This window comes from Amblyraja radiata, chromosome 3 (assembly GCF_010909765.2).
Source record: "Amblyraja radiata isolate CabotCenter1 chromosome 3, sAmbRad1.1.pri, whole genome shotgun sequence".
NCBI classification, from domain to species: Eukaryota; Metazoa; Chordata; class Chondrichthyes; order Rajiformes; family Rajidae; genus Amblyraja; species Amblyraja radiata.
Window position 1 is genome coordinate 16,668,947 of NC_045958.1, and position 72,089 is coordinate 16,741,035.

The 72,089-nt window shown below is 44.1% G+C and overlaps 1 protein-coding gene across 6 annotated transcripts; it reads right to left on the reverse strand.

Annotated features, from left to right (window-relative positions):
* Positions 1-10,035: 10,035 nt before the first annotated feature.
* On the reverse strand, positions 10,036-28,377 carry nudt12 (nudix hydrolase 12). 6 transcript variants are annotated; one of them, XM_033017386.1, is made up of 8 exons: positions 28,291-28,377; positions 27,469-27,601; positions 24,168-24,389; positions 21,001-21,590; positions 18,186-18,353; positions 16,150-16,263; positions 11,231-11,430; positions 10,036-10,543 (listed from the first exon to the last, which is right to left on the reverse strand). In XM_033017386.1, the coding sequence occupies exons 3-8, from the start codon at positions 24,371-24,373 to the stop codon at positions 10,436-10,438; spliced, it is 1,386 nt and encodes a 461-aa protein (XP_032873277.1). In that variant the 5' UTR covers positions 24,374-24,389; positions 27,469-27,601; positions 28,291-28,377; the 3' UTR covers positions 10,036-10,435. The 6 variants fall into 6 exon arrangements, with proteins under 6 accessions (XP_032873277.1, XP_032873276.1, XP_032873275.1 ...); XM_033017385.1 differs by having other exon boundaries at positions 27,576-27,747; positions 28,291-28,376; XM_033017384.1 differs by having other exon boundaries at positions 27,576-27,739; positions 28,277-28,376.
* Between the last annotated feature and the right edge of the window lie 43,712 nt (positions 28,378-72,089).

Below are 72,089 nucleotides of genomic sequence, written 5' to 3' on the forward strand. Positions count from 1 at the left end.
GAGAGAGAGAAAGGGGAGAGAGAAGGGAGAGAGAGAGAGGCAGAGAGAGAAAGAGGGAGAGAGAGAGAGAAGAGGGGAGAGAGAAGAGGGGAGAGAGAGAAGAGGAGAGAGTGAAGAGGGGGAGAGAGGAGGAAAGAGAGAAGAGTGGAGAGAGGAGGAGAGGGGGAAGGGGGAGAGAGAGAAGGGAGAGAGAGGCGGAGAGAGAGAAGAGGGTAGAAAGAGAAGGGTGAGAGAAGAGGAGAGAGAGGAGAGAGGAGGGGAGAGCGGGAAGGGGGAGAGAGAGAGAGTGGAGAGAGAGAGAAGGGGAGAGTGGGAGAAGAGGAGAGATAGAGAAGGGGAGAGAGTGAAGGGAGAGAGAGGGGGTGAGAGAGGAGGGGAAGAGAGAGGAGGAGAGCGAGAAGGGGGAGAGAGAGAAAGGGGGGGAGAGAGAAGAGGGGAAGAAAGAGGAGAGAGAGAAGGGGAGAGAGGCAGAGAGAGAAGGGAGAGAGAGAGGAGGGGAGAGAGCGGGAGAGAGAGGGGGAGAGGGAGAGGGAGAAGGGGAGAGAGAGAGAAGAGGGGAGAGAGAGAAGGGGAGAGAGGGAAGGGGAGAGAGGGAAGGGGAGAGAGAGAAGAGGGGAGAGAGAAGGGGAGACGGGAACGTGGGGGTCCTTTTCCCACAGAATCGCAGGCAAGTCCCGCCCCTCGACAACATCATGTCCGTTATTGGACTTTTCTGTTGAGCGGCAGTTGGTCCATTGTCTTGTAGGCGACACCACCTTTCGGGTAGGTGGCGTTTCGACAGAGCGGCCATTCGGTAAGTTTGCTTTTAGGCGACGCAGCTTTTCGGTTCGTTGGCTTTTAGGCGTCCGTCCCTTTTGGTTAGTTTGCATTTAGGCGTCCCATCCTTTCGGTTAGTAGGCGTTTCGTCTTTGTACTCTTTTGGTTTATTGGCGTTTCGGCCTCGTTTCCATTCGGTTCTTTGGCTGTGACTTCTTTGCTTCGGCCTCTTGTCCGTCGGCGCCACGTCCACATTCTGCTTGAAATGCTTTGAAACTGAATGTGGTGGTCTGCACTCTGCTTGAAATGCTATGAAATTGAATTTGGTGACTGAGCTGCTAGTCCACCAGCCCTGAGTGACCGATCTGCCAGCGCACCAGCCCTGAGTGACTGAGCTGCCAGCCCACCAGCTCTGAGTGACTGAGCTGCCAGCCCACCAGCCATGAGTGACTGAGCTGCCAGCCCACCAGGCCTGAGTGACTGGGCTGCCAGGCCTGAGTGACTGAGCTGCCAGCCCACCGGGCCTGAGTCACTGAGCTGCCAGCCCAAGAATCCATTTGGCGCACAATGTCCACACTAGCCCTCAGGAAACCAGTCCCGTAGGCCCACAACACCCATACTAGCACTTTGGAAAGCACCCCCCCACTGGCCACCAATATTGGAATTGGTGGAGAGGTGGAATATTGCATTGGGGGAACCAGCCTTTTTATACAGAAGATGGCAAGTGCTTGGAATGCGCTGCCGGGAGTTGGTGGTGGAAGCAGATGCGATATTGGCATTTAAGTGACTTTTGCATAGGCACGTGCAGCTCCAGACCGCAGGAGTTTCTATCGTCCCGACGCGAGAGCTTCGATCGCCCTGACTGCGGAAGGCTCGACTGCCCCGACCGCGGGAAACTAAAGAGGAAGAAGATTAGACTTTATTGCCTTCCATCACAGTGAGGAATGTGGGGAATCCGTTGTGGTGGATGTTTATGTTAACTTTTATGTAGTTGTGTGTCTTGTTGCTTTTTGTAATCTGGCTGTATGTTAATTCGAGTTTCACTGTACCTTAATTGGTGCATGTGACAACAAAACGGACCTTTGAACCTTTGATATGCAGCGATTGGAGGAATATGGATTATGTGCAGGCAGATAAGAGTTGGTCTTGGCTTCATGTTCGACCCAATTGTGGGCTGAATGGCCTGTCCCTGTGTTGTACTGTTCTTTGTTCCATGTAAGTACATGAACTATGTAAGTGTTCATGAACACCAGTGCATCATGAATTATATATTTCCAAGTATATCAATCATGTGTCTCAATAGTAATTTTAATAAAACAGAAAATGCAATGAATACTCAACAGGTCAGCCAATATCTGTGGAAAAGGAAAATGAGTTACCACTTCAGTTCAAAATCAGGTTTCAGCTGCAGTAGTATTAACAGATGTAGTCTAAAAAGATAAGCAAATGATAATTTTCCATTTACAAAAATAAAAGATGTGCAATTGTTTATGATAGATGCTGTGCCCTTGCCTTACTTTAGAGAAAACTGCGAGAGCTATCGAATATGAGAAAATATTAGCAACTTGCACTGAAAGAGCACTTTAAGAAAGTCCATACTAAATAAATGCTAAACCCAGGCATACATTAGGCAGGGTCGGCCTTAGGAGGTGCGGGGCTCAATTGGGAACAATTTTCGGGAGCCCCAGGTTCCCAGCCAAGGTCTGTAGATTCATAGAAATATAAATAAAATCTATTATAGACGTTATATCTCTATGGTAGAATGGAAAGTAATCAAAATGTGCGCTTAAAAAGTGCATGTGACTTAATGGACCAAACAGAACGAAGCTACATTTTAATATAAAATTGCATACATGTACCTACAAGTAACAAACAAAATGTGTAGATCACCTCTGAAAAGTACATAGTTACAATACCACTTGTTTTAGTGACTGTGAAATGGAAAAAAAACATTAAATAGATCCTGGAAAACCAATAACTATTGGTGAAAAAACAATCCATGGAAATGCTGGAAACACTCAGTAGGTCAGGCAGCCTCTGTGGTTAGAGAAAAAGAGTTAATGTTTCAGTTCGAAGATCATAGAAACATAGAAAATGGGTGCAGGAGGAGGCCATTCGGCCATTCGAGCCAGCACCGCCATTCATTGTGATCCTGGTTGATCGGCCCCAATCAATAACCCGTGCCTGCCTTCCCCCCATATCCCTTGATTCCACTAGCCCCTAGAGCTCTATCTAACTCTCTCTTAAATCCATCCAGTGATTTGGCCTCCACTGCCCTCTGTGGCAGGGAATTCCACAAATTCACAACTCTCGGGGTGAAAACATTTTTTCTCACCTCAGTCTTAAATGGCCTCCCCTTTATTCTAAGACTGTGACCCCTGGTTCTGGATTCGCCCAACATTGGGAACATTTTTCCTGCATCTAGCTTGTCCAGTCCTTTTATAATTTTATATGTTTCTATAAGATACCCTCTCACCCTTCTAAACTCCAGTGAATACTAGCCTAGTCTTTTCAATCTTTCCTCATATGACAGTCCCGCCATCCCAGGGATCAATCTCGTGAACCTACGTTGCACTGCCCTATACAACTACAGAAGAACCTCTCTACTCCTATACTGAAATCCTCTTGTTATGAAGGCCAACATTTCATTAGCTTTCTTCACTGCCTGCTGTACCTGTAAGCCAACTTTCAGTGACCGGTGTACAAGGACGCCTAGGACTTGCTGCACCTCCCCCTTACCTAACCTAACCCCATTGAGATAATAATCTGCCCCCTTGTTTTTGCCGCCAAAGTGTATAACCTCACATTTATCTATATTATACTGCATCTGCCACGCATCTTCCACTCACTCAACCTGTCCAGGTCACCCTGCAACCTCTTAACATCCTCTTCACAGTTCACACTGCCACCCAGCTTTGTGTCATCCGCAAACTTGGTAGTGTTGGTTCTAATTCCCTCTTCCAAATCATTAATATGTATATGGTAAACAGTTGCGGTAAATTACTTTTGATCCTTTGTTAAAACTGGTAAAGTAAGACCAGCAGAATTTCTTCAAAGTAGTTATTTTTGGATGAAAAGCAATAAGAAAGTCATCAGCAAATGAAGACAAAGAAATTCTGCAGGTGCTGAAAATCTGAAATAAAATAGTAAGATTAAACGAGAACTTACCAGTTTGAAGTTTGATCTTTATTTTATGAGGAGTTACGATGAGGGATTACGTGAAGGCCCGCCAGCACGCATGCGCGACATTCTTCAAAGCAGCGGTGTGGAATCACAGTAATAGTAATTGAAATAAACATAGTAAGATAAGAAGAACTAATATACCAGTTGACCTTTATAATAGAGGGCGGGAGCGGAGGGCACGTAATCCCTCATCGTAACTCCTCATAAAATAACAATCAAACTTCAAACTGGTAAGTTCTCGTTTAATCTTACTATTTTACTTCGGAGTCACGTGAGTGACTACGTGAAGATTTTAAAGCTCTGTGATTTCAAGCCGTGGAACAGTCCATGCTTCACTCACTGCCAAAGTCATTCAAGGGAGGAAGTATGTTATTGTATTCAGACATGTATCCAATTCAGGCAATAACAATTTATTTTAACAAAATAATCCTCCCTAGGGCTAAATATATTACAGAATTCAAACTTGATTCTGCAAAACCGCAGGTTTGGTTATTGGCTTATTATAAAGAATTGGAAGGTCTTTCTCTAGACCATCCTGCTGTTGCCAGGATATGGTCCATAGGCACTTCCTTGTCTCTAGCTGCCGGTGTTGCTGTTGCCCTTGTGGATAGAAACTTAAGATGTCAGTATCCACCCCAGCAGCTTCCAAGCCTGTCTGAGCCATCTAGCGATGGTTAGTGCTGATACCTGGCCATTAGGTTGTTTATGGCTGTCCATAATGCTAATTTACTTCTTCTTAAGTTTTAGTAGTTTTAAGGTATAATAGAAGGTGTGTTATTACACATAGTCGGGTGTCACTTGGGTATATCTGGAAGCTCTAATATGCGAAGTTATCTTTTCTGGAGATGCCATAATTTATCCCAGTCTCAGTTTATGTAGAAACTGGACCCCTAGAGCTGAGACCAGTACTATCAGCATATTGTTTTTAAATGTCAGTTCCTCCCCCCCCCCCCCCCCCCCCGCCCGTCGCTGTTGCACTGCGTGAGACGCTATGCCGCGCACGCATGCTGGCGGGGTCTTCACGTAGTCACTCACGTGACTCCGAAGTAAAATAATAAATAATGTTGGAAATGCACAGAAAGGTAAACTTAGTCTTTCCTTGCTCTGAGGAAGGGTCTTTGTCCTGGTAATTGAAGTCTGCTTCTCTGTCTGCAGATGCTGTCTGACCTGATGAGTATTTCCATCATTTTCTACTTTAGATTCTTTTATCAACAGTTCTTTGTGGCACCAGCAGGTGGCATCAACCACAGTCTTGCCTGGCTGCAGCCACACACTCCAAGCTGCTTACAGGAAACCACTGTATTAATGCACACAGACTGTAGGCTATTGCTTGGAAAAACATGTCTATAACTCGGCCAAATACATAACACACATCTTATAAACTTTCCGGAATAGAAAAGGCAGTAGGAACTTTCATTCATTTGTTACCTCTCACCAGCTAACGACAAACACCAAATGAACGACACCAAGTACTATATTACTACTACAATTTTGAAAGATTGGGGGGTTTACCCCTGCATCTGACCAGTTTTTATCGCCTAATTAATGTCAACAGAATAGATGCGCTATTATTGCCAGCTAACGATAGGACTGTCATATTTTCCACATTATACGAGTCTGCATCTTATTAGCGGCTATAAATATACTGATGCTTTAAGGCTTAAAAGATTGTAACTATATCTTTTTCTATTTTAATCAGCATACGTATTATCATTACTATATTAATATCAGGCATTTATAGCGATTGTTAAATGTAATCACATGATATAATTAGAGTAAAACATTATTTTCTAAATCTTTTACTGTCCTCGTTGATAAATATTTTATTTTCCTTTTCTCCACAGCTACTTCACTATGTCAGTCTATTAAGACAGAACAAGTCAATCGGTTGAATCCATTACCAAAACTGCACATTCATCAATTGTGACTGGATACTAAGTAAATCAAATTTAAAAGCAGTCAATAGCTGCAGTCATTTAAAATTCCACTGAATGCACATATTAGTAAGAGCTCTATATTATCAATCTGTATGCATGCTGCATAGAAGACAAAGATAGTTTTGGGGTGATATATTTCTGTATTAGGCACTTAATTAATTAATCCATAGGCTAAAGGCAATGGCAACATATCAGAAATGTGGATAAGTAACCCATTAATTGTCTCCAATTATCAGTATATAGATTGGAGAATCATATGCGTATTGGAGATTATAAGCTGCATAAATCTGGTTCACTGCTGGGTAACTACTGGAGGGTGCATTTCGCACAGTGCAAGCCTTGGAAACAATGGCAACACAAATTGAGAGTAGCTCCATCATTTTAATGTAAAGGTACACACCATTTCAGAACTTGCAGAACACCTTTCTTACAGTGAGTCTTCTCACCGACTTTTGTACCATTCAGTAGGAGTCTAACCCTTCTAATGAAGTTTAATATGAATCCTCCTTGGCTCTTCACGTGTGGTGTATTCTTAGATTTCGCATTGTCCTGCCAGTAAGTGAAGCTGTCATTCTTTCCTCTATAGATGTAACCCTGATTGATTTCCTACTTAAAATATTCACTACAGCTGGGCATTGAAATATAAATTCCATTATTATATTGCTTCTCCTTGTGTTAATTTATTGCAAAATATTCATTTTTGTCAGGCTACTGATATTTACAATTTGTTTATGCTTTAAAATGACAATAAACTGGTATATTTGTTCCATTTTGGAAGTCTGTTTTCTGTGGTTAACACTGTTCTCAGTAATGGTTGGTATTGTGCTCCTAGCGCTGGCAGCATAATTGTACGAAGTGGCGTTGGAAAGGAGACAAATATACTCACCTTCTAACATTGAGAGCACAGCAAAGGTTGGAAGCTTGGCATGTACACCATGTATATTAGTCACATTTCAAACTATAGTAAATGTAAAATATACAATGCAAATAGCTTTATTACAAAAATCAATATTTGAAATGAAGCGGATAGTTTATTTTAGAAATACAGCGCAAAAACAGACCCTTCGGTTCCACCGAATCCGCACTGACCAGCGATCCCCGCACATTAACACTATCCTGCACACATTAGGGACAATTTACAACTATACCAAGCCAATTAACCTACAAACCTTTACATCTTTGGAGTGTGGGCGGAAACCGGAAATCCTGGAGAAAACCCACGCAGGTCACAGGGAGAACGTACAAACTCTGTACAGACAGCACCCGTCGTCAGGATCAATCCCAGGTCTCTGGCGATGTAAGGCAGCAACTTTCCCGCTGTGCCACCGTACCATCTTTTAAAGTATGAAAACCTGCAATACCATAAAGGACAGTTCCACATTGAGAGTTCACTTTATCCTTGCTACATTATCTGGAATTAAGGTCAAACTCCAGGTAAAAGTTAAAAGTAAAAAAAAAATACTTTTATATTATTTGATGTTACCTTTCATAATTTGATTTTTGGGGGAATATATCATTTGAACAAGGAATTAAAAGCAGATTGTGCATTCCACAAAATGCAGGTTATCTTACAGGGACACTCACTTCATGGACACTCAACACCAGCTCTTGCTTTGCAGATGATTTTGCTGAAAACATTTTAAAATTGAGCTTGAAATCTGATTCCATTAATAAAAGGACTTTAAATGTTAAGTACATTTTGGTCCTTTTTTTTTACGACAAAGGTCCAAAACATTGGATGAATCTCTAAAGCCCTAATGGAGACAATATTTCCAAAACATGTAAGCTAAAGATCATAGAGCATATCTGGTTTGGTATTATAATATGGACAAAGAGGAGACAATGTTATTTTTTTGTCCAGACATTTGGAAGTATCGTCATCTATCATGTTTAATGTTTCATTGAGATCCAGATAAAAGATAACTTCTGTTGACTCACATCATCCCCTTGAAAAGGGAGCAATGTTAAAGCTATTTCCTTCACAATAAACTGAATTGTCAATTATCACTCACATCCAGAGATTGGCTTGATGATGCTGGCTCCAAGGGCCAAATGGCCTACTCCTGCACCTATTGTCTATTGACACGGGAGAGTTTCAAAAATGTTAAACAGGTCAAGTAGCGTCTGTGTGAGAGTGAGAGTTAGTGTTTCAGTTCAATAATCTTCAGATCTGGGAAAATTCAGAAAGCACGCATCTTGAAACGGGCATAGGAAAGGGAGGAAGGAGGCAACAGAGAGAATGTATGTGACAAGGAGGAGACCAAGAGAAGGTGGGTGACACACATAAGTGTCAACAGGGAGAGGGTGCTGAGAGTCCATCAGTCAGGAAGAGGTGTAAATATCCGGAGGGTAGCAAAGGGAAAAAAAACTGCTTGTGTTGTGAGCTGCTGGAATTTGATTTTCAATATTGTATTGTGATTGATTCTTGTAACCTGTCTTGCGTGTGGACAGTGCACTACTGAACGTACACTATGATCAAGGCATTACATGACACAAAATGTAACATTTAAAGAAATCAACTTAATATCAATCAATTTATTATCTTATTCAAAGTTCTGCTTTATTAAACCATGCACCATGCCGAGGTTGGTTTTTACAGTAAAAGTGGGAATTTAAAAATAAATCTGCTAACGTTTTACAATCTGTATATAATTAATTTCACTCATGTTGCCCAGTGAGTATATGGTAAAGGGACTTGACAACTCTATTAATATTTTCTATCTTAAAATTAGTTGAGTTACAACCTGGTATTTATTGGAAAAAAACGTCTAGAAAATAGCTAAGATGCAAAGGTCTGAACAGAGGAAAGACAAATTTGGTCAAAAACTTTTGGTGGTTTCTTCAGTGAAATTGAACAGTGAAAACTGTTCACAAAGAATTACAAATCAATGAAATGTCTCGATGTAGGAGTGGATCAGTCAGCCTGTAATTCATAAATCCGATGAGTGTTCATGCCTCTGACAATTTTACATTGCTAATTGCGAATTAAATGCAACAACAAGTTTGCAGATGACACAAAGCCGGGTGACAGTGTGAGCTGCGAGGAGGATGCAATGAGGCTGCAGGGTGATTTGGATAGGTTGGGTGAGTGGGCAGATACAGTATAAAGTGGATAAATGTGAGGTTATCCACTTCGGTGGCAAGAACAAGAAGGCAGATTATTATCGGAATGGCGTCAGATTAGGAAAAGGGGAGGTGCAACAAGACCTGGGTATGCTTGTACATCAGTCACTGAAAGAAAGTATGCAGGTACAGCAGGCAGTAAAGAAAGCAAATGGCATGTTGGCCTTCATAGGCCCCCGACCGAGGAAGAACAAAAGGAAGAGACTTGAACTTTATTTCGCCTTCCATCACAGTGCGGAATGTGTAGGAGTCACTGTGGTAGATGTTCATGTTAAAATATGTTTTTGAGTGATCTGTTACTTGTAATTGTATGACTGACCTGGCCAATGAAATTCCTCGTATGTTGCAAAATATACTTGCCGAATAAAATCTGATTCTGATAGCGAGAATATTTGAGTATAGGAGCAAGGAGGTCCTACTGCAGTTGTACAGGGCTCTGGTGAGACCACACTTGGAGTATTGTGTGCAGTTTTGGTCTCCTAATTTGAGGAAGGACATTCTTGCTATTGAGGGAGTGCAGCGTAGGTTCAGGGATGGTTCCCGGGATGGTTCCCGGGATGGCGGGACTGACATATGATGAAAGAATGGATCGACTGGGCTTATATTCACCCAAATTTTGAAGGATGAGAGTGGATCTTATAGAAACATTTACAATTCTTAAGGGATTGGACATGCTAAATGCAGGAAAAATGTTCGCGATGTTGGGGAAGTCCCAAACCAGGGGTCACAGTTTAAGAATAAGGGGTAGGCTATTTAGGACTGAGATGAGGAAAAACCTTTTCACCCAGGGAGTTGTGAATCTGTGGAATTCTCTGCCACAGAAGGCAGTGTGGGCTAATTCACTGGATGTATTCAAGAGAGAGTTAGATATAGCTTTTAGGGCTAACAGAATCAAGGGATATGGGGAGAAAGGAGGAACGGGGTACTGATTTTGGATGATCAGCCATGATCATATTGAATGGCGGTGCTGGCTCAAAGGGCCGAATGGATTACTCCTGCACCTATTGTCTCTTGATATGGGGAGAAAGCAGGAACGGGGTACTGATTTTGGATGATCAGCCATGATCATATTGAATGGCGGTGCTGGCTCGAAGGGCCGAATGGCCTATTCCTGCACCTATTTTCTATGTTTCTTAATCAATTGGTATGTACCTGTGAAATAAATGGTTCTTGAAATATAAATTTCAAAGTTTGTTACCAAATGTCAGTTGATAGGTACGAAAGAGGTTAGCGCACAACAAAAACATGTCACCGCACCTGCAACACGTGACAATAAAATAAACTAAAAAAAAGTTCATTCCGAACTGGACTTCACACTTCAGTGCATGGAAGGTTTCGTCAGGAATAGTCTCTGCTTTCCCTGCGGAGGTCTTCACACAGTCGGATCAGCTGGCTTAATGCAGATAAATAGGAAGAAGCTGTTTTTGGCAACAAATTCAGAGATTAGAATTCTTCTTAAGCCACTGTCTAATTAGCCTGTTTGCAATCGTTTGCTGGGGAGGAATGCTCATTGGATGACCCTGTTTGTTGAGAATTTCAGTAATCTGCAAAATCAATTAAAAAAAAAGGATTAGTTTTCCCCCCAGTAAATTTTGCCAAATTGATTTTCAGTTAGCAGATCTATTTAATATTCATAATTTATAACATTCCTTTAAATGTTGTGCTATGATGCAGTTTATAATAAGTAAGAATCATCTATTCATTTTAATCTGGATAAAAACATAGCAATTTTACTTCAGAGAAAAATCATCACAACTAATAAGCGCTGATGAGGTCTTTGGATGAGAGTGTGGGAGCTTGTTGTCACTCAAGTAAATCCATTCCAAACACATGCAGGTTTGTAGGTTAATTGGATTTTGTAAATTACCCCTAGTGTGTAGCATGCAAAAGTGGGATAACGTAGGCCTAGTGTATGGGCGATTGTTGGTCGGCGTGTACTCAGTGGGCCGATGGGCTTGTTTCCACACAGTCTCTCTAAAAGTAACCCCACATTAATTGTTTGCTTTGGGATTTGAGAAAAAAAAAATCAGAAAGCTTTATCTTTACAGAAGTTACAGAAGGATTCTGTTAATCCACTTAACTCAAGCTATTTAATGGAGAAGAAACTGTGAAAGTGTAAACTGGTTTGGTGACCCATCTTATTCCATCTGATATTACATTTTTATTACTGTGCCCAGCACGACCAAAAGCAGCATCAGATAAACCATTTCCAGTCCGCGAGTCTGACGTACCTGTTGCCGACTGAACCATCGGGCGTCTACAATTTCCTCCTTGTCCACAGTAATTTCTGTTGAGATTGCATTAGCTTGGCAACCAATCATAAGGGATGAAGGCATTGGCCAGGGCTGACTGGAAACATACTGAACACGCCCAACCTTGACTGCAGTCTCTTCTGCTACTTCTCTTCGAACAGCATTCTCGATTGTCTCTCCTATTAGAAAATGAAATTGAAGTACTTTGTACAACAATACTCCTCTCCCTGTTAGTATTCAGCTGTACAAAGTGAATAAGAAACAATGACATTGTATTAATTTGGAGGTTCTGATACTAAAACAAGGCTGGTGGATTTTCTCCATCGCTCCTCTACATAGCTCAGTGGACTGTGTATAGTATAGTTTAACGGGTCTCTTAACTAGGATTGTTAAAAACAAACACAAACAGTAACACCACTTTTATAGTCATGCTTTTAAACCATTTGGTCTAAAATGCATTCTGAAATAAATGCTGATGAATGCTACATTAAAGGATGTAGTGCTTTCATGAGATCATGAGAGCTGAAATAAGACATGAAATAGTCTTGGCAGGCAAGGTAAGGGAAATTCCTAAGAGATTCTACAGGTATATTATAGGTAAAGGATTGGCTGGGACCCCATAAGAATAGGACCCCTTAAGGATCAACCCAGCATGCCAAATTGGTGATCTGGACAAATTGGGCAGAAGAACATGTTTCCATGCTGTATAGCTCTATGACAAGCCATGAAGTTGGCACAGAATTCTTTGATCTCCAAAGATTGAGAGATAAGTTAGGGGCTTACTTGATCTGGTTCACTGACCAACACCTGTTTTCCTGGGCGTGTCCAAGCAGAGTCACTCTTGTGACAATATGACCAATTGTTTTGTAGCACTTGTTAGGCGCTTCCCCCTCCTGGTGAATGCTATGTACTTACCTTTCTCTGTTTCTCTCCCAAGTGCAGGCCTCGTGGCTGTGAGTCTGGAATCGAGGGGTTAAAGGCTCCTGTACCCGATTGGCCAAGCTGCGTCAGGTGACGGGTGACTCATCTGAAGTATAAATACCAGAGCTTCCCAGGATTCTCTCTCTTCTTCGTCGACCCTGACTGATGAGCAGACTGCTGGTGTGGGCCGAGGAAAGCCTGACCACATGGCATAGAACTTTGTGTACTTTCACCATTCTTTGTTAACAGATATTGAATTGGGACGGATAAGGGCTGACCTTAGAGTTTTCGTGTATTTTGGTTTCAGGGTTGTATCTCTTTGGGCAGGTTTTGGAGTCTCCGGTTCGACGGCCCATTGCGTGGCTGGCTGGAGCATTGTTAAATTGTTTGTCAGTTTATCCATATCCCTGACTGGGTTGTTTAAATCAGGTTTGGGTTTTGTGTTCCAATGAATAATTAAAACTGTTTTTGAACTTGAACCTGGTTTTTGACTTGTGTTACGCGGCTCTGAAGTACTTGCATTCGGGAGTCGTAACACACTTCAAAAGTTGTACTGTGCTGAGAATGGCATGAACCAAGCATCGCTGGTATAGAAATGTCATGAGTTAAAGACTGTTGCATAATCAAATTACCAGAGTGAGCTGAGACCATGAGGAAAAGGTTGTTAAAATGTATCACTCTAAGAAAATAAAAATCATTTTTTAAATCACATTGCTGAAAAACAGCAACTTTTCAGTTTCTAATAAAAGCATTTTACCTGATATCGAATCAGTGGTTGCTATAGTTAACATTACATCTTTAATGTTGTATGTTTTTTCCAGGTTAGCAAACCAAGGAATCTGTAATGTTTCTCCAGCAGAGGAGCAGATCGGGTAGATGCACAGCATCTCTTGCCCAGAGTAGGTGAATCAATGACCAGTGGACATAGGTTGAAGGTGAAGGAGAAAATATTTAATAGTAATCTGCCAGAGGAGGTAGTTGAGGCAGGGACTATCCCAACACTTAAGAAACAGTTACACAAGTACATGGATAGGACAGGTTTGATGGGATATGGACCAAACGCAGGCAGATGGGACTAGTGTAGCTGGGACATTGTTGGCCGGGGTGGGAAAGTTGGACCGAAGGGCCTGTTTCCACACTGTATCACTCTATATTTAATTATTATTCAGCACCTTCCTCTTATCCTAATATGAAGGCGGTGGAAAAGACTAGAGGCTAATTTTGTCGTTTGTTAGAAATGTTGGCTTGAAATAAATTATTTTCTTGTCAAACGTTAAGTTGGTGACAGGTTTGTTGTACATACTAAAGAAGATGCCTGATAAATGCTTTAAATTGTGCCATAGCTTTTTTCAAAATGGAAAACAAATGTTCAACGCCATCTGTTCTTAGTAGTGGGAAATTAGTGTTAAAGGTTGGGACTTTCCCATCAGTTTGTGATTTGTGATTTTCATTGGTGCATTCATGGTCGCCACTGGAGGATGTCAACGAGTATCTCCCTGACCTTGGCAATTGATTCTCAAAACAGACTTCAGGTGGGTTCACTTTAATTAGAACAAGTTATCATCAGTGGAAGGCTCCTTCAATCACCCAAGACCTCCCATTATAGCCCTCAATCTCCCAATCCCATGACTGGTCCATACGAGACCTCAGCAATCCACCATAAGTGCTGCGCAGATATTCAACCTCCTCAAACACAAAAACTGCACATACAACCTCAGGCACAGACGAGCGGACAGTATCGCCACAAATAGAACACGCTTTTTTAAGAGCTTCTTCCCTGCAACAGTGAGACTCTTGGCCAAAACAAAACAAAATGAACTGATGTCCTGATATAGGGTTTGTGCAAGTTACAATGCTCTCACTTTCCCCTTTGTATAGGGTTTTAGGCATTTTCTTTTTTTTTATTTCTGGAGTGGTATGTGTTTTTTATGGATTATGTGTCTTCTGTGTGTCTTTTTAATTTTTTTAAATTTTTAAATTTTTAATTTTAATTTTTAACTTGACTTGACTTGACTTGACTCTCTGAATAGCCGCACAAGAGTTCCTATGTGTGTAAGCACAAATGGCAAATAACGTTTTTGACCTTGACCTTGATGACTCCCACCTCTTCTCCTCATGTCATCTACAGGACGCGTCTTGATCAATTTTCCTCTTCATAGTCAGGCAGAAGGTGCTTGAGCACATTGTGCCCAAGGTTTGTTCTACTAAACACCTTGTGCCTCATGCAATCTGGATGAAGAGACCTGGCTGTGCCTGGCAGATGTCTTGTAAGGCAACCTAGTTCCAAGTATTGAAAATACCTCACAGTGCTAGCTGTCAAAGGCTTTTAACAGTTTTAAAATATCTCAAGATAGCCAGGGATATTAATTTGTATTCAGATGGATTTAAATTATTAGAATTATGAATACAAGAATGTGAATTATATAATTGAAAGCATATCAAAATCTAACATATAAATAGACAATAGGTGCAGGAGTAGGGCATTCCACCCTTCGAGCCAGCACCCGCCATTCACTGAGATCATGGCTGATCAAGTGATCATCCACATTCAGTACAATGTTCCTGCCTTCTCACCATATTCCCTGACTCCGCTATCTTTAAGAGCTCTATCTTACTGTCTCTTGAAAGCATCCAGAGAATTGGCCTCCACTGCTTTCTGAGGCAGAGAATTCCACAGATTCACAACTCTCTGGATGAAAAAGGTTTTGTTCATCTCTGTTCTAAATGGCCTAACCCTTATTCTTAAACTGTGGCCCCTGGTTCTGGACTCCCCCAACATCGGGAACATGTTTCCTGCCTCTAGCGTGTCCAATCCCTTAATAATCTTATATGTTTCATTAAGATCCCCTCTCATCCAGTATACAAGCCCAGCCGCTCTATTCTATCAACATATGACAGTCCTGCCATCCCAGGAATTAACCTCGTGAACCTACGCTGCACTCCCTCAATAGCAAGAATGTCCTTCCTCAAATTTGGAGACCAAAACTGCACACAATGCTCCAGGTGTAGTCTCACTAGGGCCCTGTACAACTGCAGAAGGACCTTTTTTGCACAAGGACCTCTTCTATGAACACAAAATAATGGAGGATTACCCCTTTTCGACCCCATAAGATCAGCAATCCATGAACACCATCCCTAGTTGGTTAAAGCGTTGCGCTGGAAGTGAAGTAAATCGATTCCTCATCAAATTATGGCCCCACTTCTGGGCTACGTGTTAAGTCTGGTGGTGGGGCAGCAATAAGATCCAGCAATATTTGACTTACAGTATATCTCAGATGTCTGTGTATTTTCCACGCATACGTGGTAGTGCAAGATATCCAGGGGAGTGAATGACTGACACTTCTGGTTCCCTTCAGACCCACCAGGTTTAGTTTAGCTTAGCGATACAGCATGGAAACAGGCCCTTTGGCCCACCATGCCAACCTTTGAAGACCTGTTCACACTAGTTCTATGTTGTCCCACTTTCTCATCCACTCCCGACACACTCGGGGCAATTTACAAAGGACAATTAACCTACAAACCCGCACGTCTTGGGGATGTGGGAGGAAACTGGAACACCTGGAGGAAATGCACGTGGTCACAGGGAAAACATGCAAACTGCACACAGGCAGCACACAAGGTCAGGATCGAACCGGGATCTCTGGTGCTGTGAGGCAGCAGCTCCACCTGATGCCCCGCTGTTAGCCGCTGCTGCCAGCAGTTTCCAATTGCCACAGTATGGCCCATGTCATTGTCCATGTGAATTATGACTGCAGGCGCTAAACTAACGGACTCACTTGCTCGTTCGTGTTCTATCATCTTCTTTAATCTGGTTGCTTCAGAGACGCCTGTCATAAAACAGCAGCGCTAAACCATTTTAAACCCCAATGGTCAAATGCATCACTTACCTGAGGTTGTAAAATCATATTGTTTTAATAAAGATGCTTCAAAATAAAGCAGTAAAATCGATTTTCCCATGACATGAAACCTTTGCTCACCTGGTTCCATAAATCCTGCCAGACAGGAAAACATTCCTGGAGGGTGTCGTCTCTGTCTCCCCAGAAGGCAATTATTACCATCAGGATGAATGACCAGCATTATTACCACTGGATCTATAGAACATAAAAGTACCCTTATGCTATTACAAAGTGTCTGCACACCTTAAAACAGATAAATGCTTTAACAAAAATGCCCAATAATAAACTTGTACATCGAAAACACTGCAAAACATGTGTACTGTTCATCCAATGTCATTTCACTTAAAATCAATAGACATTTGCTCCAAGTAATTTCAGATTGACTGCAAATATCTTTATATCTCGGTATCAAATTTAAATTGATATTCATAAGCAGGAAAACACTTTTGGATGAGGTTTCAAAATCCTAATAATTCTGGACTGTGCAGTGACTCAGGTCATTTTGCCAATAAGCCCTCTACCAGTGGTGCAAGTGCTGTTTTTGCCTCTGCTTCTCTCACTGAAGCTCTGTTGACATTAGATACAAGTAGTTTCAAAGGTCTTTTATTGTCGTGTGTACCGATTAAGGTACAGTGAGATTCAAATTACCATACAGCCACAATAAAAAAATGACAAGACACACAACCACATAAAAGTTAACATAAGCATCTACCACATCAGATTCCTCACATTCCTCACTGTGATGGAAGGCAATAAAGTACATTCTTCTTCCTCCTTATTCTCACGCGGTCGTGGCAGTCGAACCATCCGCAGCCGGCGATCGAAGCCTTCGCGTTGGGGCAAACAAAGCTCCTGCGTCGGGGCGGTCGAAGTCCCTGCGGCTAGGAGCTCCCGAAGTCGGACTCTAACCAGGGAACGCGAGTATAATGATGTTAAAGTCTGCAGGTTCCCGAGGTTGGAGCTCCGAGGTCGATCCCTGGCAAAGGGAATGCCAGCTCCACGATGGTAAATCCCGCAGGCTCCTGCTGTTGGAGCTCCTGAAGTCAGTGTGCAGCAAAGGCCGTCAACTCCTCGATGTTAGGCTGCAGTGCGGACGGAGATACGATACGGAAGAAAATCGCATCTCTTTCGAGGTAAGAGATTAAAAAAAGTTTCCCCCAACCACCTCCCCCACCCCCCACATAAACCAAGCTAAAGAACATTAAAAACATACATTTAACACATACTATGAAACACCAACAAAGAAGGAAGGGACAGACAGACTGTTGGCGAGGCAGCCATTACTGGCGCCACCCGGTGGAGGTTAAATGGGGATGAGCAGAAATCCTCACATGATTTAATCTGTGATCCCATTCAGCACCAACCGGTCAAGCTACCGTGTTTCCTCCAAAATTAACCATGTTATTCTTTAAAAGTTTCATATCATGAAGACAGTGGGTAGAACGGTGGCGTAGCTGGTAGAGCTGCCTGTGCGGAGTTTGCACATTCTCCCTGTGTCGGCGTGGAATTTCCCTGGGTGCTCCCGTTTCCTCCCACATCCCCAAAACCTGCAGGCTTCAAGGTTAAATGGCCTCTGTAAATTGCCTCTAGTGTGTAGGACAGTGGATAATAAAGAGGGATAACGTAGAATTGCGTGAATAGATGTTTTGTTTAGTGGTGCAAGTTTAGTTTGGTATAGATTAGAGATACGGCGCCGAAACAGGCCCTTCGGCCCACCGATTCCGAGCTGACCAGCGTTCCCCACATATTAACACTATCCTACACACACTAAGGACAATTTACATTTTTTTAAATGCAAAGCCAATTAACCTACAAACCTGTACATCTTTGGAGTGTGGGAGGAAACCGAAGATCTTGGAGAAAATCCACGCGGTCACGGGAAGAATGTACAAACTCCAATCAGACAGCACCCATAGTCGGGATCGAACTCGGATCTCTGGCGCTGCAAGAGCTGTAAGGCAGCAACTCTACCACTGCACTACTGTGCCGCCATTGGGTGATTGACGTGGATACTGCGGAACGATGGGCCTGTTTCCATGCTGTAACTATAAACTAAACACCTGAACATGTAACCTTTCACAAATATTCAGAGCAAGTTATTTGCACATTTCCCATACCTACACGGGGGTAACAGGTGTTATGAATTCCTTGTAGACTTGGGCAGTTTTCCTTTAAGCACTCCCTCTTGTAACCTCCATCGGCAACTTTTGTATCATTTCCACAGGTAGGACAGAACTGGTATCGACTGTGCCAGGCAAGGACAGACCTGGCCTGTGCAACCACACCTAAGTTAAAAAAGAAATCATTATTTTAAACCATCATAAGTTTTGTGTACAACACTACATGCTGAACTTACTGGAAATCAGAAAGGCACAGAAAATGCTGAGAGCCCATAGCAGGTCAGGCAGCATCTGCGGAGAGGAACAGAGCTTTCATGTTTCAGATCTATGACATTTCTTCAGGACTTTACTGGACAGATCAAGGATGTGGAAAAAAGGAATGAGACATAAAAGATGTGTTTGGTGGAAGGGCTAATGAGTAAGTGAAATATGTGGAAGGTTTGCTACTCAGCTTTCTTCCACTACTTTCTTCTGGATTTTCTCAGCTTCCTTTCTCTGCTGTGATATTTTCTAAATACATCTTTTGTTCCTTTAATTTCTCTTAATTTTGTGTTCTTTTGCCTTGCACAGACACTATTGTTTAATCCTGCCATACAACTAATTATTGATCTGTTTTCCTTCCCCACTTGCTTTTCACTGACAATGGTCCTATACTTTCAAATCAACAGCATCTTCCAGTTTATATAAAGGTCAGCAACATAAACTTACCCGTCTCTCTAGTGATACATAAATATTACCTGTTTCACTGAAGCGCACAGGGTTATTGCGCCATTTAAAAATGAACACTGAAATCTCACATTTATTAAATTTTACAATCCCAGGGTGAAGTATGCATCTGACAATGAATATGGATGGTGAAATTAGTCCTCACTGGTTGTGTTATCGTAAAAAAGATGCAAAGTACTGGAGTAACTCAGCCATCAGGCAGCATCTCTGGAGGACAGGGATACATGAGTTTCAGGTTGAGACCCTTCTTCAGCACTTTTGTCCTTTACTGTAAAGCAGCATTTGAAGTTCCTTGTTTCTATGTTTAGAATTGTCGCATATTGGCCCCCAATTTTGCATTATGATGGAATTTTTTTGAAATTATGTATTGCAAAGCCCCAATTGCATGCCCACCCATCATATCAACTACTGCACCATCGGATGCCTGGGAAATGCTATTCTGTGCTATGGAGCAACAACACCATTTACAGGTTCTCCATTTTAAATGTATATGTTCCTCCATTATTGAACCCCTTACCAACAAATCCCAGTGCGCCATTAAAATGCCAAGGGCCCCAAAAGATGAGGGAGTTCCACAAACCTAAAGAATGTGCGAAACACCAAAGGACCGACCTTTGAGCAGATTCCGAGCAAAAGAGACAGCTGAGAATCAAAACTGGAGAAGATTGAACTAGGGCCGTAAAACTATCTTCAAAGGAAGGCCATCAGAATTTATACATTTGAACCCTAATATCGTTAATAATTTATAAGGACGATGGATCGAATGAGGCCCATAAAATCCTCATGTTAATGCTCAACTTCAAACTATAAATATAAAATGTTTCCATTCGTGTCCATCATCCCCTCTTTATTGAACCAATCTTAAATCCATTACGGGCATGTGTAGCAGAGCTGAACTGGGTTTCATTAGTGAAAAGAGCAAATATGGGCCAGGTTTTTGAAATGTTGAAAGGGGTAACGCAGATTGAATAATCATTTTATTTGGATTGTGAATGTGGAACTGGAGAATGCAAGGCTAAAATGTACAAGTCTTTAAAAAGGTCCAGATGGGAAGAACCTGCATGGAGTCCCGTGGCGGAGAGAATTGATGTGGCCAGCTTTAGAATCTGCCAGGGTGTCTTGGACTCGAGTGTTTCTCAGCACATGGGCGGATGTCTGCGACTTGCATCAGTCTGAACCACCGAACATCGGTAGTTCCACTCATTTCCACATCTGGTCAAAGCCACCCCACACGACTTTGGCTGCTACTTTAACGTTACATGCATGTTCCAACCATTATTTTACGCTCTATGTTAACCTGACATATTAGTTAAAACTTTGCTTTCTTCTTCCTAGCTGTGAAAATTATTTGATGAGATTTGCTGCTCAGATAGTCTGATAGAGATAGAGATCCCCTCCGCCTGAGAGCAACCATCAAGGAGGAAGACGTCCATGGAACATATTGTCAGAGCTTTGTAGGCCTTGACTACATTGTCACCCACTACTGACCATAAAATGCAGGTTAACGTTCCATCTCCGAAAAGCTGCAAAACAAACAGACTCCCCATCCTCTCCCTGCCAAAAACCCTCAGAAGCAGTTGAACAAACATGTTTAGGAATGAAATTAGCAACGAATTAATAAAAAGGCTTTTTTCTGTTACATCCACTCACACCTGAATTTAGTTTTTATCATCAGTAATTATACACTGCCGTGCAAGCCCCAATGTTTGGAATTAATTCTATAAACCTCTCCTTCTCACTACCTCCTTTCAGACTTTACTTAAAACATTTCTCTTTAACCAAGCTTTAAGTGTTATATTTGTAGGAAGGAACTGCAGATGCTGGTTTATACTGAAGATGAACACCAAATGCTGGTAACCTAGTGGGACAGGCAGCATCTCTGGATAGAAGGGTAATGTTTCGGGTCGAGACGCTTCCTCGGGTACAATTTTCTACCCTACCATTCCCCTAAGCGGCTCAGCAAGTTGCAGTTCTTTGTGAATCAAATATAGTGCAAATCAAAATTCAAAGATTAGTATCCATTCTTCTCATTTACATCCAAAGGGATGGCTGACTGCAAGTCAATGCTAAATGCCTCAATACTCACCGGCCTCCTCCTGATTTAAATTCAGTATATGCGGAATAAGTGGCTGGATGAAGCAACAATCTGGGTATATAATCCTAAAGTTATCAGTAGCATCAGAGTTTGTATTCAATGCAAACCAGGCAAGAAGTTCATCATTCTCCGCTGAGTCTTTGCTTACTGAAGATTTAATTTGTGATCCACCACTGCTGTTCTGCAATTCTGCTCCAAGGAAAACACAAGTGACTTCTGGTTTAGCCAAGAGATGCTCTACATCTTTGTAATGCAGCTTACAGAGATGAAGCGTAGGCTTCCTGGACTCTTCATATTTTAGCGAAATAACCAATGGATTTAAATTGGAAAATAAGATGTAGACACTAGCTTGGTCAATCTGTTTGTTCTTTAACCAAGTAGAATCACTTCTTTTTTCGCTTAGTTTATTAAGCAATGTTCTGCTGAAATAATTTTCATTCTCTTCTGGGCCATCAGGCCACATTCCAGCACCAGCAGCAACTTTAGTGTTTGCCAACAAATCAGCAATACTGTTATATCCCCAGAATTTAGCAATGTCCAGTGCTGTTTGTCCTGATTTATTTGAAAGAGATTGATTGCAGCTGGAGAAAAAAAAAAAGATACAAAATCAGATTTGGTATAGGCAAGGTATCAAGCCTTGTCGTTATAAAGTAGCTTTTAAGATTAGCAGGGCAGCACGGTGGTGCAGCAGTAGAAACCCGGGTTCGATCCTGATTAGGGGTGCTGCCTATATGGAGTTTGTACATCTTCTCCGTGACCTGCGTGAGTTTTCTCCGGGAGCTCCGGTTTTCACACACACTCCAAAGACGTACAGGTTTGCCGGCTACTTGACTTCGATAAAATTGTAAATTGTCCTTAGTGTGTGTAGGATAGTGTTAATGTGTAGGGATCGCTGGTCGGTGCGGACTCGGTGGGCCGAAGGGCCTGTTTCTGCGCCATATCTCTAAACTAAACTAAATGTAGTATTGTCAATAGGTTACTTGGTTAGCTAAAGGAATCATATTTTTTTGCTGAGCATTGCTAACATGTTTTAGTCTAGTAGCAGTGTTACAAAATGTACCTTCAGCGGCTCTGCAGTTCTGCCCCTGGCCGTGTGCGCGACTTTGGCGCCTTTGAGTGGGGGGGGCGGGATTAAAATGTCATTTTCTCCTGCCTGTGGGAGGCGGATTTCTACGGGCTGTTAGCTACTGAAGAAAAATCGATCGGACTTGCATTCCCGTTTTTTTTTTGGGGGTAATTGCGAGACAATTTAATGAATTGATTAAAATAAAAAGCGGCTTCTAACCCTCTACGCCTACAACGTGATGGATCGCATGAACGGGACAAAACACCGGATAAGTCGTTTATTTTACATATAAACTTGCTTCTTAGGATGGCTTTAATCAAATTTTACGTTGCGAAAATGTGATTTGGGCCCCATACGAACCGGCAGTGTTTTTCCTGCTGATATGGGGTTCAAATTCACTGCAAATGCAACGTTCCAATCGATCGGTTTCCAGAAAAACCCACTTGCAAGATGATTTAAATGCTCCTTTTTTTGGACAATCGTGTCATAAGAGCATCTAAATCGTTTATATTTTGTGCTATTGTCTACCTATAGCCAATATTTTTATACTAAATATCAGTTTTAGTCCCATGTATTGTGCAAAAAAATTAAAATGTTGATTATATTGAGTGGATGTTTCTAGATTAATTTATGGGAATTAAACATCAAATTCCTTCCATCTGGCATATGAATTCATGACAGTGAGATTTAAAAATCATGTTATATATAGTGAATTCTTGTGTGAATGTTTGTTATTTGGATACTTAGGCTATTTAAAAAAAATATCCTTTTCTTAAGAAATAGAATCTACAGGACATTCTTAATGGGAAAGTAGTGGGCAGAAAGGCATGTCATGCGTGGTTTGAAGAGCAAAAACTTGTAGTTTACAATGCCAAAATTGAAAAGTTAAGGAAAAACAAGGTGTACAGAGTTGCTTATTGGTACAATCTGAGGAGTATGAAGATGCTATTGATTATGATATGCCAATGTACCAGCTAGCAACTGATATTCTCCATAAAGACTTGGTCTATTGCTAGAAATTGTAATTTATTTACCTATCTGTTACGGACTTACAATAATACAATAATATTAAAGTTCTGATCTTGAGAATATCACATTTTTGAATTTTCAAGGTAGTCTGGGTGTTTATTACTATTTCCGTCACAACGGTCAATTTTGTAATTAGCTACAATTAGGTAATTAACTAATTATAGGCTTTAATTTCATGTCATCCAAATAAGATGTTTTATATTTGTTTCAGAATGCTTCAATCTATAATAACTGAAAATGTCATTCAGTTCTCTTAATTTTTAAGAAAGTTATGGGCTTTTGACTGTCCTCGATCACAGCTTTTGTGTTAAGTCAATTCAAAAGCAATAGCGAACAAGATGCTAATTTCCGAGTATGAAAATGGCCATAACTTTTTTAATACTGAAGATATGAAAGTGAATTAGGTGTCAAATTAAACGTCTTTTTATGCTTTATCTGATGGGATAAATTGCAGACTTGATTTTTAAAATCTCAAAACTTTGTAACATTGCTAAGTCTAGGTTCCATAATGTTGACAGTCAGAAACAACCATTGTCTATTTACATAGAAACATAGAAAATAGGTGCAGGAGTAGGCCATTCGGCCCTTCGGGCCTGCACTGCCATTCAATATGATCATGGCTGATCATCCAACTCAGTATCCCGTACCTGCCTTCTCTCCATACCCCCTGATCCCCTTAGCCACAAGGGCCAGATCTAACTCCCTCTTAAATATAGCCAATGAACTGGCCTCAACTACCTTCTGTGGCAGAGAATTCCAAAGATTCACCACTCTCTGTGTGAAAAATGTTTTTCTCATCTCAGTCCTAAAAGATTTCCCCCTTATCCTTAAACTGTGACCCCTTGTTCTGGACTTCCCCAACATCGGGAACAATCTTCCTGCATCTAGCCTGTCCAACCCCTTAAGAATTTTGTAAGTTTCTATAAGATCCCCCCTCAATCTTCTAAATTCTAGCGAGTACAAGCCGAGTCTATCCAGTCTTTCTTCATATGAAAGTCCTGACATCCCAGGAATCAGTCTGGTGAACCTTCTCTGTACTCCCTCTATGGCAAGAATGTCTTACCCCTTGTCAAGAAGCAGATGGGCTACCTCCAAATGTCCATTTCTACTGGCATGCATCAAAGCGGACCAGCCCCTCTCATCCATCTCATCGACAAGGGACGTAGAGTAAGTTAGCATAGTAGACAGTTTCGCTGCATCTCCTTTCGCAGCAGTCTCATGGAACTGGGTGATTAGTTCTTTCTTTAAATTGTTTTCAGTTTCCGCCATCCTTATTTTGTCTCACCTGGAAATAGCGAGAAAATTACATTCAACATGGGGAATGCTGCATGTGAGGAACTAATGAAAGAAATATTGAATTATAAATACAATGCTTGCAAACCATCTTTTCGGTTTATGAGCAGCCAATAATCTCCAGCTCAAGGCAAACACAATTGTTCAAATTATGAGAAACATAAAGCTTCAAAAATGCTTTGGGGGAGATTTTTCATCAAAAATACTCATCTCTGGTTCTATTGACAATTCACATTCCAAGAGCTCATCTGTCTTTCCTCTTTCAAGGATTGACAAACATGGTGTATAATTCCAGATAGACACATAAAGCTGGAGTGACTCAGCAGGTCAGACAGCATCTCTGGAGAAAAGGAATAGGCGACGTTTCGGGTCGAGACCTTCAGAAGTTTTGAAGAAGGGTCTTGATCCGAAACATCGCCTATTCCTTTTCTCCAGAGGTGCAGTGTGACCCGCTGAGTTACTCCAGCTTTTTGTGTCTATCTTCATAGAAAAGTACAGCAAAGGAACAGGCCCTTTGACCCACGATGTTTGTGATGGACATGATGCCAAGAAAAACTAATCTCATTTGTATGCACATGATCCATATACCTCCATATCCATTTGCCTATCTAAAAGCCTCTTAAACATCACTATTGTATTTGCCTTCATCACCACCCCTGGCAGCACGTTCCAGGCAATCATCACCCTCTGTGTAAAAAAAACATGCCATGCATATTTCCTTTAAACTTTTCCCCCTTCACCGTAAACCTATGTCCTCTAGTCTTTGACATATCCACGATGTGAGCATCCTCAAAATATTTGTAATCCTCATGAGAAAAAAACCTCATCGAGTAACATGCCAGCCACTTACCCGAGACTTTGCCTCCCAAATCTAAACTCCCACCTGGGAAAAAGCCTCCAGAACAGGAATCATGATGTCCCTTTAAATGGCTCAATGAGATAATCTCTTGTCCCTTTAAACGCCAGATAATGCAAACTTTTCCTCCTCAATCTTCAACTCTCTCATCCCAAAGATCATTCCAGTTAACCGTCAAACACAAACTGAAACTAATTAGTCCTGCTGTACTTTCTCTTGCAGGTACTGAGCCACATAGGTTTTGTAATAGGATCAATAGGAAAACATTTACCTTCAGTTCTAAAGATGTACAGGAGCAGAGGATAAATGTTAAAGTGTCAGGGGAGTTTAGGAATGTGGTTAAACGCATGAAAGTACGACTTTAGAGGCAAAGACATGGAGTAAAGGATAAGGAAGTCGTGGATAGACTTGGCTTGTAACTGGATAGACTCGGCTTGTACTCGCTAGAATTTAGAAGATTGAGGGGGGATCTTATAGAAACTTACAAAATTCTAAAGGGGTTGGACAGGCTAGATGCAGGAAGATTGTTCCCGATGTTGGGGAAGTCCAGAACAAGGGGTCACAGTTTAAGGATAAGGGGGAAATCTTTTAGGACCGAGATGAGAATTTTTTTTTCACACAGAGAGTGGTGAATCTCTGGAACTCTGCCAGAGAAAGCAGTTGAGGCCAGTTCATTGGCTATATTTAAGAGGGAGTTAGATGTGGCCCTTGTGGCTAAAGGGATCAGGGGGTATGGAGCGAAAGCAGGTACAGGATACTGAGTTGGATGGTCAGCCATGATCATATTGAATGGCGGTGCAGGCTCGAAGGGCCGAATGGCCTACTCCTGCACCTATTTTCTATGTTTCTATGTGTTGAACCTTTATAAATTGCTGGTTTACTGACAACCAGAGCATTGCATGCATATCTGAACACACTACTGGAGGAAAGTTGTGAAGATTTTTGGAAGGTACAGTCGAATTTTAGCAGAATTATTTCAGGGATGAGGGTCTTCAATAATATAGATAGGCTGAAGTCACTCAGCTTGTTCTCCATGGAAATTGAAAGAGTTAACAAAGATTGAATAATCATTTTGTTTGGATAATCACTGTAGCAGGAGGATGATATAGATTTTAAGGTCATGAAGGGTTCATACCTATAATCATAACTTCAGGGCGGAATAGTGGCATTGTGGTGGAGCTGCTGTCTTACAGAGCCAGAGACCCGGGTTCGATCCTGGCCAGGAGTGCTGTGTGTATTTAGTTTGTACATTCTCCTGTGATTGCGTGGGCTTTCTCCGGGTGCTCCAGTTTCCTCCCACATTCCAAAGGGCTTCTATAAATTGTCCCTAGTGTGTAGAAAAAACCTAGTGTACAGGTGATCATTGGTCGGTTCAGATTCAGTGGGCCAAAGGCCATGTTTCCACGCTGTGTCTTTAAACTAAACTTGTTCTCATTGTTGAACAGATCAGCAACTAAGAGTCAGAGCAAACATGTGATTGGCAAAAGAACCAAAAGTGATATGTAGGAAAACCTTTTGTTATGCAGTGAGTGATGAGGCTGTGAAATTGTGGAAGCAGATTCAATCATGGGATTCTGAAGAAAAATGGATAAATACTCAGTGGTGAAACATACCAGTTTTGCCCCCTTACACTGATTTGGCAAGGGTTCTATCAGCCAAATGAATGCTTCAACTTTTCTAGTTTGATTCATCGCCTTCAGCTTTCCAAAGAATTTTTGGAATACATTTTCCATCCTGGCTAAGAACTGGCGTGTTCCAAAAACTTGCCTTTGGAAAATAAATTCATCCTGCCTTGATAAACTGTTAATCTGAAACATCTTGCTTGTGACCAAGGGATATTGGCTCAAATCCCTTTTTCCTTTCTCCACAGATGCTGCCTGACCTGTCAAATGATTTAAGCATTTTCTATTTATATTTCAGACATCCAATGTCTGTACAATTTCCCTTTTAGCAAATCGCTCATTGCCTTGAAGTCTCCTCCGTTTCCTCCATGTCGGCTGGAAATGGGGAACATGGTTTATTATCCTTTTTCGCAGAAACAATAAAAGCTGCCTGCTGGGAAGCTAAACAGAATTGAATCAGAGCTGTTTGCAATGAACCAATTTAAACAGCCATATCCGATTCTATCCATGATGGAAATTAAAAAATGGTCTTGAAATCATGCCCACATATTTACATGCAAAAGCAGTTTTATTAGTAACATTTGCTTCCTTACAAGGACAACACCGTTGTCTTGCATGATATGAGATTGCCCTTTCACCAAGTAGATGAGCAGCCCCGAGGCCTTTATTTGATCTGCAGGTTCATGCTTATGCAACTCACGTGTTCGCTCCCCTGCTGCGGTGGTGCTGGAAAGGTGGATACCCTGTGATTCTTGTACTGCATTTAAGCGGAAATATGGCACATTCTTACCGTCTGCGTTATCCCAACCCGCGCACTTCAATGAACGGCGGAGACAGGCCGATTTTTAAAGTGGGCCTGAGAAACTCCACAACTAAGACATGCCAGCTGTCAGTAAACAGGCCGATCGGGATTCAGGGACTCGGCCGTTTTAAGAGTTGCAAACAAAAAGGAGTGGAATTTGCACCAAATGCAACAGGCGGCAGCTGGCCGGGGGCTGGGTGCGGGAGTAGACTATCGGCAGCTCACCCGCTAAAGAGCAAAGATCTTAGAGCAGAGCTATAAGATCTTTGCTAAAGAGCAGCCGCAGCCCCAATCCACCCACTGCAGAGCGGCCCCGGCCCCAGCCCACCCGCTGCAGAGTAGCCCCAGCCCCGTCCACAGCCCACCCGCTGCAGAGCGGCCCCGGCCCACCCGCTGCAGCCGCCCGGACTGGGGCTCCCCAGCCGCCCGCTGCCGAGTCCCCGACCCGCCCGCACGGCAGCTGCAGCGGGACTCGGTGTCGGAGCTCCAATGCCCAGCATCGCCAGCACCGGTCGGGCCGGGACACACACACACACACACTCCAGAGCAACGTTCCCGGGTATTCAAGCAAATACAAGTGACAATCCTGTCCCCCCAACCTGTATTAATTGACCACCAGCAATATCTTAAAACCTCATTGGTCTCTGCGTCCCTGCAACTGCAGTCCCTGCGATTTAACTTCCTTGTTTGCTCAGCTGACACTGACAGTCCCTGAGCTCCCTCCCTGATTAGGAGGTGAGGTGAAACTCCGATAATCCGCACGCCTCGATTTATGGGGTCAAATGGACACAAAATGCTAGAGTAACTCAGCGGGAGCGGGAGAGGGAGCGGGAGAGGGAGCGGGAGAGGGAGAGGGAGAGGGAGAGGGAGAGGGAGAGGGTCGAGACCCCTCTTGTGGTGCCTGGCAAGCAGTGGTGGTGGTGGTGGTGGTGTTTCCAACCATGCCCTAAATCATAAATCTTTTACAATATCTTTTAGTGGTCTGAGAAACGACTACTGGAGTTTTCAACAGATCTTTATTCAATAGTTCGATATCCAGTATACAGGTTCTTCAGACACGTCTGTCCACAACGGTGGTCAGCGCTGAACTAACGCGCGCAAGTGAAAAACCGCGCGAAACAAGCAGCCCCTCCCGAGTCACATGACCGCGGCTTCCGAACGCCGGGTTCGATATATGCGTGTGCTAGCAGGCGCCGCTACAATGTACGGTTTAATTTACTTTACCGAGGTACAGTTTAAAACTTTTGTTTGCATGCTATTCCAGTCAAAGAAAATACTGTATATGATTACAATCAAGCCATCCAAAATGCACAGAAGGTACAACATTTAGTGCAAGATAAAGTTTGATGAAAGATAGTTCAAAGGTTTCCAGTGAGGTAGGTGAGAGGTTAGGACCGCCCTCTAGCTGATGAATCTAGTAGCAATGTTACAAAATTTTGAGATTTAAAAAATCAAGTCTGCAATTTATCCCATCAGATAAAGCATAAAAATAAGTTTAATTTGACACCTAATTCACTTTCATATCTCAAGTATTTAAAAAGTTATGGCCATTTTCATACTCGGAAATTAGCATCTTGTTCCCTATTGATTTTCTATGGACATAACAAAAAAGCTGTGATCGTGGACAGTCAAAAGCCCATAACCTTCTTAAAAATTAAGAGAACTGAATGAAATTTTCAGTTATCATAGATTGAAGCATTCTGAAACAAATATAAAATAATCTTACTTGGATGACCTGAAATTAAAGCATATAATTAGTTAGTTACCCAATGTTGTACTTCCGGTGGCGCTGGCGTCAGCTGCCTCCACCTACAGCCCGGTATCTTTTTGTTTTTTTGTTTATTTAGTTATGTAAAAGTGTGTTTTTTTGTGTTTTTTTTGTGTTTTGATGTGGGGGAAGAGGGCACGGTGCGGGGGATACCGTCCTTCAGCCGCTTCCTGGTGAAGACGCAACTTTTATTCGAGTCGCGTCCTCGCCCCCCCCCCCCCCCCCCACCACCAGCGGCCTACCTACTGGATTGGCGTGGACTTTCCTGCGACCAGAGCTCCAGCAGCGGCGGGACAGCGCTGATACATCGCGAGGCTGGCGATGCCTTACCGGGGATCGCCGTCTGGAGCCCGGAGTGCTGGACCTGCTGCACCGACATCATGGAGCTGCGGTTTGCTGAGCTCCCAACGCGGGCGGCGCTGATGGACAGCGCGGGGTCCTGCGACTCTGCCCGGCTCGGGAGCTGCGGACTCGGGAGCTGCGGACTTCGGGAGCTGCGGACTCGGGAGCTGCGGACTCCGGCTGCGGGAGGCGGCTGATCAGGAGGTCCGGGCCGCTGAGGAGGAGGATGTTCACCGTCGGGGTTCGGCGTCGGCGTTCCACCAGCCCGGCGTGAGGGCCTGAACATCGGGCCGCCCGGGGCGGTGACTGCGGGTGCTAGGAAGGCCTCGACCACGAGTGAAAATCTGGGAAGAACGGAGGGGAGGCTGGCTGGACTATGGTGCCTTCCTCACCTTGGTGCCACTGTGTTATGTTGTGTCGTGGACTTTCAGTGTTTGTGCTTTTTTTTAAATTCTATTTTATTTTTAATATGTTTTATTATTTATTATTATTATTTATTTATTTTTATTTTTATGATACTGCCTGTAAGGGAAATTCATTTCGTTGTCTCTAACTGAGACAATGACAATAAATTTGAATACAATACAATACAATACAATACAAAATTGTAGCTAATTTCAAACTTCAATTACTAGATCTAAACAACTATCCATTTCTTAATAAATGAATAACATTTTTAAATAGCCTAAGTGTCCAAATAATATTCACAAATAATTCACAATAAAACATGATTTTAAAATCTCATTTACATTAATTTATAGGCCAAATGGAAGGAATTTAGTGTTCAATTGCTGTAAATTAAAGTCCATTTAAATCAGCTTTCGAGTGGGATCCTGTGAACGCGCTGGTTTAGAACGTTCACATTGCGGTAGATTTGTGCCCCCAAATGCCCAGAAAAATACTGTGGGATATAATGGGGCCCAAATTAGCTACTCGCAACATTAAACTTTGTATAAAGGGATCTTAAGAAGCCCTTTTTAATGTAAAAATAAACAGCCTACCTTCTGTTGTCCCCTGTATGAGATCCGGCCGTTTGCCGGCGGTCGCGGGTTAGAGGTTAATTTTTAAACTACTATAACAATTAGATAAAGCCCTTAAAAGTAATAATAGCTAAAGCGACGGAATCTTCCAACAATTTTTCGTTAATAATTAACTAGGCTGAACATCCTCAATTTGAACAGCCTAGGGAAAATCGCGTTTTAAACCCGCCCCCCTCTAAACGGCGCCCAAAATCGCCCACACGGGCTGGGACAGATTTTCAGCGACGCTTCAGGTGCGTTTTACAACATACCTAAATCTAGCCATTGAATAGTACGCGTGTCAGGGGTTTTGGGGAGAAGGCAAGAACATGGGGGTAAGAGGGGAAGATAGATCAGCCACGATTGAATGGCAGAATAGACTTGATGGGCCGAAAGGCCTAATTCTGCTCCTATAACTTATGAATCAATTTTCCAGTACTCTGTAGATTACTCCATGAACATCCAAATTTAAGAACACGTTCTTCCCCACAACTATCAGAATCCTGAACCAGTCGCCTCTTCCACGCCGTCAGTATTGGAGTACCGCAAGGCTGCATACTCCCTACTCTCTCTACACCAACGACTGCACCTCCACAGACTCCTCTGTCAAGCTTCTCAAGTTTGCGGACGACACAGCCCTGATTGGACTGTTCCAGGATGGGGAGGAATCTGCCTACAGACAGGAAGTGTCACAGCTGGTGTCCTGGTGCCATCACAACAACCTGGAGCTCAATGCTCTTAAGACGATGGAATTGATTGTAGACTTTAGGAGAGCTCTCCCTCCCCCACTCACCATCACCAACAACACAGTGACATCTGTGGAGTAATTTAAGTTCCTTGGAACCATCATCTCCAAGGTCCTTAAATGGGAGGCCGCCATCGACTCCACAGTCAAAAAGGCCCAACAGAGGAAATACTTCTTGTGGCAGCTGAGAAAACACAATCTGCCACAGGCAATGATGGTCCAGTTTTATACTGCCATCATAGAGTATGTCATCACCTTCTCCATCATGGTCTGGTTTGGCTCAGCCACCATGACATCGGGAGGCTGCAGCGCATCATTCGATCAGCTGAGAAGGTTGTTGGCTGCAACGTTCCCCCACCGACGAACTGTACACTGCAAGGGCCAGGAAGCGAGCGGATAAGATCACCTCTGACCCCTCTCACCCTGGCCACAAACTCTTTGAAACACTTCCCTCTGGAAGGCGACTCTGGACTGTCAAAGCCGCCACAGCCAGACATAAAAACAGCTTATTTTCCACGAGCAGTAGCTCTACTCAACAGCCAAAAGTCTGTAGCCTCCTTGTGCTCTGGTGTTTTATTCTTCACAAGTTTAAATTATGATGTTTTATTTTTCATTGTATACTGTATATCGTGTTGTTACTTGCGAGCAAAGCACCAAGGCAAATTCCTTGTATGTATACATGTTTGGCTAATTAATGTATTCAATTCAATTCAATTCAATACACTAGCAGTATCATACACACTAGGGACAATTTTACAATTTTTTTCTGAAGCCAATTAACCTACAAACCTGTACGGCTTTGGAGTGTGGGAGGAAACCAGAGCACCCGGAGAAAACTCAAACGGTCACAGGGAGAACAGAGCACCTGCAGTCAGGATTGAACCCAGGTCTCTGGTGCTGTGAGGCAGCAACTCTACCGCTGCGCTCCCGTGCCACAAAGGGAGAGGGAACCAGGGCTGTGGTAATGTGCACTAGGGCATGACTGGGGATAGGAAGCAAGGGCCTGAAGAAAGGTCACGACCCAAAACGTCACTTATCCATGTTCTCCAGAGGTGTCTTTTTTTTTGTAAACCATCATCACCATTCTCCCACCAGCCCCTAACAACAACAACTACACCCTCACTGTGCAGGAGCATGAAGTGAGGCGGGTGCTCAGGGCGGTGAAACCGAGGAAGGCTGCCGGCCCGGATGGCGTGACAGGAAGGGTTCTGAAGGAATGTGCAGACCAGCTCTCCGAGGTCTTCACGAAAATCTTCAACCTGTCCCTGTCCAAATCCATCATCCCACCGTGCCTGAAGTCTGCCACAATCATCCCACTACCAAAAAAGCCTGTTATCAGCGGCCTTAACGACTACCGACCGGTCGCTCTCGCACCAGTCATCATGAAGTGTTTCGAGAGGCTGGTCCAGCAGCACATCAAAGCCAGCCTCCCGCCCACCTTCGATCCACACCAGTTTGCCTACAGAGCAAATAGGTCCACTGAGGATGCCATCGCCACTGCTCTTCACACTGCACTGATCCACCTCCAACACCAGGGGAGCTATGTGAGGATGCTTTTCATTGACTTTAGCTCCGCCTTCAATACCATCATCCCCAGCAGACTGGTCACCAAACTCATGGATTTAGGACTCTCCCAACCCATCTGCCTCTGGATCAAGGACTTTCTGTCTAACCGCCCCCAGACCGTCAGACTGGGCCATCACCTCTCCACCCCCATTAAACTCAGCACTGGCTCCCCACAGGGCTGTGTGTTGAGCCCCCTCCTCTATGCCCTCTACACCCACGATTGTGCCCCCGCCCACTCCACCAACACCATCATCAAGTTTGCGGACGACACGACTGTGGTTGGACATATCTCAGGAGGAGATGAGACAGCCTACAGGGAGGAAGTCCAAAGACTGGCAGCGTGGTGTTCAGACAACAACCTCATCCTAAACACCACAAAAACAAAGGAAATTATCATAGACTTCCGTAAGAACAGTGCAGCCCCCAAACCCCTATTCATCAATGTGTGGAAAGGGTCTCAGACTTCAGATTCCTGGGCACACAAATTACGGAGGATCTCTCCTGGACTACAAACACCACCACAGCAGTCAAGAAGGCCCAGCAGCGACTCTACTTTCTGAGGATCCTCAGGAAAAACAACCTGGAGGAGAAGCTGCTGGTGTCCTTCTACCGCTGCTCCATCGAGAGTGTGCTGGCGTACTGTATAACCACATGGTATGCCAGCTGCTCTGCAGCGGACAGGAGAGCCCTTCAAAGGGTCATCAACACCGCACAAAAAATCACTGGCTGCCCACTGCCCTCCCTGAAGGACATCTTCAGCTCTCGCTGCCTTGGCAGGGCAGCCAACATCCTGAAGGACCCTTCCCACCCTGGACACAACCTGTTCCACCTGCTGCCCTCTGGCAGACGGTACAGGTCTTTCAAAACTCGCACAAACAGACTCAGAGACAGCTTCTACCCCATAGCCATACGTGAACTTAACAATGCAAAATAAGAAATAACACTCACATTCAACGGAATGGTTCTACCTCAGCTGCTATTGTTATTTATCAGTAATTTTTTTTTAATATGTATATATTTTTACCTTTTCTTATATATTTAAAATTGCTCTTGTGAATCGCACCGTGGGATTGACTTTTAAATTTCGTTGTACCATGTGCAATGACAATAAAGAGATTCATTCATTCATCTGCATTTTCTTGTGCCCCTGAGAATAGCTAGTGTCCTGTTAAACTTTCCTGATGACACAAAGTAGCCTGGAAGTGGTAATTATTGTGCCTAACTCATTAAAAATAAATCAATTTTAAGTTGTTTGTACTGCAAAAAAAATAGCCACACAAATACATTTCTAGGCAATGTTGATGATTTTCAGTATTCGCCACACAACAATACGGTGGGGTTTTATCTTTTCTCCTGCGTGTTTTTTAATGTTACCTCTTTATACATTTTCTGCGTTTTTATTTTCATTACAAAATGAGGATGTATGTCGCTGCTTTTCATAGAATCATAGAAATGAGGCACAGATGGTGAAGTGCATGCCGGAGTCTTAATGGATTATTTCTGCATTTTGAAGTAGTGAAGCCCACATCCTGACGATATAAAGTCATAGAGACTTACAGCGTGGAAACAGGCCTAACTTGCCCATACTGGCCCATCTACACTAGTCCCACCTTCCCATGTTTGGCCCATATCCCTCAAAACCTGTCCTATCCATGTACCGGTCTAAATGTTTCTTGCACGTAAACGTATATTTATAACAGTTTTCCAGTATGCCCCACTGTGAACTTCACCCATCAATTGAATTGCAATCTCTTTTCTTTTGTAGAAGGCTTAACAAGGGGTCACAGTTTAAGAATAAAGGGGAAATCTTTTAGGACTGAGATGAGAAAAACATTTTTTATACAGAGAGTGGTGAATCTCTGGAATTCTTTGCCACAGAATGTAGTTGAGATCAGTTAATTGGCTATATTTAAGAGGGAGTTAGATGTGGCCCTTGTGGCTAAGGGGATCAGGGGGTATGGAGAGAAAGCAGGTATAGGATACTGAGTTGGATGATCAGCCATGATCATATTGAATGGTGGTGCAGGCTCGAAGGGCCGAATGGCCTACTCCTGCACCTATTTTCTATGTTTCTATGTTTCTATGACCAAAGGTGTGTCTGAAGAAGGGTCTGTCTGGACTTGAAATGCCACCTATCCATGTTCTCTAGAGATTCTGTCTGCCCTGCTGAGTTTCTCCAGCACTTGAGGTATGTCAGGTGCTAGGCCCATCTTGCCGAACTGTAGGGGCATAATGAAATGGACAACCCATAGCAACTGCTGGTATAACCAGTGGTTGCTCAGGCAGCATTTGTGGAGAGGGACATGGAGTTCACACCTCACACATTCACACTGGAGTCTTGATGTAAATTGCCTGCTCGTGATGGTTCTGAAGGGAGTAACATGGGGTGAATAATCATTTTATTTAGATTTATCTTCATGGCAGGAGGATGATACAAGTATTTAAGATCTTGAGGGGTTTCAGACCTATAATGAGAACTTTATTTTAATTGATTATAAAGAAAAGTTGGCAGAATTATATTGTTTTTGTTTGGTATGCAATCATTTTTGAATAAGCCCAGTAGAGTTTAGCCTAGTGAATTTCCCCTGGCCTTCATTGATTGGAGTTTGGAAACAAGTGAAAAATTAGCATGTGTGTGTGTGTGTGTGTTTATCTTGCTCTTTTACATCCCCCTCAGGATGCAAACAGGTAATTGTATCATCAGCATAGTGCCAGTCTGGGAGATCTAACCTGCAGCCACAGCCACGGACAGGCGACCATGGGTATTAAACAGGGCCTGGGCTGGCGTCGTGTGGGGATCACGAGAAAACAGAGAAACATAGAAACATAGAAAATAGGTGCAGGAGTAGGCCATTCGGCCCTTCGAGCCTGCACCGCCATTCAATATGATCATGGCTGATCATCAGGGCTGCCAACTCTCACGCTTTGAGTTAGGTGGGAGAGGGGGGGAAGAGAGAGAGGGGTGAGAGGGAAGAAAGAGAGAAGAGAGAGGGGGTGGGGAGGGAGGAGAGGGTAGGAGAGAGGGGGAAAGAGAGAGAGGTGGGGGGGGGGGAAGAGAAAGAGGAGATAGAGACAGAGGAGAAAGAGAGCCAGGGGGAGAGTGAGGTGGGAGGGAGGAATGGGGGAGAGAGGGAGAGAGATGAGAGAGAGAGAGAGGGGGGAAGAGAGAGAGGTGAGAGGAGAGACAGAGAGAGAGGGGAGAGTGTGTAGAGAGGGAGAGAGAGGGAGAGATAGAGAGGGAGAGAGAAAGAGGGGGAGAGAGGGGGGAAGAGGGAGAGAGAGAGAAGAGGGGGAGAGAAAGAAGAAAGAGGGGGAGAGAGAGAGGGGGGGGGGAGAGTTAGGGGAAAGAGAGGAGAGAGAGTTAGGGGAAAGAGAGGGGAGATAGAGTTAGTGGAAATAGAAAGGAGAGAGAGAGGGAGAGGGGGAGAGAGGGGAGAGGGGACGAGAGAGAGGGTGAGAGTGAGGTGGTAGGGAGAGAGGGGGAAGAGAGAGAGGGAGAGAGAGGGGAGAGAGAGGGGAAGAGAGGAGAGAGAGAGGGGGAGAGAGAGAGAGGGAAGTGGAGAGAGTGAGAGGGGTGAGACAGAGGAGAGGGGGGGAGGGGAGAGAGAGAGGGGGAGGGGAGAGAGAGGGGGAGGGGAGAGAGAGGGGGGTTGAGAGGAGAGAGAGCGGAAGAGAGAGTGAGAGAGAGAGGGATGAGAGTGAGGTGGGAGGGAGAGAGAGAGGAGAGAGAAAGAGAGGTGGAGAGAGAGAGGGGGAGACAGAGAGAGGGAGAGGGGGATAGAGAGGCTGCCAACTCCCATGCATTGAGCGTGAGAATCACGCATTTCACCAAATTCTCACGCTGATCACAAATTTCTCTCGCTCTGTTGTGAGAAATTCTGTGATCAACGAAAATTTAAAAACTCATGTCAACTTCATGGGCCGCGGGTGTTGGAAGCGGAAGCAGCGGCGGGGACAGATGCGGACGGGGAGCGGGGCTGGAGAGTGTTTGCCGGGCTGGCGAGTCGCTCACTGCAGCTCCGGCCATGGAGCAGCCTCAGTGCAAGAGTTCCGGGCCGTCGGAGGCGTCGAAGCGTTGCGCCGCTGCCGTGAGAGTCTCTGTGCCGAATTCGCCCAGGTGACCGGCATGGATCAGGCTGCGGCTCGGTGCATCCTGGAGGACAACCAGTGGCTGCTGGAAGTAAGTACCAAGCACTGGGTAGATACGGTGGAAGATAGTGGACTTCAAATGGGGGTGGTTGGTGAAAGCATCCTGCTTGCCTGCTAGATTTTCACTTACTGTAACTGCAGGAAAAATGTTCCCGATGTTGGGGGCGTTCAGGACCATGGGTCACAGTTTAAGAATAAAGGGGGGGCCAGTTAGGACTGAGATGAGAACAAACTTTCTTCACGCAGAGAGTTGTGAATCTGTGGAATTCTCTGCCACAGAAGGCAGTGCAGGCCAATTCACTGGGTGTTTTCAAGAGAGAGTTACATTTAGTTCTTGGGGCTAACGACATCAAGGGATATGGGGAAAAAACAGGAAAGAGGTACTGATTTTAGATGAATAGCCATGATCATATTGAATGGCAGTGCTGGCTCGAAAGGCCGATGGCCTATTCCTGCACCTGTTTTCTATGTTTCTATGCTTGAGTATATGGCAATAAAACTCGATCACTTGATTTTGAAGCATTCATGCATGGTGGAGGTATAATGTAGTCATAGAGTGATACAGTGTGAAAACAGGCCCTTCGGTGCAACTTGCCCACACCCGCCAACATGTCCCAGCTACGCTACCTGCTTTTGGTCCATACCTCCAAACCTGTCCTATCCATGTATCAGTCTAACCTTAAAAAGTTACCTCTTAAAAATACTTAATACAAAAAACATTGAAATCATATTTCTACAGTGCACTAAAACATGATTTTAATACATAACATTTCAAAAAGTTCTTACCCTGGGAGGGGGGACACCCTTCTTCCACACCCTCTCCCCACTCGGTTGCTCCACTCCCTCACCGGGTACCCCCAAGGCCAGTGATCAGTGATCGCACAGCCTCCCCCCTTTCAAAAACGCTCCAATCCAATTTAAAGCATATATATTGCATTCAAGTGTAAGTTAAAAGACTCGCTACAGTATGCACCATATTGCACAATTTCAAGCTGAAAAATGCAAATGTTCTGTACCAATGGGAGGGGGACATTCTCCTCCCCCCACCCCTAATGAACTGGCCTCAACTACCTTCTGTGGCAGAGAATTCCAGAGATTCACCACTCTCTGTGTGAAAAATGTTTTCCTCATCCCCAAAAGATTTCCCCCTTATCCTCAAATTGTGACCCCTTGTTCTGGACTTCCCCAACATCGGGAACAATCTTCCTGCATCTAGCCTGTCCAACCCCTTAAGAATTTTGTAAGTTTCTATAAGATATAACATAGTCTGATTGTTTCCACTTCCTGACACAAAAGCAAATCGTTGCAGATGTTTGAAATGTAGAATAAAAACAGAACCAAATGCTGGAAATATTTGGTAGATGCCAATTGCTTCCAGCATTTTCTGTTTATTCTTAAATCCATTTCAAGGCCACAGTAATAAAATGCCTTGGGAACCTATATAAACTTAGGCAAGCATGATAACATTATTGCCACTCATGCCATTTTTCTTAGGTCTCAACACTGCCATAAAATAAATGTTGCTGTGGTAAGATGATCGCAGCACTTGAGAGCAGTAAAATCCTCCTTATGAATGTATATTGAATTTCCTTGTTATTATTGCTTTCTTACGGTACACTAAGTTCACAAAGGCTTGAAGTTTTAAATGAGCAAAAAAATCGTTATAATTATGTAAGAGCAGTAAACTTGTTTCGGTGTGACAAGGCTCAAGATATACAAACAAATAAAATAAATAGCATGCTCTGGTTTCTACATCCTGTAAGGAATGTCCTCACAAAGTTTCCTGCCAGTCCCCTCTTTATTTTCACCCATGGATGCCCGAGGTATCTGCATCCTGCTTTCATTACCACAGGGAACAAAACCAGAAACACCGTGCAGGTGACATTATTTCAGCTGTCAAACCAGTAGTAGGTTTTGCATTACTTTGAAGTGGTTTCGTATTTCTGAAATGATTTGTTTGATGGAAACGGAGCCCAATGTTGAATTGAAAAGGGCTCAGAGTATAATAGTGATGTTTTCAGGTTAGAGCTGCTGTCAGACCAGAATAATTTCATCTCTTTCACTATTTTCACCCCGTCAACTCTTGGTGTGGGACTTCTTTTTTTACACATGATGTTTTAATGACTTGAGACACTGATAGGCAGGTAGCAGTTTGCTGAAAATTCAATTAGCTTCGAGGTTAAATGTGACCAGAGAACAAGCTTGTTTTATAATCCACACCAATAGCAGCTGGTGCTATGCTGGTCAATGTCAGGTATTTCTCATGAGAAATTCTGGAGTGGGGAGCAAGGTGGTGATCTGTAGAGGCCAGGAGACGTTTGTTGTGAAGAGCAGGGAGATGTGACTAAGGATTGGAATGAATCACATATTGTTTAACACACTTTCCCACACCGTTCCTTTCCTCTCAGGAGATGAGGCCAATATTGTTAAACAATTGTAAAGTGCAACAGTAAGCCACTGATGTACATGGAACAAAGATCAGTACAACATGGCCCTTTGGCCCATGATGTTTGTGTTGACCATGATGCCAATTTCACCTGCTCCATCTTAGTTTTATTATAGTTTAGAGATACAGCGCAGAAATAGGCCCTTCAGCCCACTGAGTCCGCGCCGACCAGCGACCCCCACACATTAACACTACCCTACACACACTAGGGACAATTTACACTTATACCAAGCCAATTAACCTCCAAACCTGTACGTCTTTGGAGTGTGGGAGGAAACTGAAGATCTCAGAAAAAAACCACATAGTCACGGGGAGAACGTATAAACTTCGTACAGACAGCACCCTTAGTCAGGATCGAACACATGTCTCTGGTGCTGTAAGCACTGTTTGGCAGCACCTCTATCACTGCACTACCGTGCTGCCCTAAATCCCTTCCTGTATCCTTTTATTCCCTGCCGGTTCACGTGTCTGTCTAAATGCCTTTTAAATATGACTATGCTACCTGCTTCCACCACTTCCCATGGCAGCACATTCCAGGCATCTACAATTCCCTGTGTAAAAAAAGCATGCCTCATAAATTTCCTTTACACTTCCCCAACTTCACGTTAAATCAATGTACTCCAATATTTGAATTTTCATCCTGGGTTAAAATACATTAATGTGCTTTGATAGTAATTAGTTTAACTTGGCATCATGTTAGGCACAGACATAGTCCAAATAGCTTGTTCCTGCGCTGTACTCTTCTATATTTTAATTCCAAGATAGTGCAAAAGTTGGTCCATAGTATTCAGTTGCAGAGATCGGATTAGGGTTGAGCCGTTTGATTCAAGAACCTGATGGTTCTATTACCCAAGAAGAGGAACAACATTGGTTATTCCCCAATCCCCTCACCAGTGGCTAAAGAGGAAAGAAAGATCTCTGTCAAGGCCCCAGCATTCTCCTCTCTTGCTTCTCCCAGTAGCCTGAGATAGATCCCATCAGGCCCTGGAGACTTACCCACATTAATATTCTTCAAGGGGACACATCCCTCCCATGTTTTGAGAGGTGGGGGACAATCTTCCCCCCCTCCCCCACCCCATGTTTTGTAATCCAGATTTTGAAATTTGGTGAAAAAAAATCTATTAAAATCTCCGCTTTCCGCAAGATAGTGGCGGTGTCACCAATTGTGTTTTGACCTTCAAGTATTACTGAAGGTATTCATGGAGAATTTCTTAAAGCTGTCTGATGCGGGTACAATTACCATTTGAACTAATTGAATGTAATCGGGCCCCATTCAGTACCATTTGAACTTATCGGGGGCGCCGTCCTTTGTATTGGTGGATGGGAAAGATTTAAACGGGTATCGGATTTGAACGGGTCAGGTCATTAAGGGCTCTGGTCTGGCTGGCTTACAGGTAAGTCTCTCATTCACGGTCACTCACGTTATTTAATATTTTTTTCCCATCTCTCTCTCTCTCTCTCCCCCTTCCAAGGTCGGTTCTTCTGTTTGCCTTTATTTCCTTCAGTTTTATTTGTTTAAGTGCTATTTATCACATTATAGCTTTTGAAAGATTCAAGCGGGTATCAGATGCTTCCTAAGGGCTGAATCGGCCTGTTCACGGGGCCTTTCATCACCCGGCGTGGCTTAAAATCAAACTGCTGTGTCAAGGCGATAGAGGCTCCCGATGTTGAAGCCCACGGCGGCCGATTTTAAGCCGCGCCGGGCGATGAAAGGACCCTCGAATGGGCCGATTCAAGCCCCACGATTCGGCGCGGATGAAGCTGCTGTTGCTGGAGTTCGGAGTCGGTTACCAACCAGGTCAGCTCCTGATGTTACCGTCCACAGGGCCCACGGCCGAAACCTCCAAAGCCTCACATGTGTGTGTGTGTGTGTGTGTGTGCGCATGCGCGTGCACGCAGCCACCAAAAAATTGTGTCCCCCAAAAATTGTGTCCCTCCCATGTTTTGATAGTGATTTGCCAAATTGATATAAAGCTGATAGTTGTTGTGGAATATAGGAGTCCCACATTCTACAAGACCTGCAGGTTTATAGTGTGGCCGCCACAACAACTATCAGCTTTATATCAATTTGAGGACCACTCAAGGATACAGGAACAAATTCATGCCTGGAGCCAGAGGAAGTAGACAAGGTACTAAACAAGTACTCTAGGGACAATTTACTTTTCTTTTTATCGAGCCCAAAATTTGTCCTGGACATGGGGGGCCGGCCGGAGGCAGTGTCGATCGACCGGTTGAAGCCGGCACACCTGGACATTGACCAGCCGGTGCTGGTTGCCCAACCTCGGCCCCGAGGGCGCCCCCCTTCACGGCTCCCTCCGCCTGTCACTCCACCTGTCCTCCCGCCGGTCCCTCGTCCTGTCCCTCCACCTATGCCTCCGCAAGCCCCACGAGCGGCTAACTTCCGCACACGGGCCGGCCGGGTCGTTCGCCCGCCGGTGCGTTTCGTGCCTCTGGTTCTGGGGGGGGGGGTCCTGTGGCGGCTCCCAAGGGTCGTGCCACCTTAGTGTCGAACCCCTCGGCACAGGAGTGGTTCAGTCCGGAGGCGGCCCTTAGCCGGAGGCTTTAAAGGCTGGGGTTTGGGTGCCATCTTTCTCTCGTTTGGTCTTCCCTACAACCGGGCGGATCAGAATAAAAAGTGTCTCTCTCTAAACACGACTCCGTGCTTTATTCCAAGACACACGCTACAATAGGTTAATTTGGGCTCGATAAAAAGAAAAGTAAATTGTCCCTAGAGTATACAGGGATCGCTGGTCGGCGTGGACTTGGTGGGCCGAAGGGCCTGTTTCCATGCTGTGTTTTTAAACTAAACTGAACCCAACCCCTGCTCTTTCTTTATATAAACCTGCCCTGGAGTATGCCTGTCCCTTATCTCCCTATCCTCATGTCCTTCTTCATGGTCAATAGTGATACCAAGTACTTGTTTAATACCTTGTCTACTTCCTCTGGCTCCAGGCATGAATTTGTTCCTGTATCCTTGAGTGGTCCTACTCTCTTCCTAGTTACCCTCTTGCTTTTAATGTTTGTAAAAATACTTTGTGACTCTATTTAATCCTATCCATCAAACATATCAGTGTGAAATGTTTATATGCTGCACATCAAGGATGTCCAAAGACACAAATCCAATTTACACATTTCCAGCAACTATCAGCTTTATCTCAATAACTTTCATAGCAAAAGGATTTGAGTATAGGAGTATAGGAGCAGGGAGGTTCTACTGCAGTTGTACAGGGTCTTGGTGAGACCACACCTGGAGTATTGCGTACAGTTTTGGTCTCCAAATCTGAGGAAGGACATTATAGCCATAGAGGGAGTGCAGAGAAGGTTCACCAGACTGATTCCTGGGATGTCAGGACTTTCATATGAAGAAAGACTGGATAGACTTGGCTTATACTCGCTAGAATTTAGGAGATTGAGAGGGGATCTTATAGAAACGTACAAAATTCTTATGGGGTTGGACAGGCTAGATGCAGGAAGATTGTTCCCGATGTTGGGGAAGTCCAGGACAAGGGGTCACAGCTTAAGGATAAGAGGGAAATCCTTTAGGACCGAGATGAGAAGAAACTTTTTCACACAGAGAGTGGTAAATCTCTGGGACTCTCTGCCACAGAGGGTAGTTGAGGCCAGTTCATTGGCTATATTTAAGAGGGAGTTAGATGTGGCCCTTGTGGCTAAAGGGATCAGGGGGTATGGAGAGAAGGCAGGTACGGGATACTGAGTTGGATGTTCAGCCATGATCATATTGAATGGCGGTGCAGGCTCGAAGGGCCGAATGGCCTACTCCTGCACCTATTTTCTATGTATCTATGTATCTAACTCTTGATGTAATGATTTCATACCTTAATTCCCTGTGAGATTTCAAAACTAAATTATAAAAGTTAGTATAGAAGACCATTCCCATGAACCCCACTGTCACCAAGGAGCCTGTAGCATTTAGTCCAACCTCTTACACTAAAGGGCCTGTCCCACGAGCATGCGACTCCATGCGGCAAGCGCGACCTAACGTGGTCGCTTGAGCCATATGGCCTCGCGGGGCCAGTCCCACTTCGATAGCCGGAGCCGTATGGAGTTGTGCGGAGCTGGTCCCGACATCGCGCGGGGTTTCTGAAAAACTGACCGTATTCAGAAATTCCGTGCGACAACGGCCTGCCGGCCCGCAGCCTTCTCAGCGCCGTACGCACCGCATCAACGGGCATACGCAGTGTCTCGATGCCTTTACGCACGTCTTGACGCCCGTAAGTCACGCGCAAACTTCCCGCGGACTTCGCTCGAACTTCATGCCACTCACTCGACCTCCGCGCGGCCCCCGCTTCTGGTTTGGTCGCGCTCGCCGCATGCAGGCGCATGCTGGTGGGACCGGCCCTGTACGGGGATCACTCGACCTCCGCGCGGCCCCCGCTTCTGGTTTGGTCGCGCTTGCCGCATGCAGGCGCATGCTGGTGGGACCGGCCCTGTACGGGGATCACTCGACCTCCACGCAGCCCCTGCTTCCGGTTTGGTCGCGCTTGCCGCATGCAAGTCGCATGCTCGTGGGACAGGCCCTTTAGTCCGGAATTAGAGGTGCTGAACCTTAGAATATATTTAACAAATCAAGCTTTCATTCCCAACACCTTATGCTCATTCTGCTTTCCACCTCCAGGGTAACAATAGCCATCATCAACCCTGTCTTTTCTTTTGCAGCTAAAACATTACTGGGCCAGATCATATTTTCAGAATGACCAACTCTAGGGACCTTTTTATCTACAATAATTACCAGACCACCTCACAGCATTGTGAAATGTGCAAGTTACAAGCATCATTGGAATTATGAATCTGTTTAGTTTAGTTTAGGTTAGTTTAGTATAGAGATATGGAAACAGGCCTATTGTCCCAAAGAGTCCACGCCGACCATTGATCTCCCACACACTAGTTCCATGTTATCCCACATCGCATCCTAAACAATAGAGGCAATTTACAGAAGCCAAATAATGTACAAATCTGCACATCTTTGGAATGGGGGAAGCCGGAGCACCCGGAAAAAACCCTCACAGTCACAGGGAGAACATACAAATTCCGCAGACAGCACTCATTGTCAGGATTGAACCCGGGTTTCTGGTGCTCTGCAGCTGGCCCACTTTAATGGTTAATTTAACATTCAGAAATATTTAAAAGCTATCAAACTGAAATAAATGATTAGAACAATATATATATCTTTCTTTAAAACTGCACTGAATGACACAGTAAATTATGTAACAAATAGAAAAAATAAACCATGCAGAAATAATTTTAAAAGATTATCTTTGCTTGAAGTCTACAGCACTACAATTCTTTTCAAATCATGTCGTGTTCTTAGATGCGGTGATGGAAAGTATTTCATTTGCATCTGTCATTCAGAAGAGAACCTGTAAAAGTCATCGGCAATCTCAAGGGACTGTCTTGGAAGAAGAAGCATTCATTATGCGTGGGATAGTTTGGGTGTTTGTTCTGAAACCGTGGCCATGTGAAAAGCTGAGGTCAGGTGCTTCTAGACAAAACCACCAGTATTTTCCAGCCTATTATTACAGGTGTCAACATTCTATAAGACAATACTTACTTTCATAAAATATTCTGCAAGGGGCTCAAAACAGATTATTGATAAACCTTTGAAGAAAATAAGTGAAATTAAACTTTATTTAATAATTATTAATGTAACTTCAGAAGAAAAGAAGTGAAATTATAGTTTATTTAACGATGAAGGAAACTGTGAATGCATGCTCTTGACATTGCCTTGCTGTTTGGTTTTGTTGAAATTAGTATATTCTTTTGCTATTGAGATTATCTTCACAGTAACCATTAGTTTCCATATGTTGTGTAAGAATTTCATAACTGAACAAACAGCTAATTTGTGCGTGAACCTAAACCTAATTTGCCGATTCTGCGGTTTGATTTTAAACACTTCATCTCAGGATGGATCTGTTTCTTTCTAATCGGTGGGCACTTGCACTTGTTTTTTGGTTTCACTTTTTCTAAATCATTTTCAAAATAAATGAACAGATTTTAAGATTGAAGTGTAGTTTGAATATAAATAAGAACGATTCACAGAAAAGTGGATGCAGGTGGACGCAGCCCAGACCATCACACAAACCAACCTCCCTTCCATTGACTATATTTGCACCTGACGCTGCCTCAGCAAGGCCAGCAGTATAATCAAAGATTAGTCGCACATTGGCCACTCTTAACCCCTCTCCCATCAGGCAAAGGGATTAGAAGTGTGAAAACGCACACCTCCAGATTGAGGGACGTTTCTTCCCAGCTGTTATCAGGCCACTGAACCATCCTATCAACAAGCGTAGGCTTGGCGATCTTTTTGCCGAACACCTCCGCTCGGTCCGCATTAACCAACCTGACCTCCCGGTGGCTCAGCACTTCAACTCCCCCTCCCATTCCGTATCCGACCTCTCTGTCCTGGGCCTCCTCGATGGCCAGAGTGAGGCCCACCGTAAATTGGAGGAACAGCCACCTCATATTCCGCTTGGGGAGTCTGCATCCTGGTAGCATGAACATTGAATTCTCACAATTCTGTTAGCCCTTGCTATCTCCTCCCCTTCCCAGCTCTCCTTCAGCCCTCGGGCTCCTCCTCCTCCTTTTTCCTTTCTTCTCCCCGCCCGCCCCCCGCCCCCCATCAGTCTGAAGAAGGGTTTCGGCCCGAAACGTTGCCTATCTCCTTCGCTGCATAGATGCTGCTGAAACCGCTGAGTTTCTCCAGCATTTTTTTGTGTACATCCTACCAACAACCAGAGAGCCGTCCTGAGCTACTATATTCCTCATTGGAGACCATTGGACTATCTTTAATCAGACATTACTGGACTTTATCTTGCACTAGACATTATTCATGTTATTCCCTTTATCATGTATCTGTACACTATGGATGGCTTGAATTGTAAGCGTGTATTATCTTTCCACTGACTAGTTAGCATGCAACAAAAGCTTTTGACTGCACCTTAGTGACAGTAAGCTAAGCTAAACTCAAAGTAATGCATTTGAAAATGACTTTTAATGTTGAAATGAAGTTCAAGTGAAAGGCTGTTTAGTATTCAGAAGAGTGTGTACAGGTAGTTCTGAATTAGAATGATGTAACATGTGGCCTTCACAGTTAGATTGTCCGATAATTACATCTGATAAACACAATTGGATCACTAAGTAAAATGTCAATGATCTTGGATATGTGCCAAAAGTCCAGAATTCAGATCGTATCTATTCTAGCAGATACATGGTAGCTTTGTATTTGCAGCATTAAAACCATCGCTTGAGGAAAAATACTTCCTGTCACGGTGACAGGATCAAATTAGCTGACAAATTCTAAACATAAACCTTGAAGAATAACGAGTTGTATAATTCCAGCTTTATCCAAAACAATGGTCAAGTCAGGCCCATGGCTTGATATCATGATGTGCAAAGTGATCTTATATGGACTGGTATTACTGGTGTAGTTTTATTAGCAGAAGTATACATTTCATGTAATGGTTTGCATTTGTAAAGCACCTCTAACATCGAAACACATCATAAGGCATAGACATCATGGAGGTACTTTCAGTACAATGGTGAGAACTACTTCAATGAAACCATAGCAGCTTCAATATTTTATCACTATCAGTCATTCCATCTCCATAGAATACGTATTTCGGTTTGATCAACATGCCATGAATAATATATCAACTTGAAAGTGTACAGAAATGAGCAATGCAACTATTTGCAAGCACAAATTAAATGCTATGAACAAAAATTGAGGTTAGGATTAGGATTTGGGTTTCAGTGAAAAATGGAAAAAACATTTATTTTGAGTCTGAATCCACTGTGAAAATTGTGAAAATTGCCTATTATGTAAAAGCGGTAACAGGTTTTGTTGGTAACTCATTAATCGTTAATATAATTGAGGAAATTGAATTGGCCCGAAAAGTAAACAAATATTATAGTTAGTTCTGCTGTAATGTGTTTCCATAACACTGATTGATTACAATTCGATCGATGGCTTGGGGAACTCTATTTGCAAATACGGGCAGCATTGGTTCTAGCCCAATTGGGAGAAACTTCTTAAATCTGTGCTTTGAAGAAACTCTAGTCAAGAGTCAAGAGTGTTTTATGTCATATGTCCCAGATAGAACAATGAAATTCTTACTAGCAGCAGCTCAACAGAATATGTAAACAATATAATAAATGAGAAAAACACAGCTCAGTGTGTGTACTGTATATGTGCACACACACACACACACCGATTACGTACACATAAAAAACAAACAAACAATAACTGTGCAATAATAACAATGATAGTCTATGTAGTTCAGAGCTTATTTGAGGTTGTATTGTTTAATAGCTGTAGGGAAGAAGCTGTTCTTGAACATGGACATTTTCAGACTCCTGTGCCTTCTTCCCGATGGCAGGGTGAAATGAGTGTGTGGCCAGAATGGTGTGGGTCTCTGATGATGCTGGCTGCTTTTTTGAGGCAGCTACTCCTGTAAATTCCTTCAATGGTGGGAAGGTTAGAACCCGTGATGGACTGGGCACCATTCACAAATTTTTGCAATCTTTTTCGCTCCTGGGCATTCAAGTTGCTGAACCAGGCCATGATGCAACCAGTCAATGTGCTCTCTGCTGTACACCTGTAGAAGTTCAAGACAATCCTCTCTGACATACCGGATCTCTGTAATATTCTCAGGAGGTAGAGGTGTTGATGTGCTTTCTTCGTAATTGCATCAGTGTGGTGGGTCCAGGAAAGATCTTCAAAAATATGCACGCCTAGGAATTTGAAACTTTTGACTCTCTCTCTGCCATTGTCCCATCAATATAGACAGGTTTATAGGTCCTCATCCTTCCTCTTCCAAAGTCCACAATCAGTTCCTTGGTCTTACTGACATTGAGAGCCAGGTTGTTGTGCTGGCACCATTTGGTCAGTTGATCGATCTTACTTCTATACACTGATTCATCACCAACTGTAATTCGTCCAACAACGGTGGTGTCGTTGGCAAACTTGAGGATGGAGTTCACACTGTGTCCGGCTGCACAGTCGTATGTATAGAGCCGGGGGCTAACCACACAGCCTTAAGGTGCTCCCATACTAATTGTTATTGAGGAAGAACTGCAGCCTGTTTTGCTATGCCACGACATTCTATAGGACAAGGAAGATAATTATTGTGTTATAACAGAACTACCTGTAACTGTTGTGAATGAAGTAATTCTAAATTACACGACAACTAAGCCAAAAACAAAGCAAATTTAAAATGCATATCAAAAATAAATAATTTGGTGTATTTTACACATTTATATTAGAAAAACACAGGATCATGGTGTAAGAAGAAAAACAATATACGTATAAATGCATATCATGTCATGGAATATTGAAATAATTCTCCCTAACTTGGACAATAATTGTTTGGAGCAAAAGTACAAAGAGGCAAATAGTTGTGGGGGTTGATGACTAAAGCAACAACCATAAGCATTTGGAAAACATCTCTGATTTTAATAAAAGAAGCTTTATGAATCCAAATTTGACTGTGCCACGTTAGGAGATATCAACGTAGATGACTAAAACCTTAGTCAAAGAGGTAGATTTTAATGAGCATTCACTTTAGAAGATCGAACATAGAATAGTACAGCACAGGAAAAAGTACTTTGGCCCACTATGTCTGTGCCAAACATAATGCTAAGACTAACTCTTATCTGCCAGCACATAATCTATTATTCACCATTTTCTGCATATCCTTATGCCTGAGAAAAGCTTCTTAAATTCCACTGTTGTAGTTGCTTCCACCAGCACCCCTACAATAGGGGAAGATTCATGGCAATAGGCCATGAGTTCCAGGCACTCACCACTCTGTGTAAAAAAACTGCCCCTCTCCTTTGCCCCTTTGCTTTCTCCCTCTTATCTTAAAGCTGTGCCCTCTAGTATATCATATTTCCATCATGAGAAATAGGTTATGACTGTTTATCCTATCTATGCCTCTTGCAATGTTATGTAAGGTATTTTTACAACCTCTGGCATTCCAGAAAAAACAATCCAAGTTTGTCCAACCTCTCCCGAAAGCCCCTAATCCAAGCAACATTCTGGTAAATCTCCTCTGCACCCTTTTTACAGCCCATATCCTTCCAACAATGGGGTGACCAGAACTGCATACATTGCTCCAAATTCGGCGTAATCAAAGTCCTATAAATTTGCATCATGACTTCCTAAGCAGGCAGTGAAGAAAGCGAATGGTATGTTAGCATTCATAGCAAAAGGATTTGAGTATAAGAGCAGGGAGGTTCTACTGCAGTTGTACAGGGTCTTGGTGAGACCACACCTGGAATATTGTGTACAGTTTTGGTCTCCTAATCTGAGGAAAGATATTCTTGCCATAGAGGGGGTACAGAGAAGGTTCACCAGACTGATTCCTGGGATGGCAAGAGTTTCATATGAAAAAAGACTGGATAGACTCGGCTTGTACTCGCTAGAATTTAGAAGTTTGAGAGGGGATCTTATAGAAATTTACAAAATTCTTAAGGGGTTGGACAGGCTAGATGCAGGAAGATTGTTTCCGATGTTGGGGAAGTCCAGAACAAGGGGTCACAGTTTAAGGATAAGGAGGAAGTCTTTTAGGACCGAGATGAGAAAAACATTTTTCACACAGAGAGTGGTGAATCTGTGGAATTCTCTGCCACAGAAGGTAGTCGAGGCCAGTTCATTGGCTATATTTAAGAGTGAGTTAGATGTGGCCCTTGTGGCTAAAAGGATCAGGGGGTATGGAGAGAAGGCAGGTACAGGATACTGAGTTGGATGATCAGCCATGATCATATTGAATGGTGGTGCAGGCTCGAAGGGCCGATGGCCTACTCCTGCACCTATTTTCTATGTTTCTATGTTTCTATGTTTCTAACTCTTACACTCAATGCCCCAACCTATGAAAGCAAGCATACCACATGCTTTTGATGAGGGAGAAGTTTAGGAAATACATTTCTAGACTTAAAAGTGCAGATGATGCGGGCGGAAAAGGAGTGATTAAAATTGACAACATTCATGAGAACATAAATAATAGAGCATAGATATAGAAGATAAAACAGTATAGTACAGGAACAGGCCCTTTACCCTACAATGTCAACCAAACATGATGCCAAGTTAAACTGATCTCATCTGCCTGAACATGATCCATATCCCTCTATTTCCTGCGCTTCCATTTGCCTGTCTAAAAGCCTTTTAATCACCACTATTGTACCTGCCTCCATCACCCCTAGCAATATGTTCCAGCCCCTCAACATTCTCTGTGTAAAAAAACTGCCCTGAACATCTCCATTAAACTTTCCCCCCTCTCACCTTATAGCTAAGCCCTCTAGTGTTATAACATTGCTAATTGTAAATCAGGCTTTTTGCCAATAATTGTTCTTATATTCCTGGTCCTTTTATGTGACTGCTTCTGGTGTTGTAACGCTGTTTGGGAACAGGGAATTCCAGAAGAATACAGCTGCAAACAAGTCTGGTGGATCTGTAAATGGTTTCATGATTGAAGTCCATTCTTAATAAATTACTGACTATTTCCAATTCCTTTGAGAATGTATAATGGAGGTGCTGAAGTAGTACGGCTGGAGGGGACGTAAGAAATGGCGGGTGGCTAAGTGAATAGTTAAACGTAGACACAACAATGCACGAACAAGAGTTTTAGCCAAAGATGAAGTAATATTTGTGCAAAGCCTAGCAAATCCCGGAGGTTGCAGGTGGTTGCCGGAGGTTGCAGGTAGTGGAAGCAGGTAGGGAGACTGACAAAAACCTCCGGGAACCACACGGAAACCTTGGGTGGGGCGCAAAGTCTCCAGAGGTTTCCGTTCAGGTTTCCGAAGTGGGACAGGGGCATAAGTGAGTTGTGGTCAGTGTTTCCGAAGGGAGAGATAATTGGAACTCTTCCCCTATTGTAGAATTTGGAGTGGAGTATGAATATTATTAACTTTAGTCTGTTGTGAAGCATGCATTATAATCAGAAACATTATTGATTTATTTTAATGAGTGATGAAAGCTGATGAAACGATTTAACTATAAATGGAAATTTAAATTCGAATGGCGTGTCTTCACATGAGTTTGCTGCATTAGTCTTCACAATTGCTAGTCTGGAGTCAAAGCGAAAGTTGGCCTTTGCTTCTGCATGTTGTGTCAAATCCTAGTTGCTGTTAAATTATCCTGCAGTGACCTGGCCTTCTAGGATTTGTTTGCTGCCTTCTGCTGAAGGAGTAATAGCTTGTGTTAATGGTTTTCTACAGTATGCAGAGTCTGTGGTCGTGCTTTGACTGAGCTTTACTTTAGACTTTAGGGATACAGTATGGAAACAGGCCCTATGGCCCACTGAGTTCATGGCGACCAGCGATCTCCCCGTACACAAGCACTAACCTACATACTAGTGACAATTTACAATTTGCAGAAGCCAATTAACCTACAAACTTGTACATCTTTGCAGTGTGGGAAGAAACTAGAGCACCCGGAGAAATCCCACGTGGTCACAGGGAGAACATGCAATCTCGGTACAGGCAGCACCTGTAGTCAGGATCGAATCCGGGAGTCTGGCGCTGTAAGGCAGCAATTCTACTATTGTACCACTATGTTGCCATAGAGGGAGTCCAGAGAAGGTTCACCAGACTGATTCCTGGGATGTCAGGACTTTCATATGAAGAAAGACTGGATAGACTCGGCTTGTACTCGCTAGAATTTAGGAGATTAAGGGGGGATCTTATAGAAACGTACAAAATTCTTAAGGGGTTGGACAGGCTAGATGCAGGAAGATTGTTCCTGATGTTGGGGAAGTCCAGGACAAGGGGTCACAGTTTGAGGATAAGGGGGAAATCCTTTAGGACCGAGATGAGAAAAACATTTTTCACACAGAGAGTGGTGAATCTCTGGAACTCTCTGCCACAGAAGGTAGTTGAGGCCAGTTCATTGGCTGTATTTAAGAGGGAGTTAGATGTGGCCCTTGTGGCTAAAGGGATCAGGGGGTATGGAGAGAAGGTAGGTACAGGATACTGAGTTGGATGATCAGCCATGATCATATTGAATGGTGGTGCAGGCTCAAAGGGCCGAATGGCCTACTCCTGCACCTATTTTCTATGTTTCTATGTATCCCCACTGGATACATGGATGGTGGTATGGATAGAAGTAAAAAAAAGAAAGAAATGCATACTTGTCGCACCATCTGTAGACTTAAGGGCCTGTCCCATTTGGGCGATTTTTCAGCGAACTGCCGGCGACTGTCAAGTTTGCGGCACTCGCTGAAAAACCGGAAACTGAAACAGCGAGTGTCAGGGTGGGACACGCACACAAACACATCGCAAAGGCGGGGGCCAGGGAAAGCGGGGGAGCACTGCCTTAAATTCACACGGTGCAAAGCCAAGGTGATACAGACACACACCACGATGAACAGGAAAGTTAAGACGGCTAGCACAGTGTACGGTAAGTTCTTTAAAAGAGGGGGGAGGGAGGGGAGGGAGAGGAGGGGAGAAGGGGGGAGAAGGGGGGGGGGGGGAGGGGGGAGAAGGGGAGAGAAGGAGTGGAGACACTTTTAAGAAGCCAGACAACTTTTAATAAGCCAGAGATACACAGCTGTGAAGTTTGGCGGGAATTTAACATCACCGGTCAGTTATCCTTGGTTCTGAAAACTCGTGCTTACTTTTTTTCCCCAATGAGCCAATGAAAATGCCTGGTCAGCAAAGGTCATTAACTAAAACTACCTACGACCACCTCGACTACCCATAACTACATGGCGACCCCACTACAACTGCACCTACGACTACAGGATTATCGATTTTCTCCATAGCGACCAATATTTGGTCACAGAAACGTTTTCAATATGTGGCTGCGACTGGATCCTAGAATGCGGGAACTCCTCGCGACCATGAAGGAGACTCACCAGAGACCACCAGTGAACATGTGGAGACCATGTGGCGACCATGTGGCGACCATGTGGCGAGTGCACAGTCTCCTGCACTCGCCTAAAAAGTCACCTAAGTGGGACAGGGTCTTTAGCATTTAATAGGCAATGAAATAGTAGCAATTGGAACAATCAATTTGTACATTGTACTAATGTCCACATTATCTGTTCATACAGATTGATGAAGATAAATATTAGTCTGGGTCTGACATTATTCATTGTTCTTCCTTATTAAGTGCTGTGGATTCTTTTAGTTCACTTGGGAGCGCAGACAGGTCGACACAGTAGCACAGTGGTAGAGTTGCAGAGCCAGAGTCCCAGGTTCAATCCTGGTTACGGGTGCTGTCTGTTCGGAGTTTGTACATTCCCTCTGTGACCTCGTGGGTTTTCTCTGGGTGCCCCGGTTTCCTTCCACATTCCAAAGACGTGTGGGTTTGTAGGTTAATTGGCTTCTGTAAATTGTCACTGATGTGTAGGATGGAACTAGTGTACGGGTGATTGCTGGTTTGCGCGGACTCGGTGAGCCAAAGGGCCTGTTTCCACGCTGTGCCTCTAAATTAAATTAAACTAAACCGGGCATCAGTTTAGTGCCTCATGGAAATGGCAGCACCTCCAGTGGTGAACCAATTCACGAGATGGCATCGATGTTTATGACCAAAGATTGGGATGGGATTCCAACGCACAATGGAGACAAAAGTGCTCTCAACCAAGTCATGGCCAAATGACAAAGAAAAGAAGCACAGGCCATGACACAGCATGAAGTCTAGGATATAAAATGCTACACGGGTGTGCTTCCAGGTGATTTTGTTTACGCAGCTGCTTGCCATGAACTGCAAGGATAATTCATTTTCCTCTCCATCATTCAGATGTCATCCCTGTCATGCTCCTAATGACACTTCCATGTTTGCTGGCCAAATGAGGCAGTTGTTGCTTCAAAACCTGCATCTAGCCTGTCCAATCCTGATAGCTGTTGTGAGTAGATTGACAAAGTCTCAAAAAAAAAACTAAACTTATGAGAGAGTGGGTAATTGTTGATAAATCTGGCTTTAAGGGAGAGTAACTAACTAGAAACGTAGAAACATAGAAAAAGGTGCAGGAGTAGGCCATTCGGCCCTTTGAGCTAGCACCGCCATTCAATATGATCACAGCTGATCATCCAAAATCAGTAACTTGTTCCTGGTTTTTCCCCATATCCCTTGATTCCATTAGCCCTAAGAGCTAAATCGAACTCTCTTGAAAACATCCAGTGAATTAGCCTTCACTGCCTTCTTAAACTGTGACCCCTGGTTCTGGACTCCCCTAACAATGGGAACATTTTTCCTGCATCAAGCCTGTCCAATCCCTTAAGAATTTTATATGTTTCTATAAGATACCCTCTCATCCTTCTAAATTCTATTGAATACAAACCCAGTCGATCCATTCTTTCATCATATGTCAGTCCCACCATCCCGGGAATTGACCTGGTGAATCTACGCTGCACTCCCTCAATAGCAAGAATGTTCTTCCTTAAATTAGGAGACCAAAACTGCACACAAGACTCCAGGTGCGGTTTCACCGGGGCCTTGTACAGCTGCAATAGGACCTCTTTGCTCTTATACTCAATCCTCTCGCTTTGAAAGCCAACATGCCATTTGCTTTCTTCACTGCCTGCTGTACCTGCACGCTTACCTTCAGTGACTGATGTGCAAGGCCAGCCAGGTGTCGTTGCCCCTCCACATTTCCTAATCTGACACCATTCAGATAATGTGTAAGAAGGAACTGCAGATGCTGGTTTAAACCGAAGACAGTCACAAAAAGCTAGAGTAACTCAGTGGGACAGGCAGCATCTCTGGAGAGAAGGAATGGGTGACGTTTCGGGTCGAGACCCTTCTTCAGATTGGTTAGGGATAAGGGAAACAAGAGATATAGATGGTGCTGTGGAACTATCGTCGGAGAGAGGAGGAGAACTTCTTCAAAGTAGACATACCTTGAGGAGATTTCACTGTGGAGCAGACAAAATGTGTATGAAGGAACTGCAGATGCTGGTTTAATCCGAAGATAGACACAAAAAGCTGGAGTAAGTCAGCCTTCTTGGTCTTGCCACCAAAGTGGATAACCTCACATTTATCCACATTATACTGCAACTGCCACACATCTGCCCACTCACCCAACCTATCCGTCACCCTGCAGTCTCATAGCATCCTCCTCGCAGCTCACACTGCCCCCCAGATTTGTGTCTTCTGCAAACTTGGTGACGCAACATTTAATTCCCTTGTCTAAATCATTAATATATATTGTAAATAACTGGGGTCCCAGCACTGAGCCTTGCGGCACCCCACTAGTCACTGCCTGCCATTCTGCAAAGGACCGGTTAATTCCTGCACTTTGCTTCTTGTCTGCCAACCAGCTCTCTATCCATGTCAATACCCTACCCCCAATACCATGTGCTCTAATCTAATCTAATCCTCAAAAAATTCTAGAAGATGAGTCAATCATGATTTCCCCTTCATAAATCCATGCGGACTTTGACCGATCCTGTCACTGCTTTCCAAATGCGCTGCTATTACATCTTTAATAATTGACTCAAGCATCTTCCCCACCACTGATGTAAGGCTAACCGGTCTATAATTCCACATTTTCTCTCTCCCTCCTTTCTTAAAAAGTGGGGTTACATTAGCGACCATCCAGTCCACAGGAACTGATCCAGAGTCGAGTGAACATTGGAAAATGATCGCCAATGCATTCACAATTTCAAGGGCCACCTCCTTGAGTACTCTGAGATGCAGACCCAGGCACTGGGGATTTATCTGCACTTCAGTCCCAACAGTTTGCCTAACACCATTTCCAGACTAATGTGGATTCCCTTCAGTTCCTCCCTCCCACTAGATCCTTGGCCCCCTAGTATTTCTGGAAGATTGTTTGTGTCTTACTTTGTGAAGGCAGAACCAAAGTACTTGTTTAACTAATCTGTCATTTCCTTGTTTCTCATTATAAATTCACCTGTCTCTGATTGTAAGGGACCTACACTTGTCTTCACTAATCTTTTCCTCTTCACCTATCTATAGAAGCTTTTACAGTCAGTTATTTATATTCCCCTCAAGCTTTCTTTCATGCTCTATTTTCCCCCTCTTAATTAACCCCTTTGTCCTCTATTGAATTCTAAATTCCAGTCCTCCGGTTTGCTGCTTCTTCCGGCCAATTTATATGCCTCTTCCTTGGATTTAACACTATCCTTTATTTCCCTCGTTAGCCACGGTTGAGCCATTTTATTTTTACGGCAGACACGGATGAACAATTATTGTAATTCAACCATGCGATGTTTAAATCTCTGCCATTGCATCTCCACCGACAACCCGTTAAGTATAATTGGCCAGTCTATCCTAGCCAATTCCCATTTCACACCATCAAAGTCTCCTTTCTTTAAGTTCAGGACCCCTAGTCTCTGAATTGCCTGTGTCACGCTCCATCCTCATGCAGAATTCCACCATATTATGGTCACTATTGCCCAAGGGGTTTTGCACAACAAGATTGCTAACTAACCCTTCCTCATTACACAATACCCCATCTAAGATGGCCTGCCTTTTAGTTGGTTCCGCTACATATTGGCTTAGAAAACCATCCCGTATACATTCCAGGAAATCCTCCTCATCAGCATTGTTGCCAATTTGGTTGGCCCAATCTATATGTAGATTAAAGTCACCCATGATAACAGCTGTACCTTTGCTACACGCATCCCTAATTTCCTGTTTGATGCTATCCCCAACCTCCCTACTGCTGTTTGGTGGTCTGTATACAACTCCAATCAGTGTTTTCTGCCCGTGGCTATTTCGCAATTCCACCCATACAGATTCTACAGCATCCAAGCTAATGTAACTAGATATTTATTGCACAACTTAAACCAAAATGATCATAAGCGTTTAATTGCGGTAATTGCGGTAAAGGAAATCATAGATTGTGAACATAATGTGTGGTCTGATAAAAAAATTGATGAATGTTTGAGGAAGCCATTGGTCATTACATGAATAGGTTTGAAAAGTTTGTTATCAATATACAATGGAAACCAGCAGGATAGCACAGGCAACACTATGAATCGTTTAGATAGTGGGATAAAAGAAGTGGGTAAACCATCACCAAGAACATAATAATCATCATCATCATCATCAACATCAACATCGTTGAAAACATCAACTGGGCACGGTGCCTTACAATGCTATGCATGACAGTGATCGCACCTTCCATGAAGTGTGGATGGCTGTTGGTACGCTAGAAGCTCATCCGCCCTTTGACAGGTCTTGTTTTTGGTACTGTTGGGCGTCCACTGCCCCCTCCTCACCTGTCAAACCAGGTGGGGGAGGGTTCAGTCGCCGACTATCCGACCATGGAGCATGTAGCACGGGAATACATGGTACCCGTGGCGGGGGGAACTCTCCCCGACCTGACCTACATAACATAAACAGGCTGTTTAAGGGAAGAAAAATACAGTTGGTACAGAGCCGTATGAGGAAGCTTCATCTTGGTGGTTAGATTAGTACATTTTATTACTGGATGTAGAGATTGCCAAGACAAATGGAATGATTCAATACATTTTTCAGGAGTTGAATTCCTGAAGTTTGTAACATAGATGACAGAAGGTAGTCCAGACAGAGGAACAATTTAAAAATAAACCAGGTCTGCCACAAATTTATAAAACAAAAGGATATACTGTGGAAGAATGCAAGATATAATCCCTGGAGACATATGGTGAATATCAGAAACATCCATGGTGGAAGTATTACAAACCTATTGCTACATCCTATTCACATGTCAGTGGGGGCTTATTGGAGCACAACTTCGGACAGACTTGAGAATCTGCCATCAATCTTGAAGAATGAACAAATAGAGCCATTAAATAGCAGAAGTGGCTCTTTAATTGAAATCGGTGTTTATATGTTAAAGGGTTATTGTTATTGATATTTTCAGTATGTTCAAACAGTCATTAAAGAATTGTTCAAAACAATTGCCAACCATCTACTGCACACACACATATACACTTAGACAGAGAGGGATGCACACAGGCACATACCCACATATATACATACACGTGCACGCACACACACACACACACAATTTACAAGTTATCTCAAGCCAAAACTGCGTTCAATAACGACTGTAGATTTTCTTTCTCATAATCTGAAGCCTGAGATTGTCTCTGTTCATATTATGAAGTTATCAGCCCTAATTCCATCCTTTCAAGATGAATCAACCTTGGCCTGTCTTCCCACTGGGTGCAGGGCTAATGGTCTATTGTGTTTGTGTTAAATCGTCGCCAATGACATGGCCAATTACAATTGGACACACAGCTTCTGGCTCCCACAGCCGCATGCCTCAGTAATAGTGATGCCCGAGAATCAATCATAGGTTTAGAGTTTGTATCATAGCAAACACCATAGTCCAGTGTCAGTCTGGCTAGGAAAGATGAGTGATAATTTCCTGGATTTTCATTTGGCTCAGGCTTTCCTCTATTCATCCATCAGCACATATCTTTTCTATTCTTGAAAATGACAAATTGCGAACGTCCAAGATGGAGTGGAACACTTGGATCTCTAAATGGCGGATATATAAATCTCAATGTGGATTATTTGAAAACTATCGCCTTCATCTTTAATCTCTGTGTCCTCTTCAAAATGTTCCCTTTCTCAGTTTTGAATTTCTGCAATTAGACTTCCACCCCTCCCATAGCACCGAAACAATCAGCATCAAAATTGCAAATGAAAAATTATGTGATTGTGACAGTGATTAAATATCTGCTCTCATCTTCTTTGGCCTGTTCGTAGGCTTTGACATGACTGAATATGCCAACTATCCTTAACAATTTTTCTTCCATTATCCTGATCGGTGGGGCTCCCCCCTCCTGGTTCTCTGTTGCAATGGCTCCTCTCATCACTCCTACCACTGTTACTACTGTTCCCATGGGATTTATCGTTTGCTCCTCCAGTTTTTCATGTTCCTTGCAACAAAATCACGGAATGCAAACAAGTCTAAGTGTATGCTGTCAATGAAGAAGGGTCTTGATCCGAAACGTCACCTATTCCTTTTCTCCAGAAATGCTGTCTGACCTGCTGATTTACTCCAGCTTTCTGTGTCCATCTTTTGTGAATACTCCCCTTGCTTTCTTAGGCAGTCCATTAGGCTTGAGGATCATAGGATCATAAGATCATAAGTGATAGGAGCAAAGTTAGGCCATTCGACCCATCAAGTCTACCGCCAATTCAATCATGGCTGATCTATCTCTCCCTCCAAACCCTATTTTCCTGCCTTCTCCCCATAACCTCTGACATGCTCATCACATGTTAACCTACTCATTCAAAGGTTTCAAAGGTCTTTTATTGTCACATGAACCAATTAAGGTACAGTGACATTCGTATTACCGTACAGCCATACTAAACAAAAAGCAACAAGACACATGACTGCATAAAAGTTAACATAAACATCCACCACAGTGGATTTCCTCACTGTGATGGCAATCACATTCCTCACTGTGATGGAAGGCAATAAAGTCTAATCTTCTTCCCTCATTTTCTCCCACGGTCGGGGCAGTCGAACCATCCTTCGGGGCAATCTAAGCTCCTGGGATCATTCTTGTAAAATGACTTTGTTCCGATACAGTTCTATGGATTCAATGGTGATTGATGAGGCAAATGTGGGAAACTCTTCCGAGACAAAAGGCACCTCAAGGGGCAGATAGATGGATAGTTTGTGAGGCGATGCACTCATTCCGTCTCTTATGCTGGGCTTCCACATGCTTCCAATGCATGGACTTGAGACCCAATCTGTTTCCCTCTACTAACACTCCCCACCATCTGATAGAACATGCCCTCACCCGAAATAACTTCTCTTTTGACCTCTCCCTTCATGTTAAAAGTGTAGCCATGGGCAGTTACTTGGTCCCCAGCAGCGCCTACCATTGTGTAGATTACATCAAATAGTCCTTGTTCCAAATATACACCAGCACCATCGCCCAACTCTTTCTCTGATACATCAATAATTGCATGGGAGAGCTCTCCCGAGTTTAAAAAAAATCAAACTCGTGGTAAGCACGGAGAATGAACGTAGCGGGTACGTATGACCTCGGGGACGTCTCTTAGCGCTAACGACAGGTGCTCGTGAAGACTCGCTAACGGCAGGTAAGCACGGGAAGACTCGTGAAGATTTTTCAACATGATGAAAAATGTCCACGAGAGCCCCGAGTACCGACGAGTGGCCATTAGCATAAATCTCCGAGTTCGAATCAGGGCAAACTCGGGAGAACTCTTGGAATGAACTCGTACCGTGGGACAGGGGTTTAACTTTACTACTACCATTCAGCCCTCAAATTCACTTGGACTATCTTTGACACCTCTCTCTGGTTTATTGATCTCTCTGGCTCCATCACAGAGGACAGGCTATCGAATGACACTGATATAAACCTACCAATTCCCACAGTTACCTCGGGGTATAACCTCCTCCAACCCTGCCTCTTGGGGATGGGAAGTTGTAACTGGTGGTGCGATCATGTTGAAGGTGGCGGAAATGTTGGAGGATGATGTGTTGGATGTGGAGGCTGGTGGGGTGAAAGGTAAGGACCAGGGGATCTCTATCATTGTTCCGTCTGGGGAAAAAAGTAGTGGGAGCATAACTACGGAACACAGAGGAGATGTGGGTGAGGGATCCTTCTATGAAATTAAAGAAAGACGGCATCTCGGATGTTCTGGAGTGGAAAGCATCATCTTGGGAGCAGATGCGGTGAAGGCGGAGATATTTGGAGTAGGGAATCTGAGGGGCTACTTGTTCACACAGAGGGTGATGGATATATGGAATAAGTTGCCAGTGGAGGTGGTTGAGGCAGTTGGGAAACATTTGGGCAGGCACAGGGCTGCTCAGTTTAGTTTATTGTCACATGAACCGCGGTACAGCGAAAAAATTTTGTTGCATGTTATTCAGTCAGTGGAAAGACAATACTTTATTACAATCGAGCCATTTATAGTGTATAGATATGCAATAAGGGAATAATGTTTAGTGCAAGGTAAAGCCAGCAAAGCCCGAACAAAGATTCACCAATGAGGTAGATAGTAGTTCAGGGCTGCTAGGAAAGGTTTAGGGGGATATGGTCCAAACGTAGGCAGGTTTGACAAATGAAGATGGGGCATCTTGGTCAGTATGGACAGTGGACATCAGTCAATAGTCTGTCCCCTGTGATGGAGACAGAGAGATCAAGAAATGGGAGAGAGATGTGAAAGAAAGTCCAAGTGAACTTGGAGGCAGGGTGGGAGTTAGTGGTAAAGTTAATGCAACCAACAAGTTCTGCACAGATGCAGGAGGCAATCATCTCTGTTGCCATTTTTACACTGGTGGATGTCTACTTTCCTAATCAAATTGAAGTCCAGCTTCCAAAAACCGAATGAAGTTACCAGATTCCCTGACACTTCAGATCACCTTCTTGCCGATTATCCACCCCTGTCAATCCCCGATCTCAGCATGTCTTATGATCGATCGCCTTGCTATCCCGTTCTGATCACCGGATTGTGCTATGATCTGTGATTGTCACGGATACCGGAGGATGCCTTCAGTGGCTAGTTTGCCCACTCAGCACCAGGCCAGACTTAAGCTTAAATAGAACCTCCACCTCTGGCCTTCGAACCACAATATTAGGCTCCCATGCAACCCATCCGCCCTCACCAGCTCCCTGTAGATGCTGTGCCTCAATACATTTTAAGGCTGTGGGTTAACAATTATCAGTGGGAATAAACATTCCATTTATTTGTTAAAAGCACAATTTCAACTTTGGAAATATTTATTAATGTGGCATTGAAAGCCTCTGACATTATTACAACGTTATATGGTCAGACTAACTATGATGCCGAACAGATTATGAGAATTTTTAAGATCTATTATCTGTAGCTATGAATCTGTCAGATAAATATAATCAAGAGGCTTTTAATGATCTGTTGTATTTATTTCCTTGTGACCCCTTCTGAGATGTTTAAATTATTTTTTATTGTTTTATGTAAAATTCACTGGGAATCAATAGGTGGATGACTAAATCGATGCCTCTGACAGATTTGTTGACCATTAACTGGAGCTGGGCAAAAAACATGCAACTGGGCAGTAACCAAGGCCGAGTTGCTATTTAACCTGCCTGCAAAAGCTGAACAAAATGGTTCTTATTGTGCTCCAAGACAACCTAGCTCACTCCCACCCAATGCGTTAGGTTAAAATTACAATTAATAATTACAACGGCCAGAAAACAATTTTTTTTTGCCAATAGAAACAAATTCCTATTCAAAAAAAGAACTGGATAAATAATTCCTTTGCAATATGGTTGCAAGTTAGTTAAAATATGACAAGTAAAGTACATAAATCCAGCCATCCCAGTGGGCACGTTTACGAAAGACAGCAGGAAACTTCAAACATCAAAACTGCCTCCTCTTAAAAGCCTTTCTTGATTAAACGGACAGTATTTCATGGGGAACTTTGATATGCCATTTGTATTCTATTAGGGGGTGAGGTGACCCAATAATTCATGAGTAGCAATAGTTTTCCTCTACAAATGGTTTCATTTATATTTTATAGAAATTTACGATGTTTCTTTTTGTATGCTTAGATTTTCCAATATCTAAGTGCTCGATTTTCATGTGGATTTAATAGGAAGACAGAGAGACATGTGGTTGAATTTTAAATTTGTCATGTCGTGGGACTGGACGGGCAGGGGGAGGGGAGGGGGAGGGGGAGGGGGTTAGCGTCGGGTCAGAAATGAGTGGATGCAGAAGTGGGAGAGAATAGGTGCAGGGTGGGAGTGGATAGAAACAGGGATAATAGACGATAGACAATAGGTGCAGGAGTAGGCCATTTGGCCCATCGAGCCAGCACAGCCATTCAATGTGATCATGGCTGTTCATCCCCAATCAGTACCCCGTTCATGACTTCTCCCCATATCCCCTGACTCTACTATCTTTAAGAGCCCTATCTAGCTCTCTCTTGAAAGTATCCAGGGAACCGGCCTCCACCACCTTCTGAGCCAGAGAATTCCACAGACTCACAACTCTCTGCGTGAAAAAGTGTTTCCTCATCTCCGTTCTAAATGGCTTACCCCTTATTCTTAAACTGTGGCCCCTGGTCCTGAACACCCCCAACATCAGGAACATGTTTCCTGCCTCAAGCGTGTCCAAGCCCTTAATCTATATCTATATTACTAAAAGTCTGTTCTTGACCGGTTTTGGCGATCTGTGCTGCGATTTCCGAGAGAACGCCGCCACCTACGGCCATCATTTTTGACCACCTCGCTCAGAGCACCCCTCTGCCGCATGTGTGCCGATGATTTTTCCAGTCAATTAAAAATGACAGAGATATTAATGATTTTACAAAATTCCCCATTCTCTCTGCTGCCCCCGCTGGCGGCAGAGGGGATGGACTGTAAAACCAGGAAGTGGTGTGCCCCAATCAGTCTCTACAACACGGAGGTCTGAGCTCTGAATGACTGAACAAATGTCTACACAGCTGTGAGTAAGTACCCTTAATGTGGTTTGAAAATGAAAATATGGTTATGGTTAGTTTGAGGGAAAAAAGCACTGCCTGCAAATGGTTGTTTGGTGGGGTTTGGGTTGAGTAAAAAGGCATTATCTCTCTCTCTCTCTCTCTCCCTATCCCTCTCGCTTTCTCTCTCTCTCTCCCCCCTGTCACTCTCCCTTTCTCTCTCTCTCTCCCCTCCTCTCTCTCCCCTCCTCTCTCTCCCCCCTCTCCCTCCCACCCCCCCCCTCTCCCCCCCTCTCCTCTCCCCCCACTCTCCTCTCTCCCCCACCTCTCCTCTCTCCCCCCCCTCTCCTCTATCCCCCCTCTCCTCTCCCCCCCTCTCTCCTCTCCCCCCTCTCCTCTCTCCCCCCTCACCTCTCTCCCCCCTCTCTCCTCTCCCCTCTCCTCTCCCCCCTCTCCTCTTCCCCCCTCTCCTCTCCCCCCTCTCTCCTCTCCCCTCCTCTCTCCTTCCCCCCCTCCTCTCCTCTCTCCCTTCTCTCCTCTCCCCCCCTCCTCTCGCCCCCCTCTCCTCTCCCCCCCTCTCCTCTCCCCCCTCTCTCCTCTCCCCCCCCTCTCCTTCCCCCCCTCTCCTCTCTCCCTCCCCTCTCCTCCCCCCTCTCCTCTACCCCTCCTCCTCCTCTACCCCCCTCTCCCCTCACCCCCCCACCTCTCACCCCCTCCCCTCACCCCCTCTCCTCTCACCCCCCCTTCTCACCCCCTCTCCTCCCACCCCCTCTCCTCTCCCCTCCCTCTCCTCTAACCCCCTCCCTCTCCCCCCCTCTCCTCTCCCCCCCTCCCTCTCCTCTCACCCCCTCTCCTCTCCCCTCTCCTCTCCCCCTCTCCTCTCCCCCCTTCTCCTCTCCCCCCTCTCTCTCTCTCCCCTCTTTTTCTCCCCACCACCCCTCTATCCCCTCCCCCTCCATCCCTCCCCTAAACCCCCCTGCCCTGCACTCACCCCTACCCCCTACCCTCCACCCTCCCTCCCACTCCCTGCTCCCCACCTCTCCCCCTCCCCTCTCAGCCCACCCTCTCACCCCCCCTCTCCCCCTCCCCCCTCTTTCCCCCCTCTCTCTCCCCCCTCCCCCCTTTCTCCCCCTCTCTCCCCCTCTCTCTCTCCCCTCCTCACCTCCATCCCCCCCCCACCCTCCCTCCCTCCCCTAAACCCCCTCCCCTCCACACCCCCTACCCTCTTCCCTCCACCCTCCCCCCTCCCTCCTCTCCCTGCTCCCCACTTCTCCCCCTCTCAGCACCCCCTCTCTCCCCCTCACTCTCACCCTCTGCAAGTTGGGGGCTATGCGTCAGTAGATAGGGTGTTTATGGGGTAAAAGGAGCAAATTAATAATATTAATATAATATCAAGGGGGGTAATTAGCGTGAGTGCGGGGGGGGGGGAGATAGTTAGTGTGTGTGACGCTGCATGCCACCTCCCCCCCCCCACAACCGCACGTTAGGGGAACAGACCCAACGGGTCTGCACTTGGTCTAGTATATTACTATAAGTCTGATCTTGACTACTTCCTGTTGTTCTGTATACTGAATATAGAAAAAACACTGCCACTTATGGCTGTGATTTTTGGCCATCTTACTCGGAGTCCCCCTCCACTGCGCAGGACAAGAGGAATTTTCCCATTGATGACAAATAAGAGTTATTAGTGTTTAAAAAATGTTGAGATTCTCTCTCCTGAAGGCCACGCCCCTTCCAGAGGGACTATAAAATCCGGAGTGCCTCTTGACCCACAATGTCTATGCTGAACATGATGCCAAGTTAAACTCATCTTATCTGCCTGCACATGATCCGTATCCCTCCATTCCTTGCATATCGATGTGCCTATCCCAAAGGATCTTAAATGCCACTATTGCATCTGCTTCCACCATCAACCCTGGCGAAGCGTAAATATTGATGTCTGTATCACCACACACCTCTTGATAGATTTCTTTAGTCTACTTCAGCACACCATACTCCTATCAAATTGCAAATATCCCCAGTTATCTGTGTCAGTGCACCTCCTCACATATGTACAGTCACCATTCAACTATACATTCCCATTCTTGTCCCCCACAGTGACCATGGGCAGGCATTTTCATTTCAACAACTCGTGCTATTATTTTCACTCATGGATTTCTTTTTTATACCCTTGCGAGAGACAGAGCACAAAGCGCAAGGAAGAAGAACATTATCCTCTTTAGAATTGTGGATAACAGAGGCCTTGCAGTGACTCAGTTAAATAATTATTTCTCATCCAGCAGATTACATATGATATTCACCCGGATGAAGTGAGTGAACGATCATTATGTGCTCAATGATAACCTTAAGCATTCTTTAAACAAAATCCCCCACATTAGCCTTCTACCATCTACAAGACAGACAATCAAGACTACTCTTTGAAGGAGGTTGCGTCCACCATAAGAAAATACCTGCCCACTATGTATGAATGAATGAATGAATGAATGAATGATACTTTATTGTCACATGTGACAAGTCACAGTGAGATTCTTTGTTTTGCATGCCCAAGGTATGCAAAGAGTCGCCACGTAAAGGGCACTGATAAAGTTACAAAGTACCCCACGCTGTGTCCTCCTTTGTTCTCCCCTCACGGTGGTTCCCCCACCAGTTCAGTTATTTGCAATTCATCTAATGACTCACATCTCGCATCTCAGCCAGTATCCCATGTGCAACCTCATGTGCTATTAGCCATCTGTAAGTGCAGGTGAATCAGACTACAGTGGGGTTCCTATGGGTTCCAGGTCTCGACAGCTTATCAGCTCTCAGTATCTCAGCTATCTCAGCTGTCAGAATGGGGATCTATCTACCAAAGCCAGATGTTGCAGCATATGGGGGATTGCTACATGGCCTTTTAACTTGTGTTGAATCGTGAGTCACAGAGAGATCCTAAACAATAGGGAATTGCAAGACACACAAGGTGAGGTATGTCTGGTTTGTATTGCCAGGAGGCTGCGTGGACAGAAGAGGCGATCAACGACAGGTTGACACGGTGGATCGATGGAGACTAAGCAGTGATGAGGGCATCCAGACAGCAAGGTGCATCATCGTTCTTCTGCTGCCTGCATCAATCATCCACCTTCTCCCGACAATATTCCTCCCCGTGCTACTTCTGGTGCTTCTTGCTCTTCCAAGGTTTAGGTTTAGGTTTAGGCGATTAGATTTAGGTGTATTGTTATCACATGTACTGAGGTACAGTGAAAAGCTTTGTTTGGTGTGCTATCCAAACAAATCAGAAAATACTAAGCATAAATACAATCAAGTCTATAATGGCCCTGTCCCACTGTACGAGTTCATTCAAGTGCTCTCCCAAGTTAAAAAAAATATCAAACTCGTGGTAAGCACGTAGAATGAACGTAGCGGGTGCATCGGAGCTCGGGGGCGTCTCTTAGCAGCACGTAACCCTAACAGCAGGTACTCGGGAAACGCGGTAAACTCGGGAAGATTCTTGAAGATTTTTCAACATGTTGAAAAATGTCCCACGAGAGCCCCAAGTGCTGACGAGCGGCCATTACTGTAACTCTCCGAGTTTGAATCAGGGCAAACTCGGGAGAACTCTTTGAATCAACTCATACAGTGGGACAGGGCTTTAACACAAGTACAATAGGTAGAACACAGTGGAAGATACACAGTTGATAATATAGTATTGTAGTGATCCAGTTTCATAGATAAAGTCCAATGTCTGCAGTGGGGGGGGGGGGGGGGGGGGGGGGAGATGAATTGAACAGTAACCTTGCTTATGAAAGGACTGTTCATAGGCCTGATAACAGAGGGAAAGAAACTGTTGCTGAGTCTGGTGGTGCGCACTTTCAAGCTTCTGTATCTTCTGCTCGGCAGGAGCAGGGAGAAGAAGGAATGACTGGAGTGTCACATGTCTATGATTATGTGTGCTGCTTTTCTGATTCAGTTAAAAGTGTAGATAGAGTCACCGGTGAGTATTCTGGTCTGTGTGATGAACTGGGCTACATCCACAACTCTGCATTTTCATGTGGCCTTGTGCAAAGCTGTTCCCAAACCAAGCTGCGATGCAACTCAACTCTAGGCTTTCAAAGTGGTTTTATCATTGTCAGCAACACCTCTGCTGTGAAGAGCAGCGGAAGTAGACTGTTGCACATTAATCAGCACCTTCAAATCTGCCTGTGTTGTTGGTGAACCTGCAGTATATTGATGAACTACCCGACCTCTGTCACAGATGCACAGACAGACTCACACATGCACATGCAACACACATGCACATGCACACACACATGCACAGACAAATACACATACAAGCACAGGCACATACACAGGCAGACGCACACACACACACACGTGCACACAGATAAACACACGTGCACACAGGCCCATGCATACATATAGATTTTGGTCCAGGGTTTTATCGTGATGTCACATACTTGTACATGAACACCCACTTTACAAAATTGTTCTCGACTTCAAAAACCACTCTCCCTTTTGATCCCTACATTCCATGCGGTGTAAAACATGGTAAAACAGGAAGATGGTGAATGATAACAGAATATTCATTCTAATCTCTTTGAATCACTTCACAAATGTGATTTATTCCATTTTGACCTTTATTAATCACTGCTGTACTAAAGCTATATTGGGCTTTTTAACTATTATTGCCCTCTCAACTTCTTCCAACTGTTTTATTTCTTCAGGAATGTATCTGCCTTGGATCACTTTAAGGTGGGCTATAATGCAGACATCCGGAAGTTGCTTTAACTCATCATGCACTGCTTCTCCAGGGGACTCAGTTGCTCAGAGAGTGGAGATTTTTAGTCTGTCATTAGACCAAGTGGGACCCGTTGGGTCCCGTTCCCCCTCAACGCACGGTTGCGGGGGTGCGGGGGTGCGGGGGTGCGGGTGGGGGGGGGGGGGGGAGGCCTGTGGCGTCACACACACACTAACCACCCCCACACACACACACTAACCACCCCCCTTGATATTATATTAATATTATGAATTCGCTCCTTTTACCCCATTCCCCACCCTAGCCACTAACGCATAGCCCCCCACTCGCAGGCACAGCTAGAGAAGGAAAGGGAGGGGGGCGGGGGGCAGGGGGCAGAGGGCAGAGAGAGAGGGTAGAGCCCAGAGGCAGGGACAGAGGGCAGAGGACAGAGGGCAGAGACAGAGGGCAGGGGGCAGGGGGCAGGGGGCAGAGGCAGAGACAGAGGGCAGAGACAGAGGGCAGCAGGCAGGCGCAGATGGCAGAGGGCAGGGGGCAGAGGGCAGAGGCAGAGGGCAAAGGCAGACCCATTGTGACGTCATCAGCGAAAGACAGTCATTTTTAAATTCTAAGATTTGTCAGATTTTTGAACATTTTCATTAATAACTCGAGAAATAAAGCATGACATTTTCAGATAAGGCGAATTTGGTCTCCACGGGAAAAATGTCTACTGGAATATATTAAAATGTTACCGTTACTGCGTCGTTTTTTCAAGAAGATGTGATTGTACACACACAAATCCACATACAAGATGAGAGTTTTATAATTATAGAGATAGAACATAGAACAGTACATCACAGGAACAGATCCTTCAGCCCACAATATCCATGCTAATCATGGCGCAAGATAAAATCATCTCTTCTGCCTGCTCAATCAGCTTGTTCCGTCAACTTTCTCAATCAGACTTCTCACTGAAAATGGGTTTGGTAACTTATAAGAGTGTGTCCTGTGCCTTTGAACAAACTAGTATGTATGGAAATGTGATCGGTGAGAATGGACTGTTGTGGGGTGATGGCTCATTCGATGAAGGTAGAGTGGTGAATGTTGTATATATGGATTTTAGTAAGGGTTTTGATAAGGTTCCTTGCGGTAGGCTGAGCAGAGGATTAAGATGTGATAGAAGAAACATCAAGTCTGGTATTCAGGTATTTTGAGGAAAGCCCAAAGTCCCTCGAGTGATAGCTGTGGCCTTCAGGGAGCTACATCCCTTTGCTGATTCATAGAAAATAAAACAGAGATGTCCAGCACGGGAGCAAGCTCTTCGGCCCACAATGTCCGTGCCAAACATGATGACAATTTAAACTACTCTCCTCTGCGTGCCATGATCCATCTTGCTCCATTTCCTGCACATCCATGTACCTATCTAAAAGCACCTTAAATGCCACTATGGTATCTGCCTCCACCACCACCCATGGCCAAGCGTTCAATTCAGTTTAGTTTATTATCACATGTAACGAGCTATAGTGAAAAGCTTTTGTTGCATGCTAACCAGCCAGCAGAAAGACATACATGATTATAATCCAGCCATTAGCTGTGTACAGATACATGCTAAGGGAATAACATTTAATACAAGGTAAGGCCAGTAAAGTCCGATTAAAGATTGTCCGAGCATCCCCGATGATGTAGATAGTAGTTCAGGACTGCTCTCTGGTTGCGTTTACCTGATGACAGATGGGAAGAAACTGTCCCTGAATCTGGAGGTGTGCATTTTCACACTTCTATTTTGCCTGATGGGAGAGGGGAGAAGAGGGAGTGGCTAGGGTGCGACTCATCTTTGATTATGCTGCTGGTCTTGCCGAGGAAGGGAGGTTGGTTTGTGTGATGATCTGGAGCTGTTCCCAAACCAAGCTGTGATGCATCCCAGTGTTCCAGCACCTACCACTCACTGTAAAAAACGTTGCCTGTACGTTCCCTGAAGTTTGGGGGGGGGGGGGGGGGGGGGGTGGGGGGGGGGCGGGCGGGTGAGGAGCTGCAGTGATGGTTCCTAAGGGTCTTGCTATTCTTTATCATGGTCCCCCAGGTTATTTTAAACCCTAACATTCTAAGACATTAAGAACTGTTACATTAAAAAAAAAAAAGGATAGGTTTAGAGGGAGCCAAACGCAGGGCGGTGGGACGTGTAGATTGGGCATGTTGGTCGGTGTGGGCAAGTTGGGCCGAAGGACCTGTTTCCAGATTCTTCATTTCTGATTCTTAATACCTGATTCTTAATTTCAATAAAAAGTTTAATCACACAAGAAAATCATGGTTTTACTCTGAGTACCACAAGCCTCAGATTTTCTATCCAGGAACTAGTGCCTGGGTTTACCCAATGGCCAATGGAATACTAAGTCATAATGGCTCTCTGAAAGTTCCCCCGTTCTCTCCCCTCACAATCATCACTATTTCACCAAATTCCTCTGGATATCAACTGTGCTCCAAGGAACGTCTTTCCCAATCCCCTCCTCAGTCACCTGAATCCACTCCAACATATTTCTAGTCTAATCTTCTACCCAATGCCCCAAAGGTAATTGTGGACATCTTCCCAATGATGGTAGTTAAGTCTTGAGCTTCTGATCCTGCCTGACCGGTACATTGATGCTTGACCTCTTTAACCTGTCCTGTGGCTCAAACTCAGACCTGACATGCATCTGCTTTATTTTGCTGTGTCCCAAAGGAAAGACCTTACACAGAGGCCTTCTCTGTAAAATCCGGTGACACAAGGAATCCAAGACATTATAGTGTAGGAAGGAACTGCAGATGCTGGTTTAAACCAGATAGAAACAAAAAGCTGGAGTAACTGAGTGGGATAATCAGCATCTCTGGAGAGAAGGAATGGGTGACATTTCTGGTTGAGACCCTTCTTGATGACATTATAGTGTTTAATGTCTTGGATTCCTTGTGTTACAGGATATTACAGTCCAGTGCTTGGACTTCTTGAAATATGTCCATCGGCCTGCATTGTGTTCCCCATCTAAAGCTTCTTTCCAGGTGTCGGTGGATTTCTAAGCTGATTTCACTAAATCTTTAGTATGGTACGTTGGGAGTCAAGTCAAGTCAAGTCACATTTATTTATATAGCACATTTAAAAAACAACTCTCGTTGGCCAAAGTGCTTTACATTTGTTATAAGAATAGCACAACAAAACAGACTACATACATATATACATGTAGCCCTCACTCAGAGGACGTCAGTAAAGGCTTGGGAGTATAGATGTCTTTAGTCTTGACTTAAAGGAGTCGATGTCGGGGGCAGTTCTGATGGGAAGGGGGAT

Coding starts and splice junctions, on each gene's coding strand:
- nudt12 (XM_033017386.1), bottom strand. CDS start 24,373: ATGGCGGAAACTGAAAACAATTTAAAGAAAGAACTAATCACCCAGTTC. Junction 21,591..24,167: donor CATCTGCTTCTTGACAAGGG/GTAAGACATTCT, acceptor TTTTTTCTCCAG/CTGCAATCAATCTCTTTCAA. Junction 16,264..18,185: donor CACCTGTTACCCCCGTGTAG/GTATGGGAAATG, acceptor TATGTTCTATAG/ATCCAGTGGTAATAATGCTG.